This window comes from Mus musculus, chromosome 3 (assembly GCF_000001635.26).
Source record: "Mus musculus strain C57BL/6J chromosome 3, GRCm38.p6 C57BL/6J".
Lineage (NCBI taxonomy): Eukaryota > Metazoa > Chordata > Mammalia > Rodentia > Muridae > Mus > Mus musculus.
Window position 1 is genome coordinate 74,091,478 of NC_000069.6, and position 72,089 is coordinate 74,163,566.

The 72,089-nt window shown below is 35.8% G+C and overlaps 1 long non-coding RNA gene across 1 annotated transcript; it reads right to left on the reverse strand.

Moving 5' to 3' along the window:
• Window positions 1-13,796: 13,796 nt before the first annotated feature.
• Gm36069 (predicted gene, 36069) lies at window positions 13,797-34,957 on the reverse strand. The gene is made up of 3 exons (NR_168318.1): window positions 34,383-34,957; window positions 30,812-30,875; window positions 13,797-14,429 (listed from the first exon to the last, which is right to left on the reverse strand). It is a non-coding gene; the product is annotated as a predicted gene, 36069 (long non-coding RNA).
• Window positions 34,958-72,089: the final 37,132 nt, after the last annotated feature.

Sequence of the window (72,089 nt, forward strand, 5' to 3'; positions counted from 1 at the left end):
AACAATTATAACGGTGACCCAGCAAGACATTTCCAAATGTTTATGAGGTACATATTTTTGGGGAAAACAACAATAGACAAATTAGGTATAAGAATCTTTAACAGGGACATAATTTATGGCTGGTAATGCAAACTTAACAACTATGTGTGGTTACTGATCTTATGAACTCTAGGGTTAACCCTATTACTAAAATATTCTTAAATCACCATAACTCATAACTGAATTCTAAGTACTTATTCTTACAGGCAAGGACAAGTGTATAACTCACTTTTTATAAGAACTTTGTACAGCAGATGGAGACTCTTACAGAAATTTACAGCCAGTCAAAATACAGGGACCAGAGCACAGGATGTGCAACCTCAATTGATACATAGGCCATGCAACCCTACATGAAAGGATTAGGGAACATTGAAGAAAAGAGTGGGAAATAATAAGAATCAGAGCACCAAGATATCTCAGGATATCTGCTTTGATATACTATCTTTTATATATGAGAGAGAAGCTACACCCATATAGTTTATGGAGATGGGACATTAGTTTTCCTTGGGATCCAAACTCCTGTTACATCACTATTTTGAGGAGTCTTCTTTAAATTAATAATAACTTTGTAGCCTGGGCAAGTGTGGTGATTTTTCTTTCTTTACAAAGATTCTTTCTAGATAGCTCAAGATATGCTGGGTCTCTCTAAATAGTTTAGGATAGCCTCAAACTCACAGTACTCTTGCCTCAGCCTCTCAAATACTCCATCTCTTCAGACACAGCATAAATTTTAAATAAATATTGCTACCTACAATTTTTCTCATTTTGTCATTTTTATTTATTTTTTATTTTTTTCTTTTTAAAACTTACAGAAGATACTTCACCACAACCTTACAATATATATCCAAATCTTTTGGCCCAGTTTCTTCCTTTACTAATTTTAAGTATAATAAAATACAATTGCTTTTGAAACTAAAGATTTATTCCTTTTGTTTTATCAACAGCATTTCTATCAATCAAGAAAAAAATGCGCTTTTAAATCCTTGAGTTTACTGCTTCTACTAACATTTTCCTTTAATGTTCATTTTTTTCTATTGTAGAAACTTTCTCTTTCTCAAGTGAATTAATGAAAATTTTAAATGCATAAAAAGTCAGTTCTTTACCACTTATTCAAGTACTTCCTTGGAATAGAATTATGTCTACTTATAAATGTTTATTCCTTTATCAAATAATTGAGAAGTGGAGGTCCAAAAGGTAAAGATATATATAAAACTTATTCTTATTGGAAGGAGGCAAGAAGGTTTGGAGAGATGTGAGAAGATATGTTCTTTCATATTCTTTATTTTAAATATACTTTATTTTGTAAAAAAAAAAGTCATAGAAGTAATTTGGGAGCCATTCTAGTTTGTGAGTAGATGTTATTAAAGTGAGCTATTTATTTAATGTAGTAAAACCCAACTTGTAATTGGTTACAAGATTCCTCAATGTATCACTGAAGTATTCATAATAAGGTAAAGGAAACAGCTCCTTTTACTATGTGTTCTTAGGTGGGATAGTAGAAGTTACTATTAGCCACAAATACTTTCATTGCTTCATTAAAATTTTCAGACAGTGTATTTTGTCATAGTCAAGCAATCTGCTCCATTTACCTCTTCCAAGATCAGTGTCCAGGTTCTTGTGTTGTGCTCTCCAACTTTATGGCCTCTTTTCATTGTTTAATTTAATAACCCACTGGCCATAACTGGTGTTCTCCATGTTCACAGCCAAAATACTTTTTGACTTTTTTTTGAAGCTACCTTAAGAATCAAAATAGTTCCTACATCCATAAGAGAATAGAACATCCTATGTACAACTTTAATGTCAGTTTCTGGTTAATTTTTAATTAGATCATTACCATCACCAAACCCGGGTGTTTAAATTCCACTGGAAATAACATATATCAGTATAGAGAAGTATGAATCATGAATACTAAAGTATCCTCTGGCATGCAGCCACAGTTCATTTACAGATGAAACAATACAAAAGACATGCATGGTTGAACTGTAACACAGGTTCCAAACTTTAAGTGAAGTTTTATAGAAAAGGAAGTCTGTGACAGAGATATAGAGTCCAGAAGCAGAAGGACTCATACAACAAGCAGATAATATAAAATCACTCTATAAACATATCATGATATGTCATCTCTTAGGCTTAAACTTGGAAAAATTTAGTGGGTTTTCTCCATATAAATGTAATTAGGAAGAAAGACAAAAATTAATCTTGCCTTTGATACGGATTTTAATTAATGAAGTAAAAACTACAGCATGTGTTCTATGCTCTACATGGATAGGATGCAAGCTGAAATTACTCTGCGTGAATAGAAGCACAGTGTTTTAGTGACACATTGATGTATCTGTGGTTGTCATAGTCAGTTGTGTTCTTTTCCACAGAAGATATTTCAGAACCCTAATCTACACTACCTCAAAATGAGTTATTTGTTCAGATTATGAGCCTCACAGAGTAAATGAAGACCAGCGTGTCAGTAGCTTAAATGCCAGTTGAATTTGACTGATATTCTTATAAAAGGGGAAATATTAACACAGAGGCAGTCATTAAGAAATATGTGAACACACACAAGGAATCCTAAATGGAAATTCATGTTTGAAGACTGAAGTCTGTTTGGAGAAAGACAAGGAATTCACTCTCCTTTTGTAGCCCTCAAAATCAACCAAACTGTGTCTCAAAGCTAGCAAATCTGCTTAAGTGTTTGGCACGTAAGCATGAAGATCTCAGCTAAAAGTCACGTAAAATAAAAATCAGACAAATGCTTATATTCCCAGTGCTAGAGAGGTAATAATGGCAGGCCATCACATGGACTTCCTTGCTATTCAAGTGTGTCTAGTTGGATCTGTAAGTTCCAGGTTCAGGAAGAGACTCTGTCTCAAAAAAAAAAAAAAAAAAAAAAAGGAGGAAAGCCATTGAAAAAGACTTGATGTGTGTGTCTGGCCATTGCATGCATAACTTCACAAACATGTTCAAATTCAAATAAATGTACATATTTTCTGTCTCATGATCCTGTCACATTTCTTTGTCTTCTTCTCCTTTTCCTTCTCTATTTTGCTTCTAAATAAAACATTAAAACCTAACACTTATAAGTGCATAAGCCTCACATCAGACCTCTTGCTTCTAAACGTTTGGATTAAGGAAAAATTCCTACTGTTTAAAGCACATCCTGGCTGTTCAAGATCTTAAGATAATCTTGGGCCTGGCAGAAGTTTAGAGTCATCTCTCCTGTAGTCATAATTTCATTTTTTTTTCTTTTTTCTTTTTATTTTTTAATCCAGTCTTTTTATTCTTTTACAGTTTAGTGTTTATCCCCATTCTGGTTTGCCCTCTGATTGTTCCACATCCAATACCTCCTACCTGGCCCACACTCACGTCTCCATGAAGATGTCCCCACACCCCCACCCCACTCTATCAGTCCTCCCTACTCCTTGGGGCCCCAAGTCTCTTGAGGGTTAGGGTTAGGTGCATCTTCTCTGAGTCAAGACCAGGCAGTCCTCTGCTGTATATGTGTTGGGGGCCTCATATCAGATGGTGTATGCTGCCTGGTTGGTGGCTCAGTATCAGAGCAATCTTGGGGGTCCAGGTTACTTGAGATTGCTGGTCTTTCTATAGAGTCGCCCTCCTCATCTTCTTCAAGCTTGTTTCCTTCTACAGGGTTCACCAGCTTCTGTCCATTGGTTAGGTGTAAATATCTACATCTGAATCTTTCAGCTGCCTGTCGGGCCTTTTGGAGGGCAATCATGCTAGGCTCCTGTTTGTAAGCACGTAATGGTGCCAGGTCTTGGGACCTCTCCTTGAGCTGGATCCCAGTTTGGGCCTGTCAGTGGGCTTCCTCTCCCTCAGGCTCTCTTCCATTTTTGACCCTGCAGTTCTTCAGTTCTTTCCAACATAATTTGTAATCAACCTTTTTTTGAGATTTATTATTATATCATCATCATCATCACCACCACCACCACCATCACCATCATTCTCTCTCTCTCTCTCTCTCTCTCTCTCTCTCTCTCTCTCTCTCTCTCTCTCTCTCTCTGTGTGTGTGTGTGTGTGTGTGTGTGTGTCTTCTAAAACACTGGAAGATGCCACGTGAGTGCAGATGTCAACAAAGGCAGAAGAGAACATTAAATCCTTAGAGAATAGTGTTAGAGGTTGTTGTGAGCCATCAAGTCTTGACTGCACATTGAACTCAGATCCTCTCAAAGAGGAACAAGTACTTTAAACCTCTGAGTCACCTCTCTAGCTCCTCAATCTAATCCTTAAATTCTTGTTTGCTTTCCTTTTAATTTGTTGATTTCTGAAAATTTTCTTCTTAGCTTCTGAACTCTTCTCAAACCCCTAACACTGTTGTCTGTCTGTCTGCATATGTCATTAATACCATTTCTAATAAACTCCACGATACCTAAAGTCTTAAGTATAGAAAAGAAAATATTGTAAACCATTACCTTAAGCCACTTAAATTGTATGTGAATATATAACTTAAGATAAAACATTCTTCCCAGAAATTTTTGTTATTTAACAAACAATGCTTTTCCTAAAAAATAAACAAAACTTCAAAAAATAAGCACTTTATATTACTGTATGTAGAATATACTTAAAAATTTGAAGAGTACAAATAACTGATTTTCATTGATGCTATCTATCTTTTCTCTGGTTGATTAGCTGCTTGAATTATTTATAGCACTGAATTTGTGATGGAACCATAGGTTAAGGGCCATGAATCTTTATGCCTGAGAAGACAAGGCACCTAATACATTGCTAAGCGGCACCATTCCTGTTAAACTTACCTGTAAACCACTTATGTCATTCCTGAATTACTTTTGATATTGAAGCCATTGATGAACCGCAAAGGTTAAAATCAAAGTGTGATTTATGCCTTGATCAAGATCACGGTATCAGAGAAGCCAGTGAACCGTACAAATGAGAGCCGTAAATACACATTGGATTCCCCTTTACTGCTCTGCTATGAAGCTCTGCATTTTCTTTCTGTCTCCCACAAGGAGATTCTTTTGGATAAGAGGGCTGATAAAATCCTGGCTCTCAGACAGATACAACATCAAGAACAAAGCACCTGATTTTTTTCCTTCCTTTGTAGTTTAATTCAGCTGGAAATTTTAGTCTTTTGAAGAGTTACATTTGAACAATACAGTGTGTGTTCTATTTCTAGTAGGCAAGAATTATAGATCAGAAAACACACTCATACTATTTCATGGTGCTTCAGGAAAGTGTGATATATCTTGTAGTTAGCGAACTGGTGAGGCATTGAGTGGTTTGCTTTTCCACATTTCTAGGCTGTACATGAAAGCTGGCGTATTAATTCTCTGGACCTTATCTCATTTAAGCAGTCAGGTTTCAATGATAACAGGTTATCCAGAGGCATGCGGGCATAGATTAATACAAATATGAAAAATAAAGATAAACCCACTGTGTCGCAGCGGAAAAATATTAAAGGTTGTGCATTAAGTTGGAATTTTTGTTGGATTATCTTAAATGTAAATGAGTAAATATCATCAAGCCTAAGGATTCTGACAGCAGGATTCTAAAATGCCATTTCTTTATCCATAATATTAAATGTGACCCAACAGCCCATGGGATTTTCCTAATCGTCTAATCATAATATCTCAAAAGCAGATGAAAAAATAAAATATTTCAATGTTCTCTGTTCTCTAAGTTAAAAAATAATGATATAATTTCCCTTAGGTTAACTACTTATTTTTGCATAGTTATGAATTTTATTTGAATAAAATATTTAAATTCAAAATGTGATATCTCTTGGTTTATTCAGGTACTGCACATATGACAGACAATAAAAATATATATTGCTGATTAAAAGAAATTACATGTTGTAGCTGTATTCTTTATCAGAAGGTGAGCTAGTAGTAAAAAGAACTCATATTTGGCAAATATATATATATTTGATCTCTCTTTTTCTTAATTTTTGGCTTTATTAGATGTTTTCTTTATTACATTTCAAATGTTATATCCTTTACCGTCCCCCACCCCCAAACCTCCTATTCCATCCTCCACCCCTGCTTCTATGAGAGTGTTCCCCCACCCACCCAGCCACTCCTGTCTCCCCGCCCTGGAATTCCCCTACACCTGGGAATGGAGTCTTCACAGGACTGAGGGCCTTGTTTCCCATTGATGCCAAACAAGGCCATCCTCTGCTACATATGCAGTTGGAGCCATGGGTCCCTCCATGTGTACTCTTTGGTTGGTGGTTTAGTCCCTGGTAACTTTGGAGAGGTGTGTGTGTGTCTGGATTGTTGATATTGTTCTTCTTATGGGGTTGCAAATCCTATCAGCTCCTTTAGTCCTTTCTCTAACTCCTCCATTGGAGACCCTGTGCTCAGTCCAGTGGTTGGCTACGAGCATCTGCCTCTGTATTCACCAACAACAGTTTGTGAATTTATTATTATTTTTTGATCTCTTTCCCCCCTTTTTTCTTTTTTTTTTAAGATCATAATATAATTCCTTAATTTCTCTACTTACCCCCCTCAAAACCCTTCTATATGATTCATCTCTTTCCAATTTATGGCTTCTTTCTTTAAATTGTAGGCAGTGATATTGATGAGACATCATGGGTATAGCTTCGCAAATTACTAGAAGACACACTCTCACAGGAAATTCTCTCATCCCCTGACTTTTGTAATATTTGTGTCCCCTCTTCTACAATGAAAAATTATTAAATTGTGAGTTATAAAAGTGACACATTTTAATGACAGGTTTAACAATTTGTGTCAATAATGTTATGGAAGGCCTAATAGTTCCCTTGGGATGAGAAATATTTTTTTAACATCTGGGAATAGTGTTTATTTGCACTGTTTATGTACAAAATACAAAATTAAAGTTTAAAAGTTATAAGCATTCTATTACTAAGGTTTATACTATTTAAGCTTTACTTTCTGTATTTATTTCAGAAATACTGAAGATCTTTGTGAATCTGCAGTGAACACTTTTATCATAGCATGATGTTAGGTTAAAATTGTGTGAGCTCACACTGTGAAATACAAAGCCATCAATTAAATACATCTTTGGATTGGGACTTGCAAAAGAGATTCTATTCAAATCTTTATATGTAATTATATGCATGCATAGTAACATGTAGCTATAAATCATAATTACTTAGAATGATTTAAATTGAATTTATGTTTTGAAAGAAGAAGGATATAGTTTAAAACTTGCCATCAAGAAATTTAAAAACATTTTTCTAATTTTATGTAGTCTTCTAGTATGTAGGAAGAAAATCCCAAAAATAAATTAAGTAACATAATCAAACAGAAGTCAATTTTGTAATAAAAACTTACTTAGACTGAGGGCGGAGCTCTATGATAGAGCCCATGGGTATCATGCTTGTGACCCTGAGATAAGAAGTATTTTTAACTGAAGCATATTTTGTACTTTTCTATTTTGACTGAAGGTGTAAATCCACGTTTTTGCAATAAAAGCCTAAATGTCAATCATTCAAGTAACATGCAATACACAGTGAGTGTATAACAATGTCATAATTATTCTCTTTAATTATTTAAATGTTAGTAACAATATTATTAATTGTGATAAAATATTTAAAATATTAATATAATTTTGTACTACAAACCTTTATTGTACTTTTACATGCAAATGAACTCATAGTTGATTCATGGAGAGGTTCTTTGTAATTTTGTTACTTTTGCATTCCTATATATGCTAATCAATCTACTGCCTTGCTCACCTACTTCTCTTTGTGAAGTGGTTTCTTTTACGAAATGAATGTTAGGTTAAAATTATGCGAGCTCACATTGCGAAATATAAAACCAGGAATTAAATACATCTTTGGAACAGGACATCCTTCATGACTTTATTCTTCTGCTAGAATAACTGACCAATGAAACTCCTGATGTTATATGGATCTTACATAATATTTAAAGTAAAAATAAAAGTGATGATTTCTTAAAACACTCCATATTCAAGATTGTTCAATATTTTTTTATAAATTGATTTTGTAAGTTATAATAATAGTAATTTGAAATCATCTTATTAGATGCTAGACACACACACACACACACACACACACACACACACACACATACACACACACACAAGGTAAGGTCCATTTACTCTTTTTTAAGATACTGCCTGCACGGTAAAACTAAAATCTTTTGATGGAGTTGAACATGGTAGTGTAATTCTTAGCTTTAGACTCCCAGGCATGGAAATTGAGTTTAAGATGAACCCAGTTACATTGTGAAGCAATACTTCAAATCAATATGTCTTGCTATCTATTTATAACTATCTCTGGTGAGTAGTCTGAATGCTCTGATCAAGAATGAACACTGAAGGTTCTGTTCCCCAAATGGTTCTCAATCAATCAATAAAGATGCTAGCTGACAATGGATAGAAGAGGTGGGACTTCTAGTTTCCTACAGGCAGGCTTGAAGACCTAGGAGATTAAAGGAGATTTTCAATGCTCTGGATAGAGAAAGAGCCACCAGCAAGGTGAGATCTCAGATGGAGTGGCCATTGGCTGCTTCTCTGACTAGGGCTGGGGTAGCAGGTGGGAGACTAGAAACATAATTAAGCTGAGGGCAGATTTAGGGTATTGAGGTAGGACTAAAGGCAACTGAGCAACTAAGTTGATTGTAGAATTAGATGTGTTGAGCTGTGTGTAAAGATAAGGGCATGTTAGCTGCAGGTGGCTTAGAAATGTCTGTCCACTGGGCTAAAAAACATATTGCGGTGACTCCCGGACAGGGGATAGTAGCAAGTCTGCACAGAGATTAAAGTGAGGTAGTAGAAACTGCAGACTACAACTTGCCATCTATCTTGTGTAATGATACAAATCTAGCTTCTTCATGTTTCACTGAAGTGTAGTGTAAGATGGGAATCTTTGGAGGCCAGAAGTATTTATATTTCTGCAAAATATCCAGAAAAATATTGTGATATATTTACTTTTCCTCACTTGGGTATATGGAGACAAATTAAATTTACACACTTAAGAAAAATTATTTTTGGTCAAAATCAAACCTAACAGTCTAAGAGACAGGGAAAGAATCATTAAAATATGTTTCCACTTACTTATATTTTCAACAGCTCTTGTAATCTGTTCAATCATCATATGTTAATTTTTGTGCACTGAATTTAAGTGCTACTTAGATCTACTATTTTTAATCTGGCCTTTATAACCATTGTCAATGTATTTCAATGTTTCTGAGCCTTAACATTATATTTGTATTAAACATGAACTACTACGTTAAAAAGAACTATGCTGAAAATAAATTAGCCTGTCCCTAGCTGGTAAAACAGTTTGACTTGCTTGTTATTGCAACACATCTATTTTATTCTAACAAAACCACTCCATGTTAGTTCATCTTTAATAATAAAAACACAGAGTTGACAAAAGCAAAATACAGAAGAAATGATGACGAATTATTACACCTGAAAGTAGAATACCCCATTTGCAGAAAACATGGTATATACGAATGAGCCTTGTGGGTTCTTGGAAATGGGATTAAGAGATCTCAAGGTCTTTTATTCTTATCTCAATTTCTTTTCATGGTAACATTATTCTCTTCATTTTCTGAAAGTGTTCTATAGTAGGAAGACATTTTGCTATTCTTACAGTCTGGTCTACAGAGTCTGGTCTCCAGGAGAGACCAGGCTACACAGAGAAACCATGTCTAGAAAAAAACAAAAACTAAACAAACAAACAAAAAAAAAACAACAACAAAAGCCTTAGAGTGTCTGGTCTTTGTCACTTAGATGTCCTTTCTTTAGTTATCAACAACAATAAGAACAACAACACAACAACAACACACACTATAACAGCTTAAAGCCAATTAAATTTGGTGATTAAATTCTATGTATCCATTCATATCTGTAGCATGGGTCTAACAAAGATCTATACTTTTCTTCAGTATATTTATTTAATTTTCTCTATTTAATCGATGTTCTTTATACTTCATCTTCAAAAACTGAAATGTTGCCCTCTTGACCAGCACTCTGTAATCACAGCTCCTTTGGTTTCTAGTGTACTTACCTCTCCCTTATTCTTTTATCACCCTTATCTTCTTTTTTTTCCTTACCAGCATTTGTTCATTTCTTTTTTCCCTTTTTTTTAATTAGGTATTTTCTTCATTTACATTTCCAATGCCCCCCACACACTCCCCCTCCCACTTCTTGGCTCTGGCTTTCCCCTGTACTTAGGCATACAAAGTTTGCAATACTAATGGGTCTCTCTTTCCCCTGATGGCCCACTATGCCATCTTCTGATACATATGCAGCTACAGACAGGAGCTCCTGGGGTACTCATTAGTTCATATTGTTATTCTAACTATAAGGTTGCAGATCCCTTTAGCTCCTTGGGTACTTTCTCTAGCTCCTCCATTGAGGGCCCTGTGATCCATCCAATAGCTGCCTGTGAGCATCCACTTCTGTGTTTGCTAGGCCCAAGAAAAGCCTCACAAGAGACAGCTACATCTGGGTCCTTTCAGCAAAATCTTGCTAGTGTATGCAATGGTGTCAGCATTTGGAGGCTGATTATGGGATGGATCCCTGGGTCATCATCCTGAGTGAGGTAACCCAATCACAAAAGAACTCACACAATATATATTCACTGATAAGTGGATATTAGCCCAGAGCTTAGCATACCCCAGATATAAGATACAATTTGTAAAACACATGAAACTCAAGAAGAATGAAGACCAAGGTGTGGACACTTTGCCCTTCTTAGAATTGGGAACAAAACACCCATGGAAGGAGTTACAGAGTCAAAGTTTGGAGCTGAGATGAAAGGATGGACCATCTAGGCACCTTTATCTTCTTAAATTTGAAGGCTGATAATATTCTTCTATACTTTCAAATTTTAAAATGGCATTCTCTAAAGTTTTAATTTTAACTTAAATTTTCAATAATATAAAGTCTATTTGTGATTACAGGGAAATATATGTTTTAGTTTTTCAAATATATGCAGAATTGGACAAAATATGTACTTAATTTCAAATGTTACTGAATGTGCAGTTAATTGGTTAAAAAGAAACAGAATAAAATATAGTTCAAAGACATAGTAGTAACTTTTACCCAAGATTTTTATATTAATTCAGAAAAGACTCTCAAATAAAATGTCAAACAGTTATAGCTCTTTTGCCCCAAAAGATGAAGTTATAATGAATATAACACTTTCAGGACTTTACAAACTTAAATTAACCTGAAGGATAAAGCGATATAAGTCCCAAATCTTCTGGTTTAAACACAATTTTTAACGGTTTAATCATTGTGTAATAGTAATCTGGAGTTTCTATAAATAAATTAATAGATTCTTATAAGTAATTTCAAGTCTAATAAAAATGTTATAAGAGTTAGATCAGGTCGAAAGAAATCTTAACGATTAAAAGCCAGATTTTATCTACAAGGTATGCATTAAATTATATGGCTGAGATTGTTTTTGTAAAAGGGAGATGTAGATAACGTGCTGCAGACATTTTCCTCTTTGTTTATGCTATTCACAGGATTTTTCCATTCCATAATCTATACATTCACTGAGCTAAAGAAAGTCAGTGTCCTCAGGGTATAAAGAGAGTTACACAATCGGATCAATCTTTTACTTACTAAGGATCTAAAGTTTCAGGCAAAATAATTATAACTGAGTTGTTGCCATACTATCACATCATGTGATATCAGCCTCTTATCTCCTCACAGTGTTCACCACTTCAAATAATTAGGAAGTTGGATATATTGTTCACTGTTAGAAGAATTCCAGGGGCATATTAGGGCCATAGAGAAATATTACATTTTTTAATATGATACATTTTATTTCCATGTAGGAGAGAAAGTGAGTAACTGCCATAGAGAGAACAGTGATGGGAATGAGTCTATTCTCTAAGCTGTGCTTCAGAGTCTCAGAGAAGATTAAGAATATAAAGTTTCCATGGGTGACAGGGACAGAGGCCAGGGAGAGAGGGAATTACGATTCAATTCAGTCTTCATTGATTCCCATTCACATAAAACTTCAACCTAACCATATAGCCACCAAGTTGGAGCTTTCTTGCTTTCACTAAATTTGTTTTAGGCTGGGGCGCTTTGACACACTAAGAGACAGCAAGCAAATGATGCCCAAAGATTACAAAAAACTGTGTTAAATTTGCCACAGGGATATAATACCGAAAAAAAAAAAAAAAACCAAACACCTGATTTGTGTATTTAAAGGGTTAAGGATACAAAACTGATTCTTATTTGCGTATAATGACTGCATACTCATTTCTCCTATGTTGAAGGAAATTAAAATATCAGGTTACAATGCGTTATTCTATTAATTTCCACAAATAATTCTAAAAAGCAATAGTAATATTTTGTGTGTGTGTGTGTGTGTGTGTGTGTGTGTGAGTAATGTGGACTTATTTGTGTCTGTGAAGATGCACCACTGAAAATGTGTGAGCGTGAATGTGATGGCTGGCAGTCAAGATTTGGTGGGTTTTTTTTTCCCCTTAGTCATTTTCCACTTACTGATTTTGGCACTGGGTCTCTCATTCAACCTGAAGCTCACCTGGCTATAATGATTGACTAATGCAGTTCAGAAATCCACCTGTCTTTGTATGCCAGTTCTGAGATTCCAGATGTACAAACCATATCTGGGTTTGTGGATATGTTCTGAGCACAGGTTCCACGTGTAGGGTCTCATGCTTACACTGTAGGTATCTGCATGAATGATCAGCCTCTTTAGAGCCAGAAACTGCCATTTTAAAAACTATTTTAGTTAAAATATGTAATTTTGCAATGCAGTATTGCACCATTTGCCCTCTGCCTTCCCGATCCCAGCTACTCGACTTAAAAACCCTGCCATGTCTTCTCCTCTGATATTGGTAGCCTCTTTTTCTGTTACATACATATACCAACATTCAGACACACAAACCCATGATTGCACATACATTGGATTTTTTTCCATGTTTGGATCAGCGAATATTTCTGAATATGGCATGAAAAATTGTAAGAGCCAGAATGACAGGAACTCTGCTGTGAAAGTCTATGCCTAGAAATGAGTGCACAAATAAGACTCAGAAACTTCTTAATTAACGACTGAACTTTTTCAAAGAAGGCACTTGGTATACATCTTTAAAAAAATAACGTACACAGGAAACTCAAAAGATGTCATAAAATTGCAATGAAATATTGTAAAATGTCACATTAATTTAAAAATAAACTTATAAGAGTTGCCATGTCTCTTTAGGTTTAGGTTTAAGTTTATGGTAGCTGTTGAACTTTAGTGAATTTTATTTTTAAAGTTCTGTCTGTAGTGTTGCTTATTAAATGTTTAATAGGCTCCAAGCCTTGCATTCAGCTTTTGAAGGACACTAATAAAGTAGGATCATATTGTTGATGAACTCTGGAGATAACACCTGTGTATGCAACTATTTTCTTTTTTGTTTGTTTGGTTTTTGTTGTTGTTGTTGTTGTTGTTGTTTTGTTTTGTTTTGTTTTCAAGACAGGGTTTCTCTGTGTAGCCTTGGCTGTCCTAGAACTCACTTTGTAGACCAGGCTGGCCTTGCAACTATTTTCTATAGTCTCTCAAAACCAAAAAATACATGAACAATTTGAAGAAAGATGATGATGTAAATAACTCTACACATAACTCTTTATGTCTACCCTCTTCTGGATTCTGCTTTCAATGGCACACCTGGGTCTTCCTTTTCCAGTAGACAGTCCAGAAAAACATAATTTTTTAAAGGCAAAGAAAGTATTCATTGTGTCTCATTAGCAAGATATAAAAGAAGAAGATATATCTGAGTGCAAGAAGAGCACACTGAGCAGTGTCCAGTCAGGACAATCAACCTTTTATTAATTTCTATGAAATAAATACATGAAAATATTAGCTAATAAATATTGCTAATAGAGAAATAAAAATCTAATGATAGTAAAAAAAAAAAAAGATAGCAAATACAAGATGTAGTAACTAACTCTGAGCCCATGAAAGAGTTCCCAATGAAAGATCATATTTTGAAAAATATTGCCACTACTTGTCCCCTTACTCCTGCTTTTGGGCCTAGAATGATAGTCTTTTTTTATAGAGGAAAAAAAAAATCTTAAAGATGGTGGTAAAGCTTGCCAGCACATAATGTCTTCCCTTGATACCAGAAAAACTGCTGCGCAGCTGCGAAGCTTGCAGATGCTGAGAGCAGGTCATGACCAGTTAATAAGAGTCTCATTTATGTGAATGAGAAGATCACTAGGACTTCTCCAGATATAGGTTGACCTACAGGATGCAGAGCAAATGTCAGTGAGTCTCGCTCTTGCTCTTTGAATGTGAGCTTGAAAACGCAGTAGGAAAGTGCTTTGGAGCAAGAGGAAGCCTCCTCTTCTATTGTTGCTACTTGGAGGTACTTTTAATGCATTTTATTGAGAGGCTTTGCTATCACACCAGCACTCCAAGGAGAAAATTGATGTCTCTGGAAGAAAAAGAAAGACACATGGATGAGAGCAATGCTGCTTGTAAGTTGTTGGCTTCAGATGAAATTGTATACGTTAAGATTGTAAACTTGAAATAGTTAAGTATTAACCCATGTAATGTAAGAATTAACAAATGTCCTAAGGTGATGTGGTGGGCAGTGCTTTATTGAGATGTTTCCTTCTGAAGTTTGTTTAGTGAGGAACATCATGAATGAATGAAATCTTTTAATGGACTCCATTTCAATATAGCCTGGAATAAAGTTATTTAGAAATAGATGTTTTCCCAGGACCTTGTGCCCACTCTACTCTCTTGTTAAGTTTTATAATAGTCCTACATCACCAGGATATGGAAATGCTAAAGATGCTAATCTAGGTACTAGATGGTCACGTGGAGATGGAAATGGAAAGTCTGAGTTCATTTACCAAACAAACCTATTATTTTCTCCGGACTATATTTTATCTTCAGTTTTTTGCCCGCCTTTTGCAACATTTTAAAAACTTAATGGCCAATAGATGTTAGAAAAAAATTGTCATTATTGTATAGCTGGAAATTAAATAAAAATGTGTTTTGGGGTAGGTGTGATGATATACACCTTTAATCCTACTACAGGAGAGACAGAGGCAGGATGACGTCTTTGAGTTCTAGGTCATTAAGGACTACATAGTGATATGTCTCAAAAGTTTCCTTTTCTTAGATGTGTGCAAAGGTTAAGACTATTTTATTATAAAATATTAAGATAATATAAATAAATGATTAGTGATTCTAGGAGCACTTACTGCTTATTTAAGAGTTACTCAAAATATCTATGAAAACTGAAAACTAAATTATAGGTGTTCTCCAATTCATGAGCCAATATTAATCAAATAAACTTGTATATTTCACATAAGTGAACTCATTTTCTCTTCCAGGCATTGTCCAGAAGATCATGTGCATGAAGTTCAGGATATGCTAACACAAAAATACACTTGAGACAGTTTGATTATATTGGAGCAATCCGTTTCTGTTCAAATGACCAGAAAGTGAAATGCATACAGAGATGGCAAAGGCTGGCTTAATTATTATAGTTTGAAAATGTGAAGATCCTGACACAAAGTATATGGTATCTGAAGATATTTGAAAATGCCTTTGTAGAATAATTAACAAATCTTCACCAGAAAAAAAAAACTCACATGACATTTTCTGACATTTAATTATGTTTAAGGTCTAGAGAATTGCAATGTGCAATGTTGACAATTAAAAGGTAGATTCATAAAGGTTGTATGCTTCGTTGTAATCTAGTTCAGTGTTTGAAAAATTGGTTTAATCAAAAAAATGACTTCCTCTTCGAAATGGTGATTTCTAGCAATTAAAATAGAATGAGAGTACACTTGCTTTACCCACATGTGAACCATATAAAACAGATGTGCATAGAAATTGAAAGGTTTTGCAATGTGCCTTAAATGTACTACACTCCTGATACCACTTTCTGTATTGGCTCATTGAGAAAACAGTTTATAAGGCTTCGAACTGTGATTAATTAAAACAGGAAAAAAGAAATACAAACTGCTCTAGAATTTTCTGAAGTTCATCAGCAGTCCTGTTTCACTCATTTTACACAACATTTCACCTCTCCACTGGCAACAGGACTGAATATTGTTACTCATCATTTCTGAATTGCAATTGAAAAGCCGACTCAGAGAAGAACATATTTTTATAACAGACCATTTAGTGATGATATACTATCTTAAATTATTTGCTCCTGTGTCTTAAAGAAAAGTAGTACATAAAATTAAGATGTCACAAGAAGTTAATAAAGCGTTTTGATATATCTTTCTCCTTGTTTTGAGTATTGAGACTTTGCTTTTAATGATGGTGATTTGACAAGGAATCAACCACACTATTCTGTATGGTCACAACTTGTGATGATTCATATGGATTGTCAACGCCACAAAATACAGTATTTGTCCTGAGACAAGGTTCTTAGCAAACTTGTGAGAGATTTTCTTTATAACAGTAACTGAAATGGGTAGACACATTCTCTACCTTCCAATGTCAGCCAAGGCACAAGGGCAAAGCCATTGCTGCTAGAATTTTTTCTTTTACTTATGCTGTGACAATGTCTACTTGTACTTTTTTTCATATTGAAATATGATATTTTCATTTATAAATGTATTAGTGGTTTTTCATATTTAATTCATGTCTTTATTATAGAAATTTTGTATATACCTATGTGCATACATACATACACACACTACATATATTATACACACACACATATATATATTATACACAAACACACACACACATATATATATATATGCATATATATATATATGTATGATTAATTAATTCTGTATCTCAAGAGAACCCAGACTCATGTATTACATATATTAAATTTTAAATTGTATTGGAAAACATGTCTACCAAAATGAACTTTCAAACATTTCATATTTTGAATTGTGTTGATTTTCAGTTTTTCATTACATGTAAAGGTCAATATTAATTCAATTATTGTCAGTTATTATTATGGAATCAATTTTAAAACACCTTCTTTTCTCTACTATTCACCTAAAGCAATGCTGATGGTATTCTGCCAGCTCCAAATGAACTGATTTATCATGTCATTACACAGCCTTCCAGCACCTGACATTTGTTGAAATAAAGTATCAGGATAGTAACTGACCACCAGACTCACATCCTATGTTGTAGAAAATGTGAGAAAAAGACACACACTTCCAAAAACAAATATGCTGAATACTCAATTGGACTGGTATTTTTATATTGCTGTAGTCACCACTATATCCAGCCATTTAGGATGACTTTATATTCAGAGATTACACAACATAAGATCCTAATGAGCACCATAACCAAAACTCCTACAATTATAGGAAAACCCTGATTAGCATCTCTGTAGATTTCTAGTCAGATTATAGGATTTAATTCGTATTAAAACACAAGAAATTTATTCTTCTATCACAAGCATACTTATTTTAATCCAGATCAATTTCCCATCTATGAAGTATGAAGACTTTTTATAAAATTCAATAACACAATGAGATTTTATGTTTCCTTAAATGATTATAATTATGCCAGTTAACTACTTGGTTTCAATTTAGACGTGAAACACTTTAATATTATGTTAATTAAATTTAATATATATTTGATTTGATTTTCTTATTAATGAAAAACATGAAGAATATTTCCAAAATTGAAGTTGAAAAAACAACCCCAGAAACAGTCAGTTATTTTGTCATGGTAAATTGGTTTTATTAATTTAAAAATAGAATCAAATACAGTTAACAGCTTATTTTAAATTTGCTCAATCTGTTCGGTACAATTTCCAATTTATTTAAGAAACCAAAGGGGAGGAGTTGAATAGCTTTTACAAACATTAGTCTTTTAGAATTTTACAAGTGTGTTAATTGTTTCTATTTAAAACCTCAAACTCAGGCTATTACACTAATTACTTGGTATGGGGTATACTGAGAGAAGCATTTACCTTTCATTTTATGAAATTTTCTTATTGTCATCTCAAACCTCTGTGAGTATTTAAACACTTCCTGGTAATCATGTAAATTATTATTTAAAATTGTTGTTATAGCAACAATATGAGCCGAAATGAATCCATATGTTCACAGAATGAGTGTCCTCAAGTGAACAGCAACAGCATGGTAAGCCCTACATATATACTTATTTCACATCCATAAGTTTTGTCAATGGCAGATGATCAAAGTATATTTGAAAAAATAAAATATTTGTCTGAAAATATGAATATTTTCCTCATTATTACCCATAGGACACTAAATTATTTAAAAATGAATCATCATATATGGAAAGATGTGCATAGATGATAAAAAGATATTGTGACATTTCACATCAAAGGCCTGAACATCTGAGGATTTCAATACTCACAGTCCTGAACCTTCCTCTAAGGACACCAGCAGTTGGTTATCAGTCACATTTACTGAAAGATCTCATAGTTTCTACTCACATTTCTACTGAATTTTTAAAGTAAAGTAATCCTAATATAAGATACATGTAAAATAAGAAATTTCTACAAACAATATGTTTATAAATATAGAAACAAACATACTTATAATTAAATGATAGGGTCTGTGTTGGGTGATGGAAAATAGTTAGGTTGTTCTAAGTCTCCCAGAAACTCTTTAACTATACAAGGTATGAAAAAAGAGGCAAAAGATGATAAAGTCAGAGCTATTTAATGGAAGAGCAAATTTTTAACACCGTTCAAGGCTATCCAATTTGTATATATACATGGTTGTTGATATGTACATGTGTAAGTGTGCATGTGTATATGTAGTCTGTCTATGTGTATACATACACTTGGATATGCATTGATGTTCATAATTACTATACTATGTGATGACAAAAGGACAAATAGTATTTTAGCGACAAGGGAATCAGTATTTTTGAGGTTTATTTTGCTTAGCATAGTTCTAATATTGAAAGTAATACTTTTTGAATTCTTTATTTCTTATGTTATCAAGGTAAAACCTACTCCCCAGTCCTCAGATGAGAGTTTCAGCTTACCCATTACCATTTCAAAATTCCGTTCATATTATATTTTAAAAGTAACCTGAAGTTCTTGAATTTTGCTTTGAACACTACTCTCTACTGATTATTTTTCCTTTACAATTCTCTTTTTAAATAATTGGATGAGAATGTGGAGTACAATTCAAGGATTTATTCATCAAATTAGCTTATGTTTATTTCATATGTGGAGTTATTTCTGCATAGGTCAAATTTCTGAAAGCACATGAATAAATTGAAGCCTCTGTTGGCCAAGTCTCTATGTAATGGCAAATAAAGATTTGCAAACAGATAATATTGATGCACAATTTCTAGAGCTTAGTATATGTTTTTATGGAAACCAAAATAAACACTATAAAATCAATCATTCCCTTACCAGTTTTATACTTTCTTCCTTCTAGAAAAATTGTATTAACTGTTCCTTTACAATGTAATTAAAACTCTTCTGTTGTCATAATTGATATTACATGGTTCAAGCTTAGAGATTTTTATTTTCTTAATGAAATGCATTGAAATGCAAAATGGACTTGATACCATTTAGAAATAACCATATGATTTAGACATATAGGAGTTTTGTCTCTGTGGATATACAGATACATTACCTTTAGAAGTTAAAAAAATTTTTTCTAGCCAAAGATTTTTTTCTTCATTGTTTGTTTCAATTTTTTTTTTCTTAAGAGATACTGCATGTGTAGCAAAGATTTTTGTCAGTTGTTGAATGCTTGCTTTATTCTTAGAGGCATTAAGTTCTGTTCTTAGCATCCTGTCAGGCAGCTTATATCATTTGTAATTCCAGGTCCTACCAGGCATTTACATGCTTGTTCTAGCCTTAGTGACCCAGTGAGCATCAATACACATGTACACACACACACACAAACACACACACACACACATAAGCATAAAAAAATTAAACCCTACACAAAGTCATTTTGCATGCTGAGCAGTTATGTTGCTTGCATTTAATACCAGCACTCAGTAGATAGAGGCAGGTAAATCTCTGAGTGCCAGGCCAGTCCTGTCTACTGAGGAAGTTCCTGGACAGCCAGAGCTATACAGCAAAAATGTAGTCTTGAAATACAAAACAAAACAATCAAAATAATTTTGTAATAAAGTGTACACATACAGGTCATACACAAAAAAATAAATCAAATGGTTCATGAATTTCAATTCTTTTATTTAATTATTTTATTTATTTACTTTCCAAATGTTGCCCCCCCCTTTTTGCACCCTCCCTTCCTCAGTTTTTCACCCCAGCCTCTCTCCCCTTTGCTTCTGAGATGGCCCCTACACACCACACACACACACACACACACAAACAGACGCGCGCGCGCATACCTCACCTATGCCCACATCTCCATTCCCTGGGGCATCAAGTTTCCACAGGATTTGGCATATCTTCTCTCAGTGAGGCCAGACAAGGCAGTCCTCTCCTATATAAGTGCCAGCTGCCAACCCAGCCCATGTATGCTCTTTGGTTAGTGGTTTAGTCTCTTGAAGCTCTGAGGGCACCCAGGTTAGTTGATACTGTTGGTCTTTGTTTTTGTTTTTCTTTTATTATTATTAGATATTTTATTTACTTACAGTTCAAATGATATGCCCTTTCCTGGTTACTCCTCAGAAAATCCTATCCTCCCTCCCCCTGCTTCTATGATGGTGCTCACCACCCACCCACCCACCCACCCAATCCCACCTTCCTGCACTCAAATTCCTCTACACTGGGACATGGGGCCTTCCCAGGTCAAAGGACCTCTGCTAGAGCCATGGTGCCCTCCATGTGTACTCTTTGGTTGGCAGTTATGTTCCTGGGAGCTCTGGGGCATCTGGTTGGCTAGGTTTTCATTCTCTTCGGCTCCTTCAGTTCTTCCCCTAACTCTTCCATAGGGGTCCCCAACCTCAAGTCCAATGGTTGGCCATATCTGCATCTGTCCCAGTTATCTGCTGGTGGAACTTCTCAGAGGACAGCCATGCTAGGCTCCTGTCTGCAAACACAACATGACATCAATAATAGTATCAGGGTTTGGTGGCTGAGCGTGGATGGATGCCAAGTTGGTCCTGTCATAGTCACTGGATGTTCTTTACTTCAGTCTCTGACACAGTTTTATCCCTGCATTTCCTTTAGAAAGGAACAATTCATTAGTACCACCAGAACACAGCCTCAACTATGGTCATAGCATTCTTTTTTGTAATAGCCAGAAGCTAGAAAAAATCCAGATGTCCCTTAACTGAAGAATGGATGTATAAGATGTGGTTCATTTACACAATGGAATAGTATCCAGCTATTAAAAATGGGGACATAATGAATTTTGAGGGAAAATGGATGGAACTTGAGAATATCATCCTAAGTGAGGTAATGCAGACCACCAAAGAAAATCTATAGTTTGTAATCACTTATAAGTGGACATTATCCATGAAGAACAGAACAACAATGTTTAGACCCAAAGAAACTGGTAATACAAAGTACCCAAGGAAAGATGCATGAATTTTACTCAGAAGGGGAACAAAATAGTCATCAGAGGTGGATGGAGAGTGTGGAAGACTGATTGAGAAGTGGTATGAGGATTTAAACCAGGTATGGGTGACAGGAAGTGGGAGATGACAGGTAGTGAGAATGTAAATTGATGTGGGGCATCTGTGAGACAAGCTGGAGACTTGGGATGGGGAAGCCTGGCAGGATTCAATGGTGTGATCCTAACTGAAATTCCTATCATAGGGGATAGAGAGACTGAAGTGGCCACCTCTTGTAGCCAGGCAGTACTTCCAGTGGAAGTAGGGGGACATTAACACATTCAGAAATCTTCAACCCAAAATTATGTCTGGCTTACAAGATGCACTGGGATAAAGATGGAGCCAACCTTGAGATCCATTCCATGAGAAAGTGCTGATCTCTGACACTATAAATGATACTCTGCTATACCTACAGACAGGAACCTAGCATAATTCTCTCCTGAGTCGTTTCATGCAGCAACAGATAGTTATAAATGCAAAAACACACCCATACATCCAGCAGAGATAAAAAGTGTTTTGTGGAAGAGTGGGGGATAGAATTGGTGATGGCTGCCAAGACAAGTCAAGGACACCACAAAATGACCTACAAGTCAAATAACCTTGCTCAGGCCATGGTGGCTCACAGACTGCACCACCAAACAGAGCATGCAGCTGCTAGATGTACACATTTATAACAGATGTGCAGCTTGATCTTCACGAGGGTCCCCTATCAGTTTGAGAAGGGGCTCTATCTGAAACCATTGCTTGCCAATGGATCTCCCTCTCCTACATGGACTGCCTGGATGGACTCAGTGGATGAGGATGTGCTTACTCCTGCTGGGACTAAATGTCCCAGAGTAGCATGGTGCCCAAGAGGGATTTCCAGTACTCTGAGGAGAAGGCTTAATAGGGGTAGGGATATTTAAGGGCATGAATGGGAGGAGAGGAGGGAGGGAGCCTGCAATTGGGATGTAAAGTGATTTAAAAAATAAATTATGAAAAGAAAAACATTAATAGGCAGAATTAGTGATGCAGACTTTAATCCTATCTATTCAGAAATTGAAGGAAGAATGCAACATTGAAAGTCATTTGTGAGCTGAATACTGAATTCAGGCCAGGCTGCACAACCTATGGTGCAACCTTATTTCAAAATGAAAATTTACAAAGTAATACTAGTATAGCTGAGGTTTGATGAAAGTGCTTCCTAGTCCATGAAGTCTGGGGTTATAGTCTAGGGGTAAATTTTAATTCTTCCTTCTCTGACACCATTAATGAGCTCTTTGCCTTCCTGTTTTATGGATTCATTTCCCACTTGCCCAATCCTACATTCTTTCTGTCCTCTGTGGGTACTCCCAGTCATGAATTATACTCTGTAACTCATCATCATAGACTCCTGTCACTTACTGTACTAAATAGTCAATTACAACGGGACCATCTTTTAGTAAAATTTCTTTTCATCCAGGTTTTCTTCTACATCCTATGTAATTTCTTTGCTCTTCTTCACATAAAAGCTATTAAAAGGCATTGCTTAGAAAATCTTGGCTGTTAAGAGCTTTCCTCTTCATGACTCCTAACCTATTTTTACAAGAATCTTATGGAAGAGCCCTTGAACTTTTAGGGCAAGCATTTCTACTTATACAAATACTTTACCTGTCTTTACCATTTGAGAATGCATGTTCAACCTTACTGGATTGAATTTCATGAAATTATCCTGGTAATCGGTTGGTATAATTGTATGCCATTTTTCTAAGTTCAAAAGTTTGACACATCCAATATTTTAAATCTGAAACACTTATTTGGTTCTTTGACAGTATTTTACTATGGATTTTATCTGTTTTCATAGATTTAGTGTATTTAGTTCATCTCTAATAATATTGTGCTTCTAGCCTGAACCTATTTTCTGAAATCAACAGATATGCATATATCAATAGGGCAGTGTGGTGGTGGCACAAGCCTTTAATCCCAGCACTCGGGAGGCAGAGGCAGGTGGATTTCTGAGTTCGAGGCCAGCCTGGTCTACAAAGTGAGTTCCAGGATAGCCAGGGCTATACAGAGAAACCCTGTCTCGAACCTCCCCCCCCCCATATATATATATAGGGTCTTTACAAAATGTGCTTATGTTGAGGTCAAGGCTAAGGCTATTGCCATGTTAGGCAAGCCATCTGCTACATCCCCAGCCAATCTATGCCCATGAAAGAAGTTCTGAAGTCTCAAGCTATACTCATAAATTACTCAGACAGATTACTCTCATTACTAAGCCTCAAGGTCATCCTCACATCCCCTAGCACTAAATGAAAAACGTGGGGAAAGAGGAAAGCTGTGTTCCTGTTTAAGTAGCTGACAGAATCTCCAGAGCACCAGAAGCCAACCTATTGTGAAAATTTTCCATGGTCTGTTCTAATAGCACTGAAGATCTGCTTTAAGCAGTGTTTTCCATTTCCCTAGAGAGTACCTATATATTTGTCACTATATCTCGGGTTCCTAGGCTTGCTGGCCTGATTTGTTATTAGTAGGGGAGTAGATGCCACAGGATCTCTCCAATTTTCTCAGTTGGGACAGAGTTTGTTATCCTCCTGTCACAGCTCCCAAAGTGGCATCCTAACACTTGGCACATGTGCCAAATTGTATTAATTCTACTTTTTGCATTTTCAAATTTGTCTGTCTTTTGAACTACATTGTATGGATGTGGCTCCCAAGGCTATTCGTGATAGATTGTGACCAACTTCCTTAACCCTGACACCTGCAGTTGTTTATTATAATCAGTAATACTTAGCAAATTCAAAAGATAATCTAGCTCTAAGGAAAGATTTTATGTAACTTTATTTTAAATGTTAATTATTTTGAAATATTATTGCTATGAAATTTTAGAATTTGGTTAAAATAATATTAGTTTAGCCCAAGTAAAAATAAACATGAAAGTGAAGGATATTGTTTTCTCTCTTTGGAAGACAGAGTAATGAGTTCCCTACTTCATAGCAACATCTTTTATTAAATAAAACTTTACTAGGTTTGAAACAATGCAAAAATCTACAGAGCAAATTTATCTGTCAATGAATAATTCATATTCAATTGAGCCATATTTGAAGCCTGTAAATAGCCACTTCCAGCAGAAGGCCAAGGGAGATCAAATCTACATCAAATACCTTTCAGTTTCACATGTATAAAATAATCTTAAAAATATAAATAAATAAGAAATATATGCAAGGGTGTGCCATTCACCATTGAAGCTTGTATCATTTTTGAGTGTGTGTACCTATGGCAGCGATCTCTCAAAGAGATGGATTTGGGAGACTCAAGTCCAGGAGGTACACGTTCCCTCAGAAATATGGTTTATAAAATTTAAATTACAAAGTACTGAGGATATAACTCAGTTCCATAGAAACTGTCCAGCATGTGTGAGACCATGTACTTATTCCTCAGTACTAGAATAAAGAAAGTGAAACTGGAATTTGCCATAAATTGAGTTGAACTGAAGTGAAATGAATCTTGGATCTTAGCAAATGTGTAATGTATTATCACAGAAGTGGAAGAGGGAACCTGGATAGTTTCCTGTACGTTTTACAGATGATTAGAAAAAGGAAGGCATAATTCATAGTACTTACAGAAAATCAAGTAGGGGAAACAGACATAAAAACATAGTACCCACCTTATTGGGACTCTGTTGCTATTTATTTCACTTGATAATTATGATAAGGAAAGATAACATGGAAAAATGATCCTTTAATCAAAGTAGAATACTGAAACATTTGAAACAAATGTTATATCACATCTCACTAAATATTACCAATGTATCTACCCTGTTTCACCTCAATATCCAATCTCGTCAAAAAATTTTTATTAGGTATTTTCTTCGTTTACATTTCAAATGCTATCCCCTTTCCTAGTTTCCTCACTGAAAGTCCTCTATACCCTTTTCCCACCCTGCTCCCCAACCCACCCACTCCTGCTTCCTGGCCCTGGCATTCACCTATTGGGGCATATAATCTTCACAAGACCAAGGGCCTTTCCTTCCATTGATGGCTGACTAGGCTATCCTCTGCTACATATGGAACTAGAGACAGGACCCATATAGCTATCTCTTGTGAGGCTATGCCAGTGCCTGGCAAATACAGAAGTAGATGCTTACAGTCATCTATCGGATGGAACAGAGGGCTCCCAATGAAGGAGCTAAAGAAAGTACCTAAGGAGCTAAAGGAGTCTGCAACCCTATAGGAGGAACAACAATATGAACTAACCAGTACCCGACAGAGTTTGTGTCTCTAGTTGCATATGTGACAGTGATTTCAGTTATTTCTTTGAACATAATTAAATTTTTCCAACCAGTTTTACATATCATAAATCTATTTCTTGTTTCTAGTAACTAAATATCTAATTTACAGTGAACCAAAAGGCCAATATTGCATTTGTTGATATAAGTAAAGAGCAAATATGAAACTATTATACAACAAAGTTATTATTTTCTTGTTCATTATGAATTGTTGGAACATTCCAAAATATAATAGTTTTAGCCAAAACTTTACCTAAATTACCTCTCCAGTTTGACAAAATTTATGTGTTGTCTCGAAGAATATTTTATTTTCACATCCATATTTTCTTATTGACAGTGTGAAGAAAGACAATATTCTAATACATAACCACTAAGCTGAGAGAAAACTTGAACTTAAATAAAGCCGACTTAGTGTTTCTCTTTGCTGTTTTACTTTTCTGGTTATCTCTTTCCATTAAGCCTCAAGAGACCAATATGGAGTAGGGGAAAATCTTTTGAAGTACATCATCGTAAAATATGTCTGAAGAAATGCTTACCTCATTCTAGTTATTTTCTCCTTTACTCACAGGCCAGTCTGCTTCACAGAATATTATCTTGAGATTGACTTCCAGATAGCTCAGCTTGAGTAAGTAATCTTGGGCTAACCTTCAGGGATTCATGAGTAGGTTCCAGCTCATTCATGTTTATGAGAATATCTGTATGCTTTTATATACTATACATGTTTCATAATATTTTGAACTTTCAGAATATTTTTTTTATTTTCTTAATTATGTGTTTAAATTCTAAATGTTGGCCCCCTTCCTGGTCCCCACGCCATGAGTTCTTTACCACATGCACCTCCCTTTGCTTCTGAGAAAGTGCTCCCCTATCAACCTACCTACTTCCACCTTACCCCACTAGCATCCCCCTTCCCCAGATCATCATATTTCTACAGGATTAAATGCATTCTTTCCCACTGAGGCCAGACAAAGCAGTCCTCTGCTACATATGTAGATGGGACCCTTTGGTTGGCAGCTTAGGCTCTGGGGGCTGTGAGGAGTCCAGGTTAGTTGATACTGTTGGTCTTCTTATGGGATTACCATCTCTTTCTTCTCCTTCAGTCATTCCTTTAACTCTTCCATAGGGGTCCATGACCTCAGTCTAATGCTTCCTGTAAGTATCTACATTTGTCTCAGTCAGCTAGTAGTAGAGCCCCTCAGAGAACTGGCAAAGATGGTGTTGGGTAGCCAAGCCAGAACATTATAGAGAACTTGCCCTGGTAGCATGGATAAGGGAGAGATGTTTGGCTGACCTGATAAGCTACCATCCAAGCTCTGAATTGACCCATTCCAAAATCTATGTCAACCGCAAATGATTGAGATGTGTGAAAGGGCCAGTCCTTCTGTTTCAAAGCTGCAGGGTTTCCATGACTCAGGGCAACTGTGGTTCTATGTTTCTGCCTCACCACTGGGGTGTCAGGATGCCGCTTGGGGCATTTCGTTAATGTATTTATTCATCAGAGTGAAATTATAAGCATATCACACCAAGCATATACATGTATACATATATGTAAAATTTATGTATATTACATTAGAATATGAAACCTCATTTTGAATGATCAGTTAGAGTAATCCAAGTGACTCTCAAAACAATATAAATCATCAATATAGCACTTCATTACCTTTCAGTCATTGAGAGTCCACTGTAGCTGAAGACAACTCATACTAGGACACAAGACTCAAGTGATTCAAACTCTATCTCACCTGAAACCTCTTTCCAGCAATCTAGCTACTGTTGTTCCAGAAAATAGAAAGCATCTGTTAAGGGAGGTGAGTAATTAAACAGTCCTACCCAGGTGAAACAAGTCTGACCCATAACAATTATCAACATGGCATGATAGGTGTACAGGTGCAGTAAATGGTGCTCAACTGGTGGAAGCAACTCACAGCTCTTGGAATGGATTTAAAATGCAATCAACAGGTGGGAATTCATATCTGGTAATGGAAATCTTGACAGTTTTGTATGGCTCCTGGGATCATGGACCTTAGGAAATTATCTACTAATCTCTTAGCTCTTAATTACATATTAAATGATTTTGCTTATTCAAATAATATCCACCTATAAAATTGGCATGTTTATATTTGTTTATCTATATAGTATTATTTGTATATAATATAAAAATAATTTTATATTTATATTACATTATAATCAATACATATAGAGTGTTGAGGAGATGTCACAAAGACAGAAGTGTGATTCTCATTGTCCATGTAAAAAGCCATATATGTCAGCGTGCAACTCTGTTTCCAGTGATAGGGAAGTGGAGCCAGGATGATCCTGGTTCATTCATGAATCTGCCTATGTAGGGAGAACAACAGCTTAATTATATTTTTGGATGCATCACCTGTCAATTAAAGCCAAATGGCCTATGGCTTAGGCAGAAAATATAAGGGCACATTGGAAGGATAAAAAGATTCTGGGAGAGAAGGAGTCAGGTGACTCACTAGAAGATATGACAAGCCAGATGCATGGTACCTAAGGACAGGTGACTATGTGGCAGAATGTGGACTAGAATAAATGGGATAATTTTAAGTTTTATCCAATAAGGGAAGAGCATAGCTTTACAGCTAGGGTATTTTTAAATGTTTTGAGTCTGAGTCTTATTGCTAGAATCATGGGGCTAGAAGAAAGAACAAGGAACTAACTTCAACAAGCCAAGACATTTGTTGAGTACCAGGTTCAGTGAGAAATAAAAATAAAATTGAATTACTGAAAAGATGACTTTTATATGTTCAGAAGTGTCTACTCTTTCAGATGACCTGGCACTCACATAGTAGTTCACAACCATCCTTAAAGGAAGGTCCTTTCTCAGTTACAGTTCTGACATAGTTTCTGTATTATTTTCATCTACTACTAAAATATTTAATTTAATTGTCAGTGATATGATATTTGCCACAGATTTCAACCAAACTTTCGGTGCCTTTTTCTCATGACCATAAAATGCTAGGACTGTTTTATGCTGAGATAGTGACTGGTGATTTAAAGCTCTCTGTCTAGTTGAGGATAGGTGTAACCAAAGACTTATACTTTTCTTTGGTTGCTTTTGTTTATTAGACATCCTTCTTGATTTAACGTATGGCATCCTGCTTTTACAATAGCATAGCCTCTCCATTTGTCATTTGGTTAACTTCAAGTATTTTGGAAACCTCCTCATGACAATATTAATTTCAAATTCTGTTAGCAGATTTCATTTCTCAATGGCTAGCTCCAATCTATGACATGGTGTTTATTTAATCTACCTGTCAACATACAATGCTCAGTGATAAATCACAGGTCCACTTCTAGTCTATGGGGTGTCATATCATATTTCTGAGTGTTAGCTTCAAAAAGTACATAAGGTTCTTGAATTTGTTTAGGTGTATAATATAACTTTTTGATTCCCAGAACATGAACCGGCTTCTGTCCTTAAAGGAAAAAATGTATTTCTTGATTATGATGGGTTGATTGTCACATTAATTTTTGTTGTTTATAACAATTGTACCATAGAATTCTTTCAATTGGTAGCCAGAGACTTGACCTTTGTTGATATTTGTGTTATTATTGTGTCAATAAACAACTCCAGATGATAATGAATTGAGAGTTTAAATTAGCTCTAGCTAGATAGACATGAATTAACGTATATACATTACAATGTTAAAGTTTATTTTTAGGGCTTCATCATTCAGTCTATATCTCTATAATTTGTTACTAATATAGTTTCCTTGATAAATAATACATGTATGATATGCCTTATTCGGTTTAGGTACTGAAGGTCATTTCCTATTTGCATAAAAATGATAAAATATTTACAACTTGTACTATTGGATTTTTAAAAGTTACTTATATATCAAATATGAACTAGTATATTTTACATAAAATGCATATTTTACATAGTGTATAATACACTATAAAATATTGTATATTAATATAACTTTATTTTTATTTTGAAGTATAAATGTATGCACATATATATTAAAGTGCTCCATTATTCTCCTTTATTGTCCTTATCACCTTGGCATAATAATTAAGGTAACTAAAACTTTTAAAATCCTGAAAAAGTAGTCATCCTAAGACGAACAAAAAGCAATCAAAATCCTAAAATGTATTTGCATTAGATTTATATCCTCTATTTCCATGTAACTTTGATGCAACTGAGAGTCAAATACAGAAAATGAACACATTCTCAAATTTCTATTTTGGGTATGTATACTAATATTTAGCTAAACTTAAATTGATTTTCAGACTTATTGGAAAATTAAGGAATTCACTTTTAGGCTTACTAGGAAGAAAACAGCACAAGGCAAAGGAATTTGTCTACTTTTCCCCAGGAAAGCCTGAAAACCCAATGTTGCTCAATGTTAGTATTTCCAATGATTGTTGAATAAATTATTTAGGTCACAAAAGAAAATGATAAAATAATAAAGGCATACCGTTCATATAATTTGTTTATTACTCATATATTTATAAAGTATGTTGCTAGATGAGGATATGTGACTGACTACAGGAGCTTGTATGGGTCTATTTATATATTTATATTTTAAATATTTAAAAATATATTCCTAGCTTTCTAAGCTCCCTTCACTCAAATAAAGATTGAACAGTAGTTTATCAAAATTGTGGCTATACCATGAAGTAAGTTACAAAAAAATGTGCCATTATTATTGAATACATTGAGAGATATTAAAGATTCTATCAAAATGGAACAGAATATATTCCCCTAAACTGATTATATCTACACGAAAAATTGTATGGCCAGTGAATAAAATGGCACATTGGAATCAAGAAACACATTTATTGCCTATAATATTAATAACTAGGCGAAACCCAATTCTCAAAGTAGTCAACCATCAAACATTTACAAGGATATGTCTTCAATTTCAAAGTCTGTTGTAACCAGAGTACCTTTTGTATGGGTGTATTTGAATATATGTGAAATAGTAAATTTCAGTTGAAATATGATACATTATTTGTAGTTTGCAGGCAATGCTCATTATAACATACACTAGTGAAATTGGTTTTGATTTGATCCTGATGTTAGCTGGTAATAACTGGGCTTGTAAAAATATAAAACTTTTACTCACAAAGCAATTGAGAATGGGCATCTTCATATACACAAGGGAACAAGGAGACCTTGTAGAATAAATACTGTATAGAAAATAAATAAAATTAAAAATATCTCACATTGTGAATATTACACATTGGAATTCATTAGCAATAAACTTCTAGAAGATCATCATTTTCTATTCTTTTTCATATTTTAATACAAGATTTTATGTGGTTCTCTGAGGAGGTAGTTAATACTCATCTCAGTTTTTTACACAGTTAGTGTTGTCAAATTGCATAACATTAAATAAATATTCATTTACAAAAACTAAGGCTCCTGAATACCTTCTTACAAATTAGTGTCATATAATCAAAAGAAGAAATTTGCTGAAAATATTCAAATGACATATTCACTTCATAGGAATATCACAAATGGAAGACTCATAACACTATCCTGAGTTTTAAGGCTGCAATACAAGAGGTTGGAGAAATATTTCTGCTCTTAAATATCGTGTTTGTTCTTCCTGATAATCAGGGGTCAATTCCTAACTCATAGCTATCTGTAACTCTAGTTCTAGGGAATTTGGTTCCCTTGTCTGCACATTGTGGGCACTAGATTCACACGGAGCACAAATATGTATGACTTCAAAATAATCATACACATAAAATAAAAATACAAAAGAGGAGAAGAAAACAATTCAGCACAAAATCATACTGATTAAAAACTGTATTTTTTTCTTTTTGAGGCTTGCTCTTTTGTGAAGAGAAATGGAGGATGAGGGGATCTTGAGGAGATGGGAAATAGGAACTGGGAGAAGGAGAGGGAGGGGAAAATGTGACATATATGTATTTTATGAGATAAGAATCTGATTTCTATATAAAAAAGTTTACATATGATTAATAATGTCACTTCTAGACAAGTATCTTTGTCTTCATGCTGCTAATATGTGCCAAGAATGAATCTGCTAAGTGTCATGGAATCTGCTATGGAACACAAAAGTAAAATAGAACAGTAATTGAATGAACTACTTTCTATATCAAAAATGGCTGATACAGGACATTATTTAGATTGCACAAATTAGTTCTTACAATGCACAGGCACACACCTGGTTTAGACTTTAAAGTTAATGAACTTAACAAAAATCTGAATTGGCTGTTTTAGTATTTTTTAAATGGAGAAGCAGTTATAAGATCCAGTGAGAAATTAAGCCCAGCTAATGAGCTCCTTCCAGTCAATGGCTTGAAGTGTTTGACTTAATTTCTCTAGAATTGTTAGGTCAATGTTTAGGAAATAATAAATGATGAGCAAATATTTAAAGAGCAAAATTGAACTGGTTCCTAATGAATATAATCATCAATCAGCATTTGGTCAATGCTTACATTCATCTAGTATATGTAAGACTGCTTTGTTAAAAGTTGTTTGATATAGATCTTTTTCAAATGAGAGCATTTGTCCATCATTTTTCAGACTGTTATAAATTCAGCTGTTCTTTTTCACACACACATACACACACACACACACACACACACACACACACACACACAAATCTATGGGACAAATCTGATCATCAGAACATATGCTGGCATATATATGATGGTTACTGTTATTTGCTATCTGATATGGTTCTTAAGACATTTTTTTAAATTAAGCATAATTTTTTTAAGTACTAGAAGCAGCTGAGGAAATGAGCAAATTACTGCAATCAAATTGTGAGAAAATTGTTGTAAGAACAAATACATTTCAACTCTTAAGGTTTCTTTTGAAATAAATGATCCAGAATTAGTGGTCATAGCTAAATACTTGAAGCACAGTAATACTAAGTTAATTTTTGGTGAGATTCTAGTTGGGGTAATGCAGAGGTATTTTTATCTAGCAACATTGATGCTCCGGCAAGGGGTCACATCCAAAAGTTTTCTAGGCTTGTATGATCCCCATAGAATGTAGACATGCCACAAACCATTAAAATCCCTAGATGGAATACAGTCATGTCCTTAGTACACATCTTTAATCCCAAAGACTGAAAGTAAACTTAGTCTGTAGAGGAAACATCCATGTTTGAAAGTGACGTTTTCAAATGTGTTGGTTTGACTATCCAGAGTCTGCCTCACCTGGGGATCCATCCCATATACAATCACCAAACCCAGATACTTTTGTGGATGCAACAAGTGCTTGCTGATAGAAGCCTGCTATAGCTGTCTCCTGAGAGGCTCCATCAGTGCCTGACAAATATAGAGGTAGATGCTCGAAGTCTACCGTTGCACTGAACACATGGTCCCAAATAAAGGAGCTAGAGAAAGGTTACAAGGAACTGAATAGGTTAGCAGCCCCATAAGAGGAACAAAAATATGAAGTAACCAGTAACCCCAGAGCTCCCAGGGACTAAACCACCAACCAAAGAGTGCACATGTTGGGACTCATGACTTCAGCTGCATATGTAGAAAAGGATGGCCTAGTCAGTCATCAATGGGAGGAGAGGCCCTTTGTCCTGTGAAGGTTCTATGCTCCAGTGTAGGGGAATGCCAGGGCCAGGAAGCAGCAGTGGGTTGTTTGGTGAGCAGAGGGAGGGGGAAGAGGATAGGGGTTTTTCAGAGGGGAAATCAGGAAAGGGGATAAATTTTGAAATGTAAATAAAAAAATATCTAATAATAAAAAAGAAAACATGAAAGTGACTTTTTAAAAATTAATCATTATATTTGTTTACTTTTCAAATGTTATTTGCCTTCCCTGTTTCCCCTTCCTGAATCTTGCAGCCCTTCCCCCTTGCCTCTAAGAGGGTGCTCCCCAACCCATACACCCATGTGGGTCAAAATGGGGGCGTACGTCCACCCTGCCACAGGGCTAGGGCCACAGAAAGGTTAACTGTACCACAGACCCCATGCTGCAACTGCAGTGTTGGAGTTCGTCAAAAGACCCTCACTCACAAAGACCACAGAGACCACCACAATCGCTGCAAACTGAATGAGGATTTGTATTGATCCAACATGTTGGGAACTCTCCTCTCAGCACGCAGGCCAGAGGAGAGACCAGAACAAAGAAAGAACAAACTCTTTATACCTTTGTAAGGGGCAGATTTGAGCAACAGTGTTCTCATTGGTATAGCAAGTGACCATTTCAGGCATTGGTTGGTTTATATAGTGACTAAATAACTCTTTGGCCTAGTCCCTCACTGTGCTTGCCCATGTGGTGGGTTATTATGATTTGGTCAGCAAAGTAATAGTACTTTTTGAACTTATGGATCAGCTATTAACGTCACAGCTATTAACGTCAGGGGAATTCTCACAACACGGTCAGGGTCGTGTGTGGTCTTTGTCAGAATTCAGTGTGGGGTGGGGTAGGGGAATTGCTAATATTGTTATGGTTATTTCTCTGAGAACAGCTAATATTATTTTGGCAGCTGCAAGCTTAATCATTTTGACCATTAAAATTATGTTTTTACATTTGTTTAGTCAGCCAGCTTCTTTATCTGGCTCTGCACTTGACCTGCTAGTATAGTTTGGAAAGGCGTTTTTGAAGGGGGAAGGTACTGGGTGGTCTTGAATTCATTTTGGATATTACAGCAGGACTCAGCTCTAGGGGTGAGAAAGGCACAGTCAGATGTCCCAACGTACCTGCTGGAGTTAGTCTTAGACTCTCAGGCACCTGCTGGATGCTGTGGAAGAGCCAGTTCTGGGGTCCCTGGGCTGCACAGAGCCCAGGGTCATCAGGATCTCAGTCTTAGATACTGCAGATACCACTGGATGTTGCTGAAGAGCTGAGAATGGAGCAGGGACCCACGGGCAGAATCTAGCCCAGGGCAGGAGGAGAGGTTACTGCAGGGAGGAGAGTCATTGACTTGCTCAGTGGGAGGCTTGGTTTGGCAAAAGTCCTGTATGGGAACACAGAGTGGCCTCCCGCTGAAGATTAGATGTGAGGCTCTTTAGAGGTGAACCTGCTCCACTACTCCAGCATGGAGGGTCCAGATGAGAAGAGGAAATTCATGGTTTTAAAGTGTTTATTGTTGAAAGGCAGAGAGAGGGAGAGCGTAGAAAAATAAAGGCCTGTATGGCCATGTGTCGAGAGTGGGGAAGAGAATGTGAAGAGGGGGAGCAAGAAGGCAAGAGAGAGAGGCAAGAGAGTAAGAGAGTAAGAGCAAGAGAACAAGGAAGGGCAAAGCAGCTTCTTTTATTATGGGCTGGGCCTACCTGGCTCTTCCCAGGTAACTATGGAGAGGAGCATAGCTGTTGCCAGGTAACTGTGGTGGTAGAATCCAGACAGAATACCAGGAGTTTGGAGCATTGGCTACATGACTGATGGACACACACCTCTCTGCTAGAGCCTGTAACTGTGACAGGAGCCAGGGCCCAGGGGTCATGGCAGAATATCTGCCTTCCCTTGTAGGCAGAAGTCACCACCTACCAGAGAACCACATAGAGTTCGAGGTTGTCTGTGCACAGCTCACCACCACACACAACCACTCCTTCCTCACCCCTCTAGGATCCCCTTTCTCTGGAGAATTGAACCTCCACAGGACCACACACTTCCACTGATGCCAGATGAGGCAGTCTTCTGTTACATATGTAGCTAGAGCCACAGACCCATTCATGTTTACTCTTTGTTTGGTGGTTTAATCCCTGGGAGTTCTGAGGGGTCCTACTAATTGATATTGTTGTTCTTCCTATGGGGCTGAAATCTCCTTCAGCACCTTCAGTCCCTCCCTTAACTCTTCCGCTGCAGTCCCAGGGCTCAGTTCAACGGTTGGCTGTGAATACTTGCATCTGCCTCAGTCAGGTGCTGGCAGAGCCTCTCAGAGGACAGTCATAACTCCGAGTCTGCTCCTGTCTGCAAGCACATCTTGGCATCAGCAACAAAAAAGTGATGTATCAGAGAAAGATTTGAGAGACTGAGTCAGAGATAGGATATGCCCAACTCTTAGAAGAAACAGCAAAGAGAGTTGTTGTAAGAAAGGGAGTTGAGGTTGTTTTACCAGACAGTTTTATAGAGACAATGAAGAGAGAACAAGCTAGACACAGGTGAAGACAGAATGAGAAGGAAGCAGAATAGTAGAACAGATTACCAAATTTAGTATTAGACTAGACAGAGCATTTCAGTCAGAAGCCAAGAAGAGCGAGAATGAATCAGTTCACTTGGAGAGGTGTTTGAGCTAGAACAGCTGAGTTGAACCAGCCAGTAAGAATTCAAAAGTACTAGAAAAGTTTAGATTTTTGGCAGTAAGCCTCCAAGATGACAATTATTTCTGGTGAATAAAACAGGGTAAAAGTCATTTTCTTCCTCTAACATGTTTTATGACTTTTCTCAAATACAGTATGCATTTAGTTATGCCTGTTGAGACCCCAAACTTATCCATAAACCGCATCATATCAGAGATATGTCTTATAACATCCTTGGGATTCTGGAAGGAGTCATCAGCTTTATCATTCTTAACTGTGGAGGTCTTACAAATTTCTCTTACATAAAAACCTCTAAGTGGTATTTTTTTAAATATAATTTTATTTAAAAGTGTTTATTATCCAGCTAAAAAGGGCCATCATGACTTTACGAGAAAACCAAGAATTTACAGTGCCTCACCAAAGAGAACACAACTGGTCTGGAGAGCTAAGAATCAATTCGTATTTTCATTATTAGTCTTATTTATTATTTAGAAACATCAGTGGAGTACCATGTAGGATCTTTTGAGTGTCTTTTTAAACTTGTAAGCTTACAAATGATATGTTACATTGGCATTTTATTAGTGAATAGGGCATTTAAACATGTTTTTATGTGTATGGGGCAGTGGGCCTGATTTATCCCAGATCTAACCTCAGGTGCAATTCTTCAGGGAAAAAAAACATTATTTATTTATTTCATTGGTTGTTTGCTTAATTTTATTTATTTAATTTATTTATTTGGTTGGTTGTTTGCTTTGAGACAGTCTCTGCTGGCCAGAAACCTATAAAGAAGTCCATCAAGCAACAAGAATCCTTTTCCCTCCTTCTTCCCAGCGCTGAGGCTGAGTTCACATGCCCATGTCACCAATCATATATATATATATATATATATATATATATATATACACACATATACATACATATATGCATACATATATATATACATATATGTTGTTTCTAAAGGTTTTTATTTCCTGATGTTATTTTAATGTATTATTTATTAATCAATATATATATATATATATATATATATATATATATATGTATACATACATGAGCCTGGTTTTTGGATATGAACCAATGCAGCCAGGTGACATGGAGTTTAAAAGAGGACACTGCTTTCCCTGAAGTTATGAGCTACTATGTGTGTACTGGGAACTAAACCTAGGCCTTCTGTAAGAACAATAAGTGAATTAATCACTGATCTATCTCTCCAGAAATATATCTTGATTTTTAATGTGGGTTCTTGGGCATGGGATAGGTCATTGTGAAACTATGGTCAGGATTTTACCTACTAAGCTAACTCCTCAGCTCAAAACAAGTACTAGTTAACTTAAAATATTTTAATTTGGGGGAACAAAATCGAATGCATGGCTTTCCTCAAGATAAGCACAAAATTTACTACTGAGATGTGCTGTCATTGGGGATTTAATTAATCATTAAAACAAACAATGTCTCTCTATGTGTCTATTTGTACTAATGTAGAACAGGTTTGGAACACGCAATATGTACTTTTCTTGGCTAGGAACCTTATCATTCCCTATCTCCTGCTTAACCTTCTTCCTCTTTCAGTTTTTGCCCATTTGACCTTTTTCTAATTGTATGCCCTCGAATTATCTCATATTTGGAAACTGAACAACAAATATATATATACATATATATATATATAATCTAAAAACATGTTGAATGATGTTTACTGAGTGTGAATAGTATATTGTCCAATAAATAAGGGTTCTGTTAGATTTTCAAGATGGCAGCAATATTTTTTTTCCATTTTGTACCTCTGTGTTTGTATGAGACTGTTGATTAACACTACTTTGTGATGTAATTGTGAAGAATTAGAAAGTAATATAGAAAGGAAATTTCCAATATAATGAAAAATCTCATATTTAATTCAGCAGTTGTATTGTGAAAGAAATCTGATGCACATTTCAAGAACATATTTGTTGTACAGAAAGCTCAGTGTCCCAGAAAGAAGGAATATTTGAAAAAGAAAATAATAAAGACATGAATTGAACCAAGAAGTACCGAAAGTGTAAATTGATCCTAAAAATTATGCTTAGGCTCACAGATTGTGTACTGCAACTCTACTTTGGTCAATAAGATTTAAAAAAAAATCTATGTAATAAGAATGCTGGAGCTTTTTTATTGTTTTCTGATCAATGAAATAAATCGACTATCACTGTCCCTTTATCCAATATTCTGATTTGAAGATGAATCTGAAAGGAATAGAAATTCTTCAGGCAAGAGACGGTGACTAGGGGATAAAACAAGTTGAAGAAAAACAGGAAGACACTTTCAACAACATCATTATTTCTCTGAAACAAAACCAGTACTGTGTGCTCCCTGAACTGGTACAAGGAGGCTATAGTGACAAAATAAATAAAATGTAAATGTAGTTTGACAACTTGTGTTTTAAATTACTTTTGAAATAAGTGGTATATAAGCATCTGAAGTGTACCATGAATGTAACAGTTCTTGATTAAGTATTGGTGAAAGCAACTCTTTTGTCTGACAATATGTGTTTAAAAACAAATAGCATCACTCTCTGGCCATGTGCTAAAGGGTAATTTTGAGACATTTAGTCTACTTTGTGTTTAGCATACATGAGAGAGATACAATGTAAAGTATATGAAATGAAGCAACACAAAGTCCTGGCTTGCAGTCAATTTTCACTATTTTTATTTGTAATGATTTATATATTTACAATTTTGCATATGTATAAGAATCAAATAATATCAATAATGAGAAATTATCACACTCCAACCATTCTGCCTTTAAATCCTAATTCTTCATAGTTGTTAAAGCTTTAAAATGTTAGGAGAGTTTTCACTCAGGATTTGCTGTTTCAGACAGAGATATTTAAGACATAGGTATTTTCGGGTATCACCATAGCAGGAAATGAAAAGAAACATAGCAAATGCTTTAATTTAGTGATCATGATAGGTGAGACATAAGCAGAGGGTGAATTGGATGCACCTACACTCAAAGTCTAGTCAATATTTAAACTGTAAAATGCAAGATACAGGGATAAGAAAAAGAATGGCATTTTAGGCAGATGAAAAGCACATGAGAGGGATACCAAGACTGCAACCTTGTGAAAAACAGTACTTGCTGATGGCTGTGACACAGGGGTATATAGCACAAGAACACGATAGCATTGCGCATAGTTCTTGGATCCAGTTTAAAAAGCAGTTCCCTTGTTTGAGTTATGTTACTATGATAAATTACTGATGAAAACTAACTAGGGTTTTATATTACCCAAGGAATTATAATCCACCGTTGAGAGAATGCATGGCAAGGACCCATGGCTGAACTCTGTGTGTGGAAACTAGAGCAGAAGCCACAAAGGAATGCTGCTCGCTTGTTTCCTCTCAGGCTCATCTGTTCAGCTACCTTTCTTATACAGCTGAGTCCCATCTTCCCAGGGTAGCGTTGTGCACAGTAGACAGTACTCTCACACCAACTGTCAATCAGGAAAATGCCTCACAGCCATGCCCATTGTATAGAGATAATTCCAAATTGAGTTTCCTCCTTCCAGGTGTCTCTAGTTTGTCAATTAAAAAAAAAAAAAAAAAAAAAAAAAAAACCTAACTAGCACAATCAGTGTAAGGCGTGTTTTTCAAATCATATACTATAGAAACCAAGTATTCCCCAGGAGACAAACAGGTCCTCTACATGTGAGAAAAAGGAAAACAGATGCTGTCAAAGGATTTAGTAATAAATTTAATCAGATGTTCTATTGCTGCTGGCAAAGCTCAAATCCAGGTGTAGGTCAACTTATGCATGATGATGCATAATGGCTTCTAGAAAAGGAAGAACAGTATAATATAACTTTGATCATCAAATGACACAGTGGGCACTTTCTACTTTCAGTCAATTTTGGCAAGGATTCAGAGGCTGGAGTCTCTGAAGGGTATTAGCAATCAACTTGGAAAAGGAGATAATTGGGAGCCAAAATATTTGCCTGAAAATGAAGAGGGAAAAAAGTTTGCAGTTCTCAGATACTCAAAAGATAAAAGGAACAGTTTGGGAGATTTAATTGAAAAATACCAGAATTGTTTTCTCATGGCAACCAAAATAAATTTAAAATAGCTTGTTTGGTTACTGGGTTATTTCCTTATTTTTCATTTGAAAATTTAAATATTTTGAAAATAGCCTTTTAAAAGAAAAATATATACAGAAAATTATAAATTCATTGTTCATCTAATTTTAACTCTTTTTCACTTAAAGTACATTTTGAAATGTTTCAAGCAATAACAAAATGTTATTTTATAAATATCTAATGTATATTCATTATACAAAATAAGGGGCTCCAAAAAAACCATTTTAATTCAAATATATCATGTGCTCGCATCATATTCACCTCTTTTTCTCCCTTCTTGCTTTTTCCCTCTAGATTCCACAAGTGGTTTTACATTACACACAAAAAAATGTTGTGTCTACTATACAATCTGATGTGTATGTATCTTGATTTCATAACTTAGCTAGTTTTAAAAAAAAAAAAAAAAAAAAACAACCCTGCCATGAACACTTAGCCTGACTCAGCTTAAGCTGATAAATTAATTCGCTGCAGCATTGGGCATATCTACTTTGTGTGTGTGTGTGAGCGCGCGTGTGTGTGTGTGTGTGTGTGTGTGTGTATGTGTGTAAAACACACATATCAGCTTTCATAGGGCCTGCAGTAATTTGCATTTCTTAACTGTTCCTTTAATCTGTATCCTTACCAGCATCTGTTGCTATTTGTTTCCTTAATGATATCCACCCTAACCAGCAAAAGGAGTCTCAATGTAATTTTACCTTGCAGTTCCCCTATGGCTAGCTATGCAGAACAATATTTAGTATGTTTGTTTGCAAATTCTGCTTAATATTTTGACTTTAATCTATTTAATTTAGTAGAAATCTGTTAATTGCATTGTTTAGCTTTTGAGTATTAGGTTTTCAGTTGTTTTTATTTTTTGAAAGATAAATTTATATTAGTTTCATGAATATAGGTTTGTCTGCATGTATGTGTGTATATCACAGGTATGCAGTGCTCAAGGAGGTCAGAAGAGAGCATCAGTTTCCCTGGAAACTGGGATTGCAGGTGGTTCTGAATTGCAGGTGGGTGTTGGGAATTGAATCCAGATCTTCTGAAAGGATAACAAATACTGTTAACCCCAGATCCATTCCTCCAGACCCTCCTCTCTCTCTCTCTCTCTCTCTCTCTCTCTCTCTCTCTCTCTCTCTCTCTCTCTCTCTCTGTATATGAATTAGGCTCTGTCATATATAAAAGTTGAAGCTTTCCTCCCCTGCTGTTTACACTTGATTTCCTTTGCTATAGGGATTGTTTTTTACTTCATATAGTCAAGTCTATCATTTCTTTAAATCTCTCTGAATTATTGGAGTGTGATTGATCAAGTTCTTTTCTATGCCTGAATCGCAAAGTGTTTTCTTTAAGTAGTTGTGAGTTTCAGGTGTCTCTTGAATTTATATTTATAACGAGTAAGAGATGGAGGTGCAGCAAATACAAAGGCACCACATTTATAAAGGAAACTTTACTAAAGTTCAAAGCACACATTGCACCTCACACAATAATAGTGGAAGACTTCAACACGCCACTGTCATCAATGGACAGATCCTGGAAACAGAAACTGAACAGAGACACAGTGAAACTAACAGAAGTTATGAACCCAATGGATTTAACATATATCTATAGAAAGTTTCATCCTAAAACAAAAATATACCTTCTTCTCAGAACCTCATGGTACCTTCTCAAAATTGACCAAATACATGATCACATAACAGGCCCGAAACAGACAAAAGAAGATTGAAATGATTCTATGCATCCTATCAGATCACCATGGACTAAGCTGACAATAACAACAACAACAACAAAAACCCCACATACACATGGAAGCTGAACAATGCTCTACTTAATGATAACTTGGTCAATGAAGAAATAAAGAAAGAAATTAAAGACTTTTTGGAATTTAATGAAAATGAAGGCATAGCATACCAAAACTTATGGGACACAATGAAAGCAGTGTTAAGAGGAAAACTCATAGCTCTGAGTGCCTCCAAAAAGAAACTGGAGAGAGAATGCACAAGCAGCTTGATAGCTACAGCTGGAAGCTCTAGAACAAAAAGAGCAAACACACATAAAAGGAGTAGACATCAGGAAATAATCAAACTCAGGGCTGAAATCGGCCAAGTAGAAACAAAAAAGAACTATACAAAGAATCAACAAATCCAGGAGCTGTTCCTCTGAGAAAATCAACAAGATAGATAAACCTTTAGACAGACTAAACACAGGGCACAGAGACAGTATCCAAATTAACAAAATCAGAAATGGAAAGGCAGACATAACAACAGAAACCAAGAAAATTAAAAAAAAATCTTCAAATCCTACGACAGAAGCCTGTACTCAACAAAACTGAAAAATCTGGATGATATGGGCAATTTTCTAGACAGATATCAGATACCAAGGTTAAATCAGGATCACATAAACCATCTACACAGTCCCATAAGGCCTAAAGAAATAGAAGCAGTCATTAAAATTTCCCAACCAAAAACAGCCCAGAAAAAGATGGGTTTAATACAGAATTCTATCAGAACTTCAAAGAAGACATAATCCAAATATTCTTCAAACTCTTCCACAAAATAGAAACAGAAAGAACACTATCCAATTATTTCTATGAAGCCACAATTACACTTATATGTAAACCACATAAAGGCCCAAAAAATAAAGGGAACTTCAAACCAATTTCACTTATGAATATTGATGCAAAAACACTCAATAAAATTCTCACAACTGAATCAAAGAACACATGAAAATTGATAATTCATCACAACCAAGTAGGCTTCACCCCAGGATTTAGGGATGGTTCAATATATGGAAATCCATCAATGTAATCCAGTATATAAATAAACTTAAAGAATAAAACCACACGATCATCTCATTGGATACTGAAAAAAACATTTCATACAATTCATGGCAATTTATTCTTCACGGTAAAAGTCTTGGAAAGATCAGGAGTTCAAGGCCCATACCTATCATAGTAAAAGCAATATACAGCAAACCAGTAGCCAACATCAAACTAAGTGGAGAGAAACTTGAAGCACTCCCACTAAAATCAGGGACTAGACAAGGCTACCCACTTTCTCCCTGCCTATTCAATATAGTACTTGAAGTCCTAGGCAGAGCAGTTAGACAACAAAAGGAGGCCAAAGGAATACTAATTGGAAAGGAAGAAGTCAAAATATCAGTATTTGTAGATGATATGATAGTATATTAAAATGACCCAAAAAATTCCATCAGAGGACTCCTAAACCTGATAAACAACTTCAGCAAAGTGGCTGGATATAAAATTAACTGAAACAAATCAGTAACCTCCCTTTATTCATAGGGTAAACAGGCTAAGGAAGAAATTAGAAAAATGACAGCCTTCAAAATAGTCACAGATAATATAAAGTACATTGTTGTGATTCTAATCTAGCAAGAGAAAGATGAGTATGACAAGAACTTCAAGTCTCTGAAGAAAGAAATCAAAGAAAATCTCAGATGATGGAAAGATCTCCCATGCTCATGGATTGGCATGATTAATATAGTAAAAATGACCATCTTGCTGAAAGCAATCTACAGATTCAGTGCAATTCCCATCAAAAGTCCTACTCAATTTTTCATAGAGTTAGAAAGAGAAATTTGCAAATTCATTTGGAATAACAAAAACCCAGGATAGCAAAGGTAGTCTTAACAATAAAATAAAGTGTGGGGAATCACTATTCCTGACCTCAAGTTGTATTAGAGAGCAATAATGATAAATTTAAAACATAAATTATATATATATATATATATATGTGTGTGTGTGTGTGTGTGTGTGTGTGTGTGTTATTGTTATAGAGACAGGCAAGTAGACCACTGGAATAGAATTAAAGACCCAGAAATGAACCCATACCCCTAAGGTCATTTGTTATTTGACGAAGGAACCAAAACCATCTAGTGGGAAAAATACAGCATTTTCAACAAATGGTGCTGATTCAACTGGCAGTTAGCATGTAGAAGAATGAAAATCGATCTTTTCTTTCTTTCTTTCTTTCTTTCTTTCTTTCTTTCTTTCTTTCTTTCTTTCTTCTTTCTTTCTTTCTTTCTTTCTTTCTTTCTTTCTCTTTCTCTCTCTTTCTTTCTTTTTTTCTTTCTTTTTTTCTTTTTTAAATCTTAATTACTTTAATACATCTAAAGCAACGAAAGAAAGAACTTGCACAGGAAATATATGTTTAATTAAATCAAATCTTGGCATGCAGTATCTTCAAATGAATGCTTTCTGGTATGATATGTCAGATACTGACATTGTGAAGGAAGATGAGGTAGGAGTATGCAGAGAGGGAGACAATAAATAAATCACCAAATATAATTGTGCAGAGATAAGTATATATAGTAGGATTTATGGAACTATCACAAATGAACAACTATTTCTGCTGGTAACTTTGTGAAGACATCCCTGAGGAGATAATACCTCTGCTGGGTATAAAATTAAGGGACATAGTGAACAAAACCTTTCATGTTGTCTCCCTCTGAAAGCTACACCTGTCTCCTTTTGTCCAATGTCTTATTTGAAAAAGTTACAGAAATAACTCAGAGTTGGCGGGCAAGAAATTTAATGGGAGTCTGGGCAGGTAGTTATGCAAGCATATATTAGAATATTTTTTGTTGGCAAGCAAAAGAAATCTAACTTATTTCACATTAGTCCCTTCTTCAAGCCAGTCCAGAACCACACCCAAACCAGGACATAATGTTAAGGAGAGGCCAACCCAGAAGGAGGAGGGCTGTTCAGGTAAAAGTGGTTAAGCAAAATTGTTCCCCACATCTAAGTCTCAAAGAAGCAAATACAAACATTCTCTGAAGAAACCTCCCTCAAACCCAGGGCTCAAAGAACTATTAGAAGAGCAGAAATTCATAGTTAAAAACTATAAATTCCAAAAGCACATATCATCTAGTACTTGTGAAAGCCAATACTTGCCAGACCCTCAAACATGGAAGATTTGTAAATTATGAAGGACAAACTATAAGTGTATGTAAATGTACTGATGTACAATAAAAAGGTGATCTGAGAGCTGGAGGCAACTCTTTTAAGAATTGAGCAAGCATGAAGACCCAAGGTCAGATCCACAGCACCCATGAAAAAGCCTGGCCCAGTGTATTTATCTCTAACCACACCATGAGGGCCCAGACAGATTTCTAGGACATGCTGTTCAGCCAACAGAGCTGAAAAAATGTCAAATTTTAGGTTCCCTGAGTTATTAAGCAAAAGATGATGAAAATAGAATTCTTCATGTCCTTCTCTGGCTTCTGCATGCACATACACACTCACATGCACAAATAAAACAGACATGGATCAGGTCCCATCTTCTTCAAATAGATCCATTCTTCTCTTCTTGTACAAAGCTCAAGTCCAAGTGGATCAGGGGCCTCCACATAAGCCAGATACACTGAAAATAACAGAAGAGAAAGGACGGAAGAGCCTCAAGCACATGGGCACAGGGGAAAATTTCCTGATCAGAGCACCAATAGCTTATGATCTAAAATCAAGAATTGACAAATGGGACCTCATAAAATGGCAAAGCTTCTGTAAGGAAAAGGATGTGTGTTCAGTAGGACAAAACAGCAACCAACATATTGGGAAAAATCTTTACCAATCTTACATGTTATAGAGGGCTACTTTCCAATATATATATATATATATATATATATATATATATATATATATATATATATATATATATATAATATATATATTAGATATATAATATATATATATATACATATATATATATCAGGAAGTTAGACTCTAGAGAAACAAATATCCTTATTAAAAATGGGGTACAGAGCTAAACAAAGAATTTACAACTGAAGAATAAAAAAAATCTCCAAAAAGCACCTAAAGAAATATTCAACATCCTTAGTCATCAGGGAAATGCAAATCAAAACAGCCCTGAAATTCCAGCTCACACCAGTCAGGATAGCTCAGATCAAAAACTCAGGTGACAGCAGATGCTGGCAAGTATGTGGAGAAAGAGAGATACACCTCTATTGTTGGTGGAATTGCAAGCTTATACAACTTGGTTACTCTGGAAATCAGTTTTGAGGTTCCTCAGAAAATTGGACATAGTATTAACTGAGGACCCATCTACTCCACTCCCAGTATACCCAAAAGATGCTATAAGATATAACAAGGACACTTATTCCCCTATGTTCATAGCAGCCTTACTTCTAATAGCCAGGAGCCGGAAAGAAACCAGATATCCTCCAACTTAGGAATGGATACAGAAATTGTGGTACATTTACACAATGGAGTACTAGTCAGCTATTAAAAACAATGTGTGCATGAAATTCTTAGGCAAATGGATGGAACTAGAAATATCATCCCAAGTGAGGTAACCCAATCACAAAAGAACACATATGATATGCACTCAATGATAAGTGGATATTAGCCCAAAAGCTCAGAATACCCCAGATACAATTCACAGACCACATGAAGCTCAAGAAGAAAGAAGGCCAAATTGTGATTGCTTTTGTCCTTCCTAGAAGGGGAAACAAAATACTCACAGGAGCAAATAATGAGATAAAGTGCAGAGCAGAGTCTGAAGAAAAGGCCATCCATATACTACCCCTCCTGGGGATCCATCCCATATTCAGACACCAAACCCAGACACTATTGTGGATGTCAAGAAGTGCTTGCTGACAGGAGCCTGATATAGGTGTTTCCCGAGAGACTGTGCCAGAACCTGACAAATACAGTGGCAGATTATTGCAGCCAACTTTTGAACTGGCCACTGGGTCCCCAATGGAGGAGTTAGAAAAGGGGCTTGAAGGCACTAAAGAAGTTTGCAAGCCCACAGGGAAGACAATGATATCAACTCACCAGAACCCCCAGTTCTCCCAGGGACTAAACCACCAACCAAAGAGGACATATGGAAGGACCCACAGCTCCAGCTGTGTCTGTAGCAGAGGGTGACCTTTTTGGGCATCAATTGGATGGCAGGCTCTTGGTCCTATGAACGCTTGATTACCCAGTGCAGGGGAATGCCAGGGCAGCCAGGTGGAACTTGGTGGGTGGCTGAGGGTGAACCCTCATAGAAACAGGGAATAGGGGATGGAATAGGTGGTTGCTGGAGGGAAAAATGTGAAAGGGGATAACATACGAAATGTAAATAAATAAATCATCCAATAAAAAACAAATTAAAAAGAAATATAAGATGCTACCAAACATGGGACAACACAGACATTTCTTTAAAGCCAATCTCTGTGATGTAAACTAAATTTGTGGTCTTGGATCCAAACAATCTACATAGCTAAAAAGCATTTTACAGCCAGAAACTCTTGTGGCATTGTTTTGTGTAATTATGGGAAGGCTGTCCAGTTGATTTTATTTAAAAGATTTGAAAAGAATAAGCATAACTGGAAATCTTCTGTTTACCAAAATTAAAAGACAGTTACCCAGTACCCTAAATACAGGTCGATTTAAAATGATGTTTCTTTTGTTTTTATTTTATGTTGTTCTTCTGAAATTATTGTCACTGAAAGTGTAAAGAATAACAAATTAATCCATCATTCATTCTAATAGACTACAATTATAAAAAGGGGGTGGGGATAAAGGTTTAGTTGGGTTCTCAAGCATGTGCGCACTCAGTATTTCCAACATGGTTGAAGATGATACCACTCTTCTAATATCAGTTCATGGGATTTTTCTCAAAATACAGGTATCTCCAGCCTTGTAAGTTTAGTTGGCAGTTCCATGCTCTATTCTGTTGTTCTATATAGTTTTGTTTTGGCAGTACCATATGTTTTTTGCTGCTATAACTCATTCTTGTCACTTGGAATCAGGTTCTTTGTGCACAAGGTTAGTTTGACAGTTTGGGAGTCTTTATGCTTTAATAAGAGTTTCTAGCAAGACTCCCACTGAATTGTTGGGGTAATCCCCTTGTGCACTGTGTAATGGTTGTCTTTGTATTATTCAAATACTGATTTCCATGCCAGCAAAGTTGAGTGCAGACCAGACTTTGGTATTGGTATTTTTATGAAGCATCACTTGTTTCAGTGTTGTTGGAAAATTGTCCTCCTTCACCTACTGATTGGTGAATAAAGAGCTGATCAGCCAATTAGCTGGGCAGAAGAGAATAGGGTGGTCTTTCAGTCATGTGATCATAACTTATTATGTCTCTATATAGTAAGTACAGTGTATAGGAATAAGTAGTGAAGACATCATGAAGAAATGAGTATATTTAAGATACCTAGGATCTGAGTGTCTAAGTTACAATGTGGAAATGAATTCTAACATGGATGATTTTTTATTTGTAATTTTTTCCATAGAACATTTACAGATAAACACAAAATGTAAGGTCACAAAATATTTTCAAAGTACAGAGTTTTGCAAAACAAAACAATAAAAACTGCAGCAAAATAAGACAATCTGATAGAATTTTCTATTTCATTTTAATTATTCTCAATATCCCAAACACAATTTTCCCTCTCTACTCTCCTTCTAGTCTCTCTTTTACCAATAACTCTTCCATTTCTCTTCAGAAAAGAACAGTCCTCTTATTAATAGGAACCTAACATGAAATATCAAGTTACAGTCCCCATCCCTTGAATTAAAGTTGGATGGGTCAACTCAGTAGTAGGCTAAGGGTCTGCCAAACAGTCAAGAAACTGGAAACAGACCCTGTCCACACTGTTAAAAATTCCACAATAAGACAAAGCTACACAACCATCACATATAAATGGAGTGTGTAGCTCAGACCCAGGCAGGATCCCTATCAGTTAAGTCTCTGTGAGCATTTGTGAACCTAGGTTTGTTGCATCTGTGGGTATTCTCTGCTGTCTTTGATCTCTTTGGTTTCTATCTGCTTCCTTCCCATCTTTCTCAGGATTTGTCAAGCTCAGACTAATGTTAGCTTGGGTCTCAAACCATTTCTGTCTGTAATTGTGTAAAGCCTCTCTGACGACAACTATGTTAGGCTCCTATCTAGAAGTATAGCAGAATATCATTTATGAACATTTCATTTGATTCTATTCTAAGTCTCTGGATATCCAGTAGTGCCAGGGATGACTTCCCTCTATGGAATGGATCTCAAGCTGGACCAGTCGTTGGTTGACCACTCCCATAATTCCTATACCATTTTTACCCCCAGCACATCTTTTACACAGGAAATTTTAGGTTGAAGGTTTATGACTGAGTTGGTGTCCAAGTATCTCCATGGGAATTTCCCCTGGTTACAGGATATGGACACTTCAGGATCTCTATCCTCATTACTTGGGAACTTTTTTTAGGGTCACCTAATAGAAATTTGTGGCTTTCTGTTGAACTGAGTTTCTAGCTCATCCTGGAGATGGACCCCCAATTCCAGATCTCTATCCCATCCCAATACTCTGTCTCTCTCCAAATTCTCTGCAGTCCTGATTCCACATGTTCAAGTCCCTACGTGTTCGCAATTCCCCAGCAGCATCAATTCTATGTTTACTTCAGGGAGATTTCTTTGTAAACACTTGAGCACTTTTTTATTATTTAGCTTCTCTGGGACTGTGGATTCTAGTATGCTTATCCTTTACTTTATAGATTATCTGCAATTATGAGTGAGTATATACCCTGTTTGCCTTCTAAGTGAGTCTTACCTCACTCAGGACTCTTTTTTTCTTTTTTTCTAGTTCCATCCATTTGCCTGCCAATCTCATGATGTTATATGTTTTCAGAGCTGGGAATTTCATTGTGTAAATATGCCACATTTTCTGTAGCCATTTTTGTTGAAGGACATCTAGGTTTTCAAGTTTCTGGCTATTATGAATAAACCTGCAAAGGATATAGTTGATCAAGTGTTCTTATGGTAGTATAGAGCATCCTTTGGGTTTATGCTCAGGAGTGGTATAGGTGGCTCTTGAAGTAGATTGATTCCCAACTTTCTGAAACACTGCCATATTGATTTCCAAAGTGGTTGTACAAGATTGCATTTACACCAGGAATGGAGGAATACTCTACTTGCTCCACATTCCAGCCGGGATGACATTGCTTATGACTTTGACCTTAGCCATTGTGACAGATGTAAAAAATAATCTCAGATTCATTTTGATTCAGATTTTCCTGATTGTTAAGGATGTTGAACATGTTTTTAAGTGCTTATGTGACATTTGATATTGCTCTGTTAAGAATTATGTTTAGAAATTTACCTTATTTTTTTAACTGGATTATTTGGTTGGCTGATGTCTAGTTTCTTGATTTCTTTATATAATTTGGAAATCAGCCTTATGTCAGATATGGAATTAGTAAAAATCAAATTCCAGTCTGTAGGCTGTAATTTTGCCATTTTGACTGTGACCTTTGTCTTACAGAAAATCTTTTCAGTTTCATGAGGTTTCCTGTGATTAATTGTCCATCTCACTGCCTGCACTATTGGGGTTCTATAAAATGCTGCCTGTGCTTTCAAGACTTTCCTCACTTTCTGTCAGGCTCAGTATATCTGACCTGATTTTATGTTGAGGCCTTTGAACCACTTGGACTTGGGTTTTTTGCGGGGAGTTAGATGTGGATCTATTTGTACTCTTCTGCACGTTGACATCAAGTTGGTCCATGACCATTTGTTGAAGATGCTTTCCTTTTCTATCATATAATTCTGACTTTTAAACAAAAGTCAGGTGTCAATAGTTGTGTGGCTTTATATCTGCATCTTTGATTTCATTTTAATAATCAACCTGTGCATTTTTATGACAATAATATGCAAGCATTTTAAAGATTTCTCTGTAGTAAAACCTGAAATGAGGGAATCTCATACTTCTGGAAGTTCTTGTACCGTACAGTATTGCTTTAGCTATCCTGGACTGTTTGTTTGTTTGTTTGTTTGTTTGTTTGTTTGTTTTTTCCAAGGTCTGTAAAGAATTGTGTTGGAATTTTGATGAGGATTGCATTCGATATGTAGATTATCATTGATAGGATGGCCATTAAAAAAAAATTTTATTAGGTATTTTCCTCATTTACATTTCCAATGCTATCCCAAAATTCCCCTATACCCTCCCCCCAACTCCCACTTTTTGGCCCTTGTGTTCCCTTGTACTGAGGCATATAAAGTTTGCATGACCAATGGGCTTCTCTTCCCACTGATGGCTGGCTAGGCCATCTTCTGATACATATGCAGCTAGAGACACGAGCTCCAGGGGGTACTGGTTAGTTCATATTGTTGTTCAACCTATAGGGTTGCATATCCCTTTAGCAGTAGGATGGCCATTTTACTGTATCAATCCAACCAATCAATGAGCATGAGAGAACTTTCCACCTTCTGATATCTTCAGTTTCTTTCTTCAAAGATTTGAAGTTCTTATAGTATAGTCTTTTCACTTAGGTAGAATTACTCCAAGATATTTTATATTATTTCTGGCTATTATTATACCTAGATCTTGAGATGCCCACAGACTACCAGAAACCATCAGGATTGCAACTTATCAAAAAGCAAAGAGTCTTTATTCAAGCTTGTGCTCGGACCCTCCAATTTCTCCAAAGCAGTGGATGGGTGTGGAAGGCTCTGACTGGTGAAGACTTGCCTTTTTTCCCCCCCACAGTTACAGCAGAGTAAGGGACTTTCAAACTTGGCAGTTAGGTGATGGGTTTACATTTGATAATTGCAGTTTGGCACATTTCTATAAGCTAGTAATGATTTTACCTTGTTATGAGCAATTGTGGTTACCTAGGGTAATCCATTTCAAAACATCTGGGATTTTAGGTACTTTCCTATTAGTAACTGATTAGCAGTTACTAAGAGTGAAGTGGCTGTTGCTAGGGGTATCTTGGTTCCTGAAAAAAGCTTAACACAAGATGGAGTCTATGGATTCTAAAAGAAAAATGGGGTTTGTAATGTTAAGCAGGGCCCATCAATTGTAAAGGGTATTATTTCCCTGACTTTTTTATCAACACATTTCGAGGTGTGTGTGGGCTTTCAATTTGTTCTTGCATTCTGTTAACAAGTATTTTATTGAATACTTTTGCTGTTATTGTTCTGATCCTGTTATTTATTCTGAGAATTTCTTTTTCTTTTTTCTTTTATTTTTAATTCTTTAATCTTTTTTTTAAACAGTCCAGTCTGTATACCTCCTGGTCTGCTCTCTGACTATTCCACATCCCATACATGCTCCTCTGCTCCACTCACCCCATCTCCAAGAGAGTGTCCCCACTCCCCTCACCCACCAGACCTGCAAACTCCCTGGTGCCCCAAGTTTTTCAAGGGTTAGGTACAACTTTTCTCACTGAGTCAAGACCAAACAGTCCTCTGCTGTACATGTGTTGGGGGCCTCATATCTGGCTGGTGGTCCAGTGTCTGAGAGATCTCGGGAGTCTAGGTTAGTGGAGACTGCTGGTCTTCCTACAGGATTGCCTTACTCCTCAGCTTATTGCCGTTTTTCACTAATTCTACCACAGAGATCAGCAGCTTCTGTCCATTGGTTGTATTAAAATATCTGCATCTGAGTCTTCCAGCTGGTTGTTGGGCCTTTCAAAGGAAGTCATGATAGGTCCCTGTTTGTAAGCTCACCATACTATCTGTAATAGTGTCAGAGCTTGGGCCTCCTCCTGAGGTGGATCCCAATTTGGTCCTGTCACTGGAAGTTCTTTCCTCAGACTCTTCATCCTTTTTGCCCTGCAGTCCTTTCAGACAGGAACAATTCAGGGTCAGAGTTTTTGTCTGTGGAATGTCAACCCCTTCCTTCCACTTGATGTCCTGTATTCTACTGGAGGTGACCTCTACAACTTTCCTCTTTGACATCATAAGAACCAAGTTCTCCCACCACAGCAAGCCCTGGACACACAAACATACCTGAAAGTCAGAAAACTGATCTAAAATCCTATATAAAATCTAAGAATAATAGGAATAGAGAAGAGCAAATATTCCCAGCTCAAAGAACCTGAAAATGTCTTCAACAAAATCATAGAAGAAAACGTTCCCAATCTACAGAAAGAGATAGCCGTAAATGTACAAGAAGCCTACAGAACACCAAATAAAGTGAATCAGAAGAGAAATCCTCTCATCACATAAAAATCAAATCAATAAATACATAGAATAAAGAAAGAATTCTAAAATTTCCCTGGGAAAAGGCCTAGTAACATATAAAGGTAGACCTATCAGACTTACACCAGACTTCTGAACCAAGACACTAAACTCCAGAAAAGCCTGGACAGAGGCAGAGGTTATGCAGGCTCTAAGGGAACACAAATACCTGCCCAGGATCCTATACTCAGCAAAACTATCAAGCAACATAGATGATTTTTTACTTTAATGGATTTATTAGTTTCCTTCCACTGCTCTTTTTTTTTAATGCTGGATTTCTTTAAGTGATTTACTTATTTCTTTCTCTAAGGACCTCTATAATCTTCATAAAGTTGGTTTTAAGTTCATTTTCTTGTGCTTCAGCTGTTTTGGAACAGTGATTGCTGTAATAGGATTACTGAGCTGGGGTGATCACAAATAAGCTTGGCTGTTATTGATTGTGCTCATTTACTGGTGTCTAGGCATCTTGGTTTGGGGTAATTAGAGGTATTCCTGGTGATGATTTCCGAGTTTATATTTGCTAGATATCCGACCTAATCTGGTCGTCTTTCCTTAGTTCAGGGCAGTTATCCTGACCAATGAGTACTCAGGCCTAGTATGTCCCCTGTTGGGGTTTGGTCTGGCTCTATGACCTGTGGGGTAACTACATTGGCTCTGGAGGTCTGGGGTTCTGGGAGCTGACAAGGCCTCTGCAGTTCTGGTACCAGAGTAGCTTCATGTAGAACCATGATCTTCTCTTTTGTCTGAATTGTGAGCCAGGATATAGAGCACATTTTCAAATTTTTGCTCTCTATGTGTATGATGACTTCAAGAGAAAATTGTAAGCAAAATGCAGATGTTAAAGAAACCTACCTTTATTATTTCTATTTTTTCTTCTATATAAAATATTTGTTTTTCATATACTATATCCAGAGTATAATTTTTTTCTCTCTTTTTTCTTCTGAGCTCTACTACATGCCCAACCCTCTGGATCCACCCCTATTCTGTCTCTTTTTATAGAAGCAAATAGATGACAACCAAACATGACTATGCACACACACACACACACATATATATATATATATATATATGTGTGTGTGTGTGTGTGTGTATTGCAGGAAAAACCATCATATTGAAATTAGACATGGCAACCCAATAGGGGAATGTTTCACAAGAGCAGACACAAACATGCTTGGAATAGATATGACACACACACACACAGACACACACACACACAATTGTGTGTGTGTGTGCTTTCAGTTCAGTATATATATATACATATATATATATACATATATACATATATACATACACACACACACACACACACACACACACACATATATATATATATATATATATATGTATATATATATATATATATATGAGAAACCTAATTTTAATTTTTGTCTTTTATTTTAACACATTTACTATAAGATTACAAGGTATGTGACAATAAATTTAAAATTAAAACAAACCAGACAATTTCTAAAGCCATAGAATCCTAGAGACTAACATTTGTTTAAATATGCTTTAAATATAAGGATGATCAATATTTCATAGTAAAACTTTAAATAGAACATTATAGCAGAAAATTGGAAGAGTAAATTTAGGGAGCAATGTTACAATTCAATTTAGTATATTTTAGAGAGCAAAGGAACCCTTTAGTGGATGTGAATTACAGATTATAAGCAATGACTAATACCCAAAGTATTGACAGTGTATTTCTACTGGGTGAGGATGTTATGAGAAAGCTTTCTTCCTGTCCAAGTAGAGTTGTTTACAATGGAACAAGTTTTTGCAAAAATTAACTACTTCAGCTCCTTTCTATTACACTGCTCCCTTACAAAGACTCTCACTGACACTAGTAAACTTCTCTCTGGTTGTACAACACATCCTGAAGTTCCTGTTATTGCATAGCTGGAGCAACTCTTCAATGAATTAGAACTACCTGATCCCACCTATTCCATACATGTGTCTGTCCTTCATTCCTTTATTGTCTCAGTCAGGTTTCTTTCAAGCCATTCAGGACACAGTGAGCAATGAAAAAACAATATCTCTATCTCCTAGATATAACAAGATGAAATAAAAGCATTATTTGAAAATGCATTACTAACAATTTTGAGAAAAATTGGATATTACACGTCTGTGTGCATATGTGCGTGTTTGTGTGTGTGTTTGTGTGTGTGTGTGAGTGCATGCACATGTGTATGTGTTTAAATGCATGCCCTGGAATATTTTAATAATTTTAATAATTCTACAGGAGCAGAGACTTTTTAAAACAGCACATATACTGAAAAATTAGTATATGATCAGTATATGAGATCAATAATAAGTTTATCAATTAATTTTCAACATAAACACTAGAAGACAAATGACACTGGACTGTCAACTACAAAGTGTGGATTAAAAACAATTACATTCAATCAGCATTAAAATATGGTGTAAAGTAAAGTATAATTTTTTGAACTAATTAAATATAATTTTGCAATAGAAAAAAAGTAAACTTTAAATATGAATATAAATTATGTGTATGTGTGTGTGTATCTGGAATAACTAAAAAAAGTAACATTGTAAGGAACTTAAGCAAATATCTGTGATTTGATTTTATTTCTGTGCTATTCAGTATGATGGCTGTGATTGCATTTGGGTTCCTGCATGTTGCTGATGCAAGGAATAAAATTCACAAATACTTCAAAGTAGTCAAAGCTACTTTTAAAATGTTGTATTAAGTGTCAGAAATCAGGATTGGTTATGTTTTGAAGAGGTTCTGTGAGTTGGGCTACGATAGAGATCATCAAAAGCATAGATAATATTTTATACTTTGTAAAGATCACAGTTGCATGGAATTAACATATGGTAAAATTATCTCAACCCATAGCTTACATTTTATTTATATTTACAGGCATAATTATTTTTAATTCCATATTTTCCAATAAAATACTTGAATGATCTGTAATTATTTGTTGCCTTCTTGTTTAAGGTCACCAAGTTGTACATTAGTGGCATCATTGTATGGATACAGAGTAAGCTACAAAGTCAAATTGACATGAATGAAACATATGAGTGTCTTCATGTCTAAATTCTAATTTAACTCTGAAAGTGGAGAATAGATGCTGAGGTTTAATCTTGTTGGCAGTAGGATTATATTCAAATTGACCTCATTGTGTGCCCAAAGATTTCCTTTTGAAGCTGTGAATTCTTATCTTTTTTTCTTCATAAAATAAAACATTGAAGTTATCGTTGTCCTTCAGCCAAGGACTGGCATGCTATTTCTACAGCTGAAGAAATTAGTGTTAAGGTGGATAATGATGTGCAGTGCCAGGTGCCATTGTCCACCTTACAAAAGGTTTCTAGGTATATACTAGGGGAAGGTTTGTGTCCAATTTTAAGAATGTATCATGTAGTAGGTGGAATAACAACATGGGATATGTTTTCTAAATAAATATATAAGCAGACAATATGTTTAATCAGGGAAACAACAGATGGTATACAACAGTGAATACATGAGAAAAATCACTCATTTGGTAACAGGAAGATCTGAACATATTATGGATGCCATAGTAATTTCATTTCTTCTCACCTTGCTATGAGCTCAAATCAGCTACCTGGTATGGATGAAATTTGTAGCTACAAATGTCCTAGTACTCTAAGTAATATTGAGAAACAACTATGAAAGCAAAATGCGCTTTCTCATAATCACATTGCAGCATTGACAAGGGAGCCTCTTAGGACTTTCTCAGCATCAGAGGTAAGGAATACAGGTTAGATTTGCAAGCTTACTGGGACCCACATGCTTCATTTGAGAGAAATGTATGCTAGGATGTATAGAAAGAGAAAGGAAAGGATTCAAGGCTGAAACATTGTAACATAAATAAATCAGGAATATGTAAATTAATAAGAAGTTGATAAGAACATGGGTATAATAATAAAACAAAGCTTGTTGTATTACCAGTTCTCCATAAAAATGGAAATCAATTTTTCATTTATAATGAGCAGATTAAAATTAAATATATTAGATCTTAAAGAGAAAGATAGGGTGGAGCTGTGCTTATAGAAGTAAATGAAGAAAAAGAGACATGGAAGAGAGAAAAGACCAAGTTAAGCATCCTTAGGAGAGATGCTCACTAGGACTTTGAGTGTTCCTTCTTCCTCTGGTAGAACATAACAACATACTCTAATAAATGGAAAGAGAGGCCCATTGGACATGCAAACTTTATATGCCCCAGTACAGGGGAACGCCGGGCCAAAAAGGGGGAGTGGGTGGGTAGGGGAGTGGGGGTGGGTGGATATGGGGGACTTTTGGTATAGCATTGGAAATGTAAATGAGCTAAATACCTAATAAAAAATGGAAAAAAAATTTACAGGAGTAGACTTTGGGAGTAGATATTGTCTTTAGCAATAAGATAGCTTTAATAGATAAGCAGCACAGGCATCTTTCTCAAATTTTTGAATTTTTTAAATCTAACATCTTTGAAAATAGCTAAAGGTATGATAATTAAGAATGTTATTTTATAAATTCATTTTTTAAATAGCTGAGTAGTAATCCATTGTGTAAAATATCATCTTTTCTGTATCCATTACTCTGTTGAGGGGCATCTGGGTTCTTTCCAGCTCCTGGCTATTATTAATGAGGCTACAATGAACATAGTAGAGCATGTGTCTTTATTATATGTTGGAGTATCCTCTGGGTATATGACCACGAAAGGAATTGCTGGATCTTCCAGTAGTTCTATGTCCCACTTTCTGAGCAACTGCCAAACTGATTTCCAGAGTGGTTGTACCAGCTTGCAATCCCACCAGCATTGGAGGAGTGTTCCTTTTTCTCCACATCCTCGCCAGCATTTGCTATCGCCTGTGGTTTTTTCTTTTTAAATTTTTTTATTAGATATTTTCTTCAATTACATTTCAAATGCTATCCCAAATGTCCTCTATATCATCCCCCTGCCCTGCTCCCATACCCACTCACTCCCACTTCTTGGCCCTGGCGATCCTGTGCTGGGGCATATAAAGTTTGCTAGACCAAGGGGCCTCTTTTCCCAATGATGGATGACTAGGCCATCTGCTATATATATGCCCCTAGAGACAGGAGCTCTGGGGGTACTGATTAGTTCATATTGTTCTTCTACCTATAGGGTTGCAGACCCCTTCAGCTCTTGGGTACTTTCTCTAGCTCCTACACTGGGGGCCTTGTGTTCCATCCTACAGATGATTGTGAGCATCCACTTTTGTATTTGCCAGGCACTGGCAAAGCCTCACAGGAGACAGCTATATCAGGGTCCTTTCAGCAAAATCTTGCTGGCATATGCAATAGTGTCTGCATTTGGTGGCTGATTATGTGATGGATCCCTGGGTAGGGCAGTCTCTGGATGGTCCATCCTTTCATCTTAGCTCCAAACTTTGTCTCTGTAACTCTTTCCATGGGTGTTTTATTCCCTATTCTAAGGAGGAATGAAGTATACATGTGTTGGTATTCCTTCTGGATTTTCTTGTGTTTTGGACCTCAAGCTGTACTACAGAGCAATTGTGAAAAAAACTGCATGGTACTGGTCCAGCGACAGACAGGTAGATCAATGGAATAGAATTGAAGACCCAGAAATGAACCCACACACCTATTGTCACTTGATCTTTGACAAGGGAGCTAAAACCATCCAGTGGAAAAAACCCAGCATTTTCAACAAATGGTGCTGGCACAACTGGCAGTTATCACATAGAGGAATGGAAATTGATCCATTCTTATCTCGTTTTACAAAGCTCATCTAAGTGGATCAAAGACCTCCATATAAAACCAGAGACACTGAAATTTATAGAGGAGAAAGTGGGGAAAACCCTCGAAGATATGGACACAGGGAGAAAATTCCTAAACAGAACAGCAATGGCCTGTGCTGTAAGATCAAGAATCAACAAATGGGACCTCATAAAATTGCAAAGCTTCTGTAGGGCAAAAGACACTGTCAATAAGACAAAAAGGGCCAACAACAAATTGGGAAAGAATTTTTACCAATCCTAAATCTGATAGGGGACTAATATCCAATATATACAAAGAGCTCAAGAAGCTGAACTCCAGAAATTAAAATAACCCTATTAAAAAATGGTATACAAACCGGGAGTGGTGGCACACACCTTTAATCCCAGCACTTGGGAGGCAGAGGCAGGTGGATTTCCGAGTTCAAGGCCAGCCTGGTCTAAAAAGTCAGTTCCAGGACAGCCAGGGCTACACAGAGAAACCCTGTCTCAGAAAATAATAAGGGGTTTAGAACTAAACAAAGAATTCTCAACTGAGGAATATGGAAGGGCTGAGAAGCACTTGAATATATGTTCAACATCCTTAATCATCAGGGAAATGCAAATCAAAACAACCCTGAGATTCCACCTCACACCAGTCAGAATGGCTGGGATCAAAAATTCAGGTGACAGCAGATGTTGGCAAGGATGTGGAGAAAGAGGAACACTCCTCCATTGTTGGTGGGATTGCAAGCTTGTACAGCCACTCTGGAAATCAATCTGGCAGTTTTCAGAAAAATGGACATAGTACTAGAGCTAGATCCAGCAATACCTCTCCTGGACATATACCCAGAAGATGTTCCAACTGGTAATAAGGACACATGTTCCACTATGTTCACAGCAGCCCTATTTATAATAGCCAAAAGCTGGAAAGAACCCAGATGTCCCTCAACAAGAGGAATGGATATAGAAAATGTGGTACATTTACACAATGGAGTACTACTCAGCTATTAAAAACAATGAATTTATGAAATTCTTGGGCAAATGAATGTATCTGGGGATATCATTCTGAGTGAGGTAACACAATCACAAAAGAAGTCACTTTATATGCACTCACTGATAAGTGGATATTAGCCCAGAAACCTAGAATATCACCTGAGTTTTTGATCTTAGCCATTTTGACTGCTGTGAGGTTGAATCTCAGGGTTGTTTTGATTTACATTTCCCTAATAACTAAGGATGTTGAACATTTTTTTAGTTGCTTCTCAGCCATTTGATATTCCTCAGTTGAGAATTCTTTATTTAGCTCTCTACCCCATTTTTAATACGGTTATTTGGTTCTTTGGAGTCTAGCTTCTTGAGTTCTTTGTATATATTGGATATTAGCCCTGTGTCAGGTGTAGGATTGGTAAAGATCTTTTCCCAATCTTCTGGTTGTCTTATTGGCTGTATCCTTTGCCTTACAGAAGCTTTACAATTTTATGAGGTCTTATCTGTCAATTATTGATCTTAGATCATGGGCTACTGGTGTTGTGTTCAGGAAAATTTCCCCTGTGCCCATGTACTTGAGGCTCTTCCCCACTTTCTCTTTTATTAGTTTCAGTGTATATGGTTTTATGTGGAAGTCTTGGAACTACTATGAAATTCTTAGGCAAATAGATGGAACTAGAAAATATCATCCTGAATGTGGTAACTCAATCACAAAAGAACACTCATGGTATGCACTCACTGATAAGTGGATATTAGGCCAGAAGCTGAGAATACCCAAAATACAATTCACAAACCACTTGAAACTCAAGAAGAAGGAAGATCAAAGTGTGGATATTTGATCCTTCTTAGAATGGGGAACAAAATACCCATGGAAGGAGTTACAGAGACAAAGTGTGGAGCAGAGACTGAAGGAATGACCATTCAGAAACTGCCCCACGTGGGGATCCATCCCATATACAATCATCAAACCCAGACACTATTGTGGATGCCAACAAGTGCCTACTGGCAGAAGCCTGTTAGAGCTGTATCCAGAAAGGCTCCACCAGTGCCTGCCAAATACTGAGGTAGATCCCCGCAGTCTACCACTGGACTGAGCACAGGGTCCCCAATGAAAAAGCTAGAGAAAGGAGCCAAGGAGCTAAAGAGGTTTGCAGCCCCATAGGAGGAACAACAACAATATGAAATAACCGGTAATCCTAGAGCTCCCAGTGACTAAACCACCAACAAAAGAGTACACATGGTGGGACTCATGGCTCTATCTACATATGTATCAGGCCTAGTTGGTCATCAATGGGAGAAGCCCTTGGTCTTGTTAAAGGCTCTGTGCCCCAGTGTATGGGAATACCAGGGCCAGAAAGCAGGTATGGGTGGGTTGGTGAGCAGAGGTCATGGGAGAGGATGGGGTTTTTGGAAGAGAAAGCAGGAAAACAGACAAAAATTAAAATGTAAATAAAGTAAATATCTAATAAAAAAGAATGATATTGTAAACACAACTGGAATTGTAAACTTGGATTAAATGTCTTACATATCTAAGGATATGTTTCAAAATATCTAATTCATTTTAACATGGGAAAATAAATCTTAACCTCAAAATCATATACATTGTAAATATAGAAATACAGAAAGTTAGGCATGAAATCCCATCCCTAGCCATGAGAAGCTATGTGCAACTAATAGCTTTTGTGAGAGGCAGAGCCAGTTTTCTAAGAGTATAGCCCATTATAATTTGAGCATGCTCCAATTAGATTCCACACAACCAAGGACATATATATAGGTAATAGCAATAGAATTGATATGTATAAAAAAATTGGTTACAAAGTTGGTTGGGTAAATAAGGAAAGGTGGATTAGAGCGGACTTGCAGGTAGGTGAAAACGATTAAAACATACAGAAAATAATTCCTAAACTCTAATAAATTATACACTTCAAAATTTAATGATAATACATTAGTATTATCATTAAAATGGCTGTAATTTTTCTACAGAATTTCCACAACTAATACATTAATCACTTTTTGTATTATAATTTACACTTATATCTTTGATTTTTGCATACATAATAAATAGCTATTAGCCAATAACAAAAACTATATATGAAAAGAGTTGTCTGTTGGATGTCTAGAGATGGGAATAACTGATGTTAAACTAATGATGTGAAAGTAACAATATAATATGGAAAAGGGACTGATGTGCTCAAACCCTCACCATTAAAGCTAATAACTTGAATCTGTTCAAGAGGAGATACTTTTAGAAACATTAACACATGAGTAAGACCTAATACAGAAGCTTGGGTGTATGAAAACTAAGCAGAAAGTAAATTTTTGATGCCTAGATCACTGTAAGACATAAGCAAATGAGATGCAGAGAAACTAAAAATGGTAAATACATAGTTTTACTGCAGTGCATATGTGTACAAATATGTGTGTGTGTGTGATTTTGGCCAGAGGAAAACAAATTTAGCACTTGTTACAGAATTTTTGAACTTCAGTATTTGTTTATCTCATATATTCAGAAACAGAAACAAAATTTTACGTTAACTTATTAATGTATTATGAAAATTCATAATTTCCACTTCTGTCTAGATCTAGCTGATATATACCTAGGCAAACTCTAGCATTGAATGAACTGATAAAAATGTTAGAATTGATGAAACTTCATGCTTATGAATTGTTTGAGTTTAAAAGTATTACATAATGAATTAATCCATACAATGCATTAGAAACAGATATAGTACATAGCCGGGCAGTTGTGGCACACGCTTTTAATCCCAGCACTTGGGAGGCAAAGCAGGTAGATTTCTGAGTTCAAGGCCAGCCTGGTCTACAGAGTGAGTTCCAGAACAGCCAGGGCTACTCAGAGAAACCCTGTCTCCAATAAAGATATTTGTTACTAACAATAGAAACTATGTTATTACAAGGCCATTATATTTCAACTTTAGGGCAAAGAATTAGCAATCATCAAGGTGATTTCAAAGTAGACCAAAAAAGGAAAAGAAAAATCAATTTTTTATCACAACAGAAAAAAACCAAGGAATATTAAATATAAAAATTAATTCTATAAATATTAAATCGTTTTAGGCTTGAATACTCAGCAATATCTTACTCAATAAATAGTCCAAGTATAATTAAACAAAACAAATAGTAGAAAGATGAAATAATTAGACAAATAGAAAACCTTATTCCTAATATATGAAAATAGGGGAAGAAAATCTTTTTGCTCAGATAAAAAGCAATTTTCAAGTCTGCCTTAGAAGATACAGTAGAATTGTCACAGGTGGAGTAATACATTTGTTCAAATCAATATGAAAATGTGCCATTCAGAAGTGCCAGCACTGTCTCATTCTTCCTTCATAATTCAACAAAGAATTTTGCTTGGCAATATAAAACCTTGCATTTATCTTCATGCCAGATTAACCTTTTAAATGATTTCTGAATCATAAAGGTCTCATTAGAGTATGATTAATCCCAACATTTAAATGGCATGTTTGATGTCGTTTGGATTCCCTGATACTACTTTGTATACTTGTGGGTTTCGTTACTGCCTTGGAGTATGTTAGACAATGAGTTTTCAATAGGAAAGGAGAATCTAGGGAAAACAATTTTTAAGTAATAATAACTGCTGACATGTGTGACCAGATGGGCAATCATAAGCACAAGGATAGGTTTTAGACGCATAAATGATACTGTGACACTTTGCCATTGCTCGAGATTTTGAAAATTGTTATCTGTAAATTACCAATCTTAAATATAAATGCTATATATCTAACTCTACCTGAAAAACATTGCTTCGAGGGGAAAAATGGTGAGAGTTGCTTTTGGAAGGAAAGCAATACCGTGAAAATGACAGGTCTGAGTGGCAATTTTGATTTTTCTTTCCTGCCTAGCTGCCTCATGAACTTGTAGCAAGCCTGACTTCCTCCCCCTTAATTTGTCAATTTCCAAGTGTCTATCATGAACAGATTAAGCACATAAGACTGTTGTAAGGAGAATTTAATAAAAGTGCACTTTTCAAAAATCTTGCATAAATGTTAAATAAAGTAAAATATATCTCACTTTCAACACATTTCTGGGAATTTGTGTATGGCATTAGCTTTAATAATGAGAGCTTCTCTAAGCTTCAATAACCTTTCCAAATACCAAAGAGGCTACGGTTTAGTGACATGGATGCAAGGGCCATTTGCCTTTGGCTTTTATCCGTACAAGAGAAAATTGATCATACAATATGCTTGTGATATTCATACATAAATGCCTTCCTAGGTTACATTTAAGTCAAATGATACAAAATTGTGCTTTACAGAGATAAAATATTCTTTTCATTATTTCCATGTGAGAGAAAACATGTAAATTTAAGTATTTAAATTTAAAGGTTGTCAGCCTTTAGGGGGATTGTAAATACCTATATTAATATCAAATTAACCAAGCAAAAATACAAAGGAATCAAGACCTTGGAATACCCAAATTTCTATTGTGTGAAAGCAGGAATTGCATATGGAGATCACTTATTTTACATGAACAAAATTTCCATATGGTAGTTTAATTAAAAATGGAATCTGTATATCTATATAACTCCCTCCAATCCTTGTTCACCCATATGCATTCTCTAGTTCCTTAGCCCCTAGACTGTTGCCACCTGCAGAGAAACTTAAAGTACTATATCTGAATCTCTTACCACACAGTATTTCAACTACTTTAAGTTCCAAGATAGAAATGGAGGTAATACTCTAAACTAGATGCTAACTGACTAATTAAAGCTGAGTATTGAATTTTAAAATCATTTTTCTCTGTGGTGTTGCTGTATATACCATAGGTTAAAAAAAAAACATTATTCCCAGAATGGCAGGGTGGGAGATGTGGTGCAAAATACTTTATTCCAGAAAGCTTGATTTAATCAAGTAAGAAAATGGAGCTAACAGCAAAACCAAACCAGAAGCTCAAGTCTCCTGACTCTACTGTAGCATTCATAACAAGAAGACAAAATACATACTTGGTCTATGTGTTTGTTGGAGTTTAAGGTTACTCAATTCTACACAAGTTAAAGATTTCATTTTTTAAGATGTTATTTCTTCCTCAATAAATGGAGTAGAGATCAACCTCATTTGTGAGGGTTTTTGTTTAGTTTAGTTTATTATTACTATTATTATTATTATTATTATTATTATTATTATTATTATTATTATAGCCCTGAATGTCCTGGAACTTGCTCTGTAGAAAATCCTGTCCATGAACACACAGAGACCTTCCTGTCTCTGCCTCCCAAGTATTGGGATTAAAGGAATCCACCACCACAGTCCAGCAGAGGAGTTGATTTTTAAATAGAAAGTGCAATAAAAACGTTTCCTCTTGAAAGGAGGTCCAGTGACCTGGGATCCAACTCAAGGGGAGTCTCCAAGGTCTGAAACTATTACTGATGCTATGGTGTGCTTACAGACAGGAACCTAGTATGGCTGCTCTTGGAGAGGCCCAAAAAGCAGCTGACTGACAGATGCAGATATTTACATCCAACCAATAGATTAAAGTCAGGGACCCCTGTGATTGAATAAGGGAAAGGCTGCAAGAAGCAGAAGAGGAGGGCAACCCGGTGGGAAGACCAGCAGTTTCAACTAACCTGGACCCAGAAGATCTCTCAGACACTGAGCCACCAGCCAGGCAGCATATATTAGCTGATATGAGGCCTCTGACACATACAAAGCAAAGGACTGACTACCTGGTCTGGCCTCCATGAGAGAAGACACACTTAACCCTTGAGAGACTTAAGGCCCAGAGAGTGGGGAAGTCTGGTGGGATGGTGAGGGATGGGTGGGGATATCCTCTTGGAGATGGGGGTGGAGGAATGGAATAAAGAACTGAAAACAGTGGACCAAGAGGGGCATAAGGACTGAACTCTAAAAAAGATTAAAGAATTTAAAAAAAAAATATTCCCTCCTTATCAGTTCCCCAGAGTCTAATAGAAGTTGAGTACCGGAGTGATTACAAAGGAGATATTAAGCATGTATGGTAAATGAAGATAACAAGCCCAGATATGAATAATAAATTGCATATTTCATAAAGACAATTCACAGAAAAGCAGTTCTATTGAAAAAATTTTCAATTTGTAGGCTTCATTTTTGTATATTCAAACTTTATTATTCAAGCATCCATGACATCATGTTACTGATATTACTAGGAAAGTTATCTATTTGGGTGACAGGGTCAATGAGCAATATTTCATACATAATGTAAAGGTCAAAAGTACTATATATTTAATGGAACAGATATAAATTCTATTATCAGCCAGGTGTGGTGGCACATGCCTTTAATCTCAGCACTCAGGAGTCAGAGGCAGGCAGATTTCTGAGTTCGAGGCCAACCTGGTCTACAAAGTGAGTTCCAGGATAGCCAGAGCTATACAGAGAAACCCTGTCTTGAAAAACAAAAACAAAAAACAAACAAACAAAAAATCTATTATCATATGAATGTGGGATCATAAAGCGCAAGAACATTCTGAACACTGGTCTTATATGTTGAGATTAATCTTATTGGATATTCATGTCATAACACTTGTAGTTTTCAAGCACACATTTATACAATTCAGTGACTAATGTCCAAATAAAAGTAGTATATATCTATATCTATGTCTATGTCTATATGTCTATGTGTATGTCTATATCTATATCTATCTATCTATCTATCTATCTATCTATCTATCTATCTATCTATCCATCCCATAGTCCTCTTCTTTGACCTGGCATGTTCAATGTTTCCCTATTTACACAAATGTGTGGAAGCGTTTAATGCTTTAAAAAATATGTTTTTTTTTTAAATTTTATATGCCGGTAACACATAAGTAACATCAGAAGCATTTATTAAAAGGTCCAAAGTTTGTATATATACATCATATTGTGCTATTATTTATTTTTAAACTCTTTTCAATTGTATAACTAACACTAATTACTAATTTAGCCATAATGCCATAACTCTCTGGCATCCCTCATATAATTTGCAATTTTTATAAATTATAGTTCTCAAAGAATCATATATAAATAAAACCAAATATTGTATGGATATATTTTTCATTTAGCATAGTATCTTTACTTGATTCATGTTGTCAAATGAAAGAAAATAACCTTCATTTTAAGACTAAATATGATTCTATTACGAGCATGTATCTCATTTTGCTATTATATTCATCCATCTGTAGTGGACAGTAATATTTCCACATTTAAATTCTTGTGGGTAAAGCCAACTACAATAGCTCTTACAATGATTTTTAATTATCTTATCTATGATTACTGAAGTCAAATTTTAACCTATAATAATTTTTCTTTAATTTCTGTGTAAAGGAGCACACTCACACAAGTGTGCAAATAATTGGATTATAGTAAATGAATAAAAATGCACAGTAGATCCAAATTTACACATTGTAGCTAATTCTTACTTTTCTGCACTTTTTGACCTTGTTTTATTTGAGACAGAATAGCATATGTTAGCCTTTGTTGATCTACTACAGACTATGAAGATCAAATCACAGAAATGATTTGACCTTTACATCACAGAAGTCTACTTGCCTCTGCTTCCCAAGTGCTGGGGTTTAAAGAATCATCATGCTTGGTTGGTTCTGTGATACATACATACATACATACATACATACATACATACATACACACACACACACACACACACTAACACACATACACACATATTTGAGGAGGGAGAGTTTATTATAGTTCACATCTCCACTTTTTATTTTTCCTACTTAAAAATGATGTAGTGGTTCTATTATTGCTTCATTGGCCATCTGCTAGCCTTTTTTGATGAGTGAGCTAATTTTTTAATGTGTTGCTATAACTGGTTAGTAACATTTTCTTGATAATCTTTGCATCAATACACACAGAAGATGTTAGGCTCTATATATCTGGTGAGGTATCCTCATCTTTGATGTCAAAAATGCTGACCTCAGAGATGGAGTAAGACAGTTTCTTTCCTCTTTAAGTGTTTGGAAAAGTTTAGGAAGAATGTCTACCAGTTCATATCTTTAGCATTTGGAACAATTCAAATATTTTAAAATGCAAATTCAAACTAGGAAAATGAACATGCTTGGTCTTTTTATTTAGGGAATTGATTGCGGATCTAAACTTCTTCCACCCTATGGCTCTATTCATGCTCCTTTCTTTTCATTTCTGATTTTGGTTCACTGATTCCTGATTCTGGGTTCTTCATTCAACATTATCCAGGCAAACTAAAATGTAAAAGCAGAACTGGTCATTATGATTTTATACCATTTTAAGAGACATACACTTACTTGGATGTTGATGTATACAGACAAAAATCATGTTAAATGAATCCACACTATAATCTGCTTAGTAACACAATGTGTGTGAGATTCAGTGAGGAACAGTTTTTCTTAAGCCTCTGATCCTCATTCAGCAAGCAAATGTACAGACTACTAACATGTTGACCAAAATCTTCTGCTCCATCTATGGATAGTGCTGGAAGACATAGACATTAAAGACATAAAGATTGTGTGTATCAGAGAGATCATGAGTCTATCCTCTCCCCATTTTTAAAAATTAGATATTTTCCTTATTTACATTTCAAATTTCATACTGTTTCCTCATTTACCCCGAAAACCCCCTAATGTATCCCCCCCTCACTAACCCACCCAGTCCTGCTTCCCTGTCCTGTCATTCCCCTACACTGGGGCACCGAGCCTTCACAGAACCAAGGGTCTCTCCTCCCACTGATATCCCACAAGGTCATCCTCTGCTACATATGTGGCTGGAGCCTTGAGATCCTCCTATGGTGCTGAAAACCCTTTCAGCTCCTTGAGTTTTTTCTCTAGCTTCTTCATTGGAAACCCTGTGCTCAGAAGAGACTCTATCCTATATGTAATGTACTAAAGGAGAAATCAGTGGGATATGTAATAATAATAATAATAATAATAATAATAATAATAATAAGTCATAGCAATAAAAGCACCCAAGTTCCAAAGCACAGTCAATGCTTACTGACCTGCCCTACATTAGCAAATAAGATTTCTTTGATGCTCTGATTGTCTTAATAGAGGTAGTTCCTGGGCCCCCAATCACCTACCCAACTGAGTAGCCCAACGTTTCTAGGACACTTCACGATTTCAATTGTATCCCTAGTTATTCAATACAACTGGTTAAGTTTAATGCAGAAAACACAAATATGTTGCAATGGGACACAGGTAGTTTTACAGGATGGCTGTATTTCTATTGCTGGGAAGTGGGTGACAGCAATAGTCAACAGACTCTTATGCTTCCTCTATAGTAGCTAGGACAAGCAGCCCCAATACACATGAGAACAGAAAAGAAGCATCAGAAAGTAACCAGACTCCACAGAAGGTACATGGCAACTGTTTATAAGTAGCACACACTGACTTTCTTAAAATGTATATTATATTGCAAATAATTTATTCATAAAATATACTGTTGTCAAAGTTTTACCTGTCAAAACTTTTCTCTTTTTTAATATTTTTTATTATTACGTATTTTCCTCAATTACATTTAGAATGCTATCCCAAAAGTCCCCCATACCCACAAGGTGCTTCTGGCTCCCCTCTAAAGAGCAGAAGACACATATACTTCCGTGTTTTTTTTTTTAATTCGTTTTTGTTTGTTTGTTTGTTTTTTGTTTTTTTTTCTTTTTTTAAATTAGGTATTTTCCTCATTTACATTTCCAATGCTATCCCAAAAGTCTCCCATACCCTCCCCCCACTCCCCTACCCACCCACTCCCACTTTTGGCCCTGGCGTTCCCCTGTACTGGGGCATATAAAGTTTGCAAGTCCAATGGGCCTCTCTTTCCAGTGATGGCCGACTAGGCCATCTTTTGATACATATGCAGCTAGAGTCAAGAGCTCCAGGGTACTGGTTAGTTCATAATGTTGTTCCACCTATAGGGTTGCAGATCCCTTTAGCTCCTTGGGTATTTTCTCTAGAGTGAAAGGCTGGACACATATACTTCTTAAACACACATGAGGAATTTTTCATGATAAACTATGCATTACACTACAATTTGAGACAGTTTTAAAAAGACAGAGATTGGGCTGGTGAGATGGCTCAGTGGGTAAGAGCACCTGACTGCTCTTCCAAAGGTCCGGAGTTCAAATCCCAGCAACCACATGGTGGCTCACAACCATCCATAACGAGATCTGACGCCCTCTTCTGGTGTGTCTGAAGACAGCTACAGTGTACTTACATATAATAAATAAATAAATCTTAAAAAAAAAAAGACAGAGATTTCTGCTGACCAATGGGAAGAAATAAGATAGAATGAAAATGGGCAATTCTTAAATTAAACAGCACTCTCTTACAATTAATGAATCAAAGAAGGTATCATAAAAGATTAGAGAAAACCCATATACATCTGAAATTATCATAATTTAGTAGGACTTGGACACTACAACACATGTGTCAGTGGGAAATATAGCAATCAAAGCAAACATCAAAAGCGAACCAGGAAGTAATTGAAATTGACCGCATAATTTCAGTACTCAGGGAAAGATTATGAAATCAGAGCAAAGGAACTGTTACTCAGGGAGGGAAATAGTCATATTTCATGAGAGATAGGTAAAATGTAGTATAAAATTAATACCAGTTTAGCTACAAATTTGAAATCATAATTACGAGGAAATGATCAATTCTGCAGGATTGAGGAGTATCTAAGATAATTAAAAATATGAAGAAATAAGAGAATGTACTTGAATAGAAATAATTACTAGAAATATAGATATTTTTATATTGTTTGCCCAATAGGTGTAGAAGATGGATCCTAAAATGAGTTACAATTCTATTCCGTTCTCTTTCCTAAAAATGATCTTCTATTGTCTCTCATTTGTATCTCTGTCTATGCTTATATGGTTATCTCATTTGCTTCTATGAAAACAAAAGACTACTTTGCCATTCTTCACTCTTCATAAATAAAGAACAGACAAATTTCATGTGTGACTGACTGAATTTAGGAAAGTTACTGCTTTATCTGGCTAGTTGCTATATATCTTAGAATCCGATCTGAGGACATCATTAAATTTATAAATTACAAAATGATACTTTATTCTGACACATTTTCTTTACATTTGCAGTTAGCATATTTAATGTGAAGAGTACCTGTGAAAACATTACTATAACATTTGTTTTTAAACGTTTAAGTGCATAGATATGAATTGTTTAGTCTTCATATCTTTCTGTTTTGCAAAGAAAAAGTGATAAGCCAAATTATTTTATAGACACTATTCCAAGATATGAACTTCAAATTGGGATACAAGTAAAGTATGAAAATGAGTCCATATTATTAGCTTAAATATGTTTGAAATAATGTGTGTGATTATGCAGAAGAAACTTGGCAGTAGGAGGCTGACATGAGAAAATCATCATGAGCATCAGCAGTTGTGGGTCATATGGTAAGTCTGAAGCCAGTCTGGACATATCACACCTATGTAATAATAGCCAAACAAAAATAAACTAAATTTGTCTCAGCATCGCATGGTATACAGATAGAATATTAATATATATTATTTTCAGTCAGATAATTTCATTTTCTGAATCTTTTAGTAATCTCTTGATGAATATTTTATAAATTTATTAGGAAAACTCTGACTATACTATAGCTGAAAAGAATGGTCATTATAAGTATCAAAGCAAAGTTAGTTTGGGGCAAATCCTTAAGTTCAACAGAGTCTTTCACTGGGAAACATTTTAAAGTTGCACTAAATTTCAAATGAAAGGTCAGTTCATGTTTATGATAATGTGCAATCTTGTGAAATTTAAAATAATATAGATTTCACTTTTTGTTTTATCATCTATATTGAAATTTCTGAGGAATGTCTTCTGCTAATCAGAAAATGCTTTTAAAGTCATTACAAAATATAAGTCCATAATACTCATTCAACATACAAGATAAAAATAATTTATAATCAGATATTTTTCTTCACTAGTTTATAAACATCCAGAAGTATCACAACAGTGTCTTAGAAATATTGATTAAAATATCCAAAGTGTCTTCAATTACCACAGGGGTTGTTGTTTTCTAACCTTTCTTTGACAGCTTTTGTCATCTTGACAAACCAGTTAGCATCAATGACTTATGGCTGTCTGCACCCTGCATTTAACACAGTCAGTCTCCACACTTCAGATTGCCACACTCCATTATCATGTTTCTGTATGTCAGACATGTTTGAAGGATATTATTTCCTTGAAGTGTAAATTCCTCTATTTGTCTTTCAGTGTCAGTGTCAAAATATGTGATCTTGGATCACTAATCTAATCCTTTATGAAACTGTAAACAGACAAAAACAATGTCAGAACTTGATTTTGATTGATAGATTGTTATTTACGAATTTGAGATTCAGATGAAGACTTCAGAGATTACTTATGTTCTGTGTCATCAAAGATCAAAACCAAACTATTCATACAGAATTTAA